The 72089-nt window shown below is 41.6% G+C and overlaps 2 protein-coding genes and 1 pseudogene across 2 annotated transcripts in view; 2 read left to right on the plus strand and 1 right to left on the minus strand.

Moving 5' to 3' along the window:
* LOC124098677 (serpin B6-like) overlaps positions 1 to 1578 on the plus strand; it is a 12454-nt gene extending 10876 nt beyond the window's left edge. The window contains exons 7-8 of the mRNA XM_046453590.2: positions 527 to 682; positions 1024 to 1578. Of these exons, the coding sequence (XP_046309546.1) occupies positions 527 to 682; positions 1024 to 1428 (561 nt within the window). The 3' untranslated portion in view covers positions 1429 to 1578. The remainder of the gene's footprint in view (positions 1 to 526; positions 683 to 1023) is intronic.
* Positions 1579 to 44659: 43081 nt separating this feature from the next.
* Positions 44660 to 49493, plus strand: LOC124098671 (serpin B9-like). Its single transcript, XM_058582351.1, has 3 exons — positions 44660 to 44965; positions 46516 to 46693; positions 49314 to 49493. The coding sequence occupies exons 2-3, from the start codon at positions 46526 to 46528 to the stop codon at positions 49458 to 49460; spliced, it is 315 nt and encodes a 104-aa protein (XP_058438334.1). The 5' UTR covers positions 44660 to 44965; positions 46516 to 46525; the 3' UTR covers positions 49461 to 49493.
* A 9265-nt stretch (positions 49494 to 58758) lies between these two features.
* On the minus strand, positions 58759 to 60068 carry LOC124098533 (septin-7-like; annotated as a pseudogene).
* Positions 60069 to 72089: the final 12021 nt, after the last annotated feature.

Consider the following 72089-nt stretch of genomic DNA (forward strand, 5'->3'; position numbering starts at 1 on the left):
GTTGTGTGTGAGTCTGGGCACCTTGGTGTTGAGCCGTTTGTTAGTCAGCATTCTTTCAGTGTGCCAAATAATGAGATAATCCACTTAAAAAGGGACAGATTCATCTGAGCTCAAAATTTAAGTTTCCCATCCATGATGAGGCAGACCCTTTGCTCTTAGGCATGGGGGTGGTGGATGGCAAAGTTGGGAGCAGTTGATCAAGCAAAACTGGTCACCTTAGTCAGGAAATGAAGGAAAGAGTAAGGGCTTGGTTCTCAGAGTCCCCTCCAAGGACTTGCCCGAATGACCTAACTTCTACTAGGCCCCGCCTCCCAATAGCTCCACACTGTAGATAAAACCTTTAACACACTGGCCTCTGGGGACACTTGGTGTCTAACCATAAGAGGGGTTTAGGAGGAACCTCATGGCCTGTCCTAGAAGCTGGGTCAAGAGTGTTCCTGGGGCCCACAGGGACTACCTCTGTGGAATTAGTCCACTGTGCCAGCTGGGTCATGTTTCTACTTAACAGTTGTCCATTTCCTTACAGAATGAGGAGAAGCCTGTGCAAATGATGTTTAAGGAGTCTACTTTTAAAATGACCTATATACGGGAAATATGCACCAAGATTCTGGTCCTTCCCTACGTCAGCGAGGAGCTGAATATGATCATCATGCTGCCCGATGAGCACATTGACTTGAAAACGGTAAGGAGCACTAAGCCATAACGAGGCCGTGATGGCAGGGGAAGGGCATTGGGTTTCTGGTGTAGCTGCTTTCCCCCGTTCCCAGTTAGCTTTTTATTTTTTTAAATTTAATTTAATTTTATTGTTTGTGTCTGTGTTGGAGGTGGAACAAGGACCTTGCAGATGCTAGGCAAGCTCTCCAGCTGAGCTGTCCCTGAGCTCTGCCCAGTTACCTCGGTTACCACTAGCACCACCTCTGGCCAAAGCGAGGCTCCCACTCACAATATGGAACATCTGTATAACCACATGTGGCCCTGTGTGACAGCACTTGATAGGTCTTGACCTGTTCAACTCTCTTCTAGGTGGAGAAGGAACTTACTTATGAGAAATACATAGAGTGGACCAGCCCAGACAAGATGTACAAAGAGGAGGTGGAGGTTTTCCTCCCTCGGTTTAAACTACAGGAAAATTATGATTTGGAGGAAGTCCTTCGCAACCTGGGCATGACAGATGCCTTCGATGAGGCCAGGGCAGACTTTTCTGGAATGTCATTGAAGAGAGACCTGTATCTGTCCAAGGTCGTGCACAAGTCCTTTGTGGAGGTCAATGAGGAGGGCACTGAAGCTGCAGCCGCCACAGCTGTTGAATGCAGGCTGCTGTGCAAAAGATTAACTCAGCGCTTCTGCGCAGACCACCCCTTCCTCTTCTTCATCCAGCACAGCAGGACCAGAGGGATTCTGTTCTGCGGCCGAGTTTCTTCTCCATGAGGAAACAGTCATCCCTGAGCGCAGTCCTCTGCTTTCACCCTCTGACCCACTTTTCTTCCCACACTCCACCATGGGCCTGTGACCCAAGTGACCTTATCAGTGCAGTGTAACAATTCAGAAATAAAGGGCCATTTTGGAGACCCATGTCAACTACTGTTTTCATGTGAGATGTTTTTCCAGGATCTGAAATTGCCCCTCTCTGTGGGTCTATGGTCACCTTGGCTGCTGGGTTCATTCATCCCTCCTGGGGATATGCTGTTACCCACCCCATTGCAGCTGGGAATGACCCTGTGGCTTCACTGTGGACAGATAACTGCCATCACCGTTGGCCCTTCTCCAGGCATAAGAAGATAAGTGGTGCTTCTCTCTTCTCTACTGTGGCATAAAAATCTCATCCCATTTTTAGTGAGAGTCTAGAGTAGAATGCAGAGCTGTGAGGAGGAATGAGCCGTGAGGGCACATCTCAGGAACCTCCTTTGGGAAGCTCAAAAATTCTAAAATTTCTGTGAGCTTTCTGGAGGACTCCATGGAGGTGGGAGAGCAGGTAACTTGGGCCAGTGAGAAGTCAGTACCTTTTCCAAGTGCATCTCTACTTTCCTGTGTTGTGATGGGGAATGGATATATTCACACACACACACTTCCCCCTGCCTTGTAAAGTTAAATTGCTCCCAGGGGTCAGAGGTATACCTAACCATTCACAGTAAGGTGGTTTACAACAACTGTGTGGTTACATACCAGGTGGATTTCTTCATGGCACATATTATTTTAAAAAGTGGCTAAGTTTTCTGCAGCCAGTTGTGTTACTTGCTGGAAATGCAGTTTTAGCATTCAGCATTACAGGGAGAAACTGATGGGCATGGTGGGGAGGACCTCCACTCTCGCCCTCTGACTTCACTGCTGCTAGTCTCATGCTCATTCTGTACCTGGTCCTCTTTCCCTGTGATGCCCAAGCTGTGGTGACAGAATGGAATTGGTGAGCATCGGGGAACATAGAAATTAGGATTGAGGTGAGGAAAAGAAGTTGGGTGGGAAGCAAGGGCTTGCTGGTTTCACACACATTCTTTGTCTTAGTTTGTTTTCTGTTACTATAATGAAATGCCTGAGACTGGAAACTTGATTTTTTTTTAAATAGGGTTTTTTTTTTTTTTAGCTTACATTTCTGGAGGCCAAGAGCAAGGTGCTGCCTTCTGCTTGGCTCTGGCTAGGGACTCATGGTGACTGAGATCATAGCATTGGGAGCATATGCATAAGTGCCAAGTGGAGGGGGGAGGTGCCAGATTCCCAAATAACAGCCCATTCTCACAGGAACTAACCCAGTTGCCTGAGACCTGTGTTAATCTTTTTCAAGGGTGGTGCCCTCATGAACCGGTTGCCTCCCACAAGGCCCCACCTCTTAAAGCTTCCCTCCATCTCAACATTTCCACACTGAGGACCACGCCTCCATTACAGGAACCTTTGTGGGGAAAATCACATCAAACAATATCATCCTTCTCCCTCCTCTGTATGACACTCTGGGTATTTTCTGAAGAAATAAGGGCTCTCAGAACAAGGATTTCAGGGGAAGAGTGTGATCAGTTTATATGATGATTTTTGAGAACTTGGGGAGACAAAACATGAGACAATGACAAACTCCTGGTACAATAAACTGTCACCGTTTGTAGCATAGCATATTTTTCTCTACTCTTGTGTGCTTTTCACCACAGATCTATCAGCAAGGCTCTCATGAAAACAGAAGCTGAATATTTATATAAGATGGAATTATTACTGGGGGAAAAACTTAAGCAAACCCTCTAGCTTTGCCTGTCCCTAGTCAACTTAAAAATCACTAATTTTGGAGGTCACACAGCTGGGTGGATACGTTATTGGTTTCTTAGTAGCTTTACTGTAGATGACACCTCTGATGTGGGCTATAATGATAAAGGTGGCCTAGGTTACTTTTCAGGGACCTGAGGGCCACTTCTGTTGAAAACACTGACGTCATTGGGCCTGCAGTAGGTGTCTGATAGGTGACTGGGATGGAATGCAAAGGCTGGTTATCTCTGTCTTCATGCTAATCTCTGCCCCCTTTGCTGCCTTAGCACTTGGGTCAGTTCCACTCAGCTCTGCTTGTGGACACACTGATTGGTGGGGGGAGCTGCTCTGTGTCTTCTTCTACTCTGCCACCCTGGTGCTTTTCCACCAGCTGCAGCAGCACAAGCATCCAAGGTCCTTCCTAAGACCCAGATCAAGCCTCAAGGCCAGGACATTTGCACAGATGATGGTGGCAGCTTCAAGAGTAGCTCAACGGATCCTGGGACAACTCTACTGTTACTACCTGGTGTCTGAGTCTCATGTAAAACTTAGTTTCAGGAACTATGACCTGAGCCAGTGGTAAACTACCAGACCCTAGCCCACCCCAGCATATCAGTTAAAACCTTCCATCTCCCTTTGTTAGGGAAGCTGTCTGGTTCCTCCATCATGCTGTTTCCCTTCAGTGGAAGTCCTACTTATTCCACAATTAAAGCCCTCCCTGCATGTGCTCCCCCTTGGCTCAGTTTTGTTTCCACCATTTCTGAATCAAAAGTTCCCTTTTCTGTTATATGGGGGCAGGCTCTTCAGGAAAGAACATGAGAGGAGGTGTGACGAAGGTAGGGTGCTGTGGTCTGAGCTGAAGGGTGAATCTGGTGGAGCAAGAGGTTAAGGTGAGCAGTCTGAATGCCAGAACAGCATTTGTAACTGCTTGTGTGCTTAGCCTCCTTCCCACCATCTACATGGCAGACTTTTGGTATGAATGTTGAGGTCCAGTTCAAGAAAATCAAGTGATTTGAATTAAGCATTTGGGAAGACTTTATTACTGATGAGGCAGATTAAAGGACTTCTAATGATGCACATTTTGCAAGGTACCTGTCCCTTACTCTGTTCCCATCAAAGCAGGAAAGCTCATCCACAAAATACTGAATGCAAACCCCAGGAAGTGGCCCATGGTCAAGCAAATCTTACAGCACCCATGGAAGAGGCAGGGTGAACTATATGTACCCCGTCACTGTAACGAGGCACTCCCCAAACACAAACATCCAGAACCCACCACAATCATGACCATCCTGTTTGACATGGGCTTTGATACATACAAAACCTGGGTGTGTCTGGCCAAGAGAAAATTCCAAGTGGGCATGGCCACCTACCTGATCCTCCATCACTGGAAAGGTCAGGTGGGAGGGTGCACATTCCAGGGGAAGCCTGTGCTTCCCAGGGTCATGCATCATCCATGCACTGAGGATCTCTCTGATGGCCCTGTCCTCCCCAGGAGGAGCACCAGTGAGCCTGCCCTGCACAACTGCCCCTTGCCCCCTGACACTCAGCTGCCTGAGGAGGCCCAAGAGCCAGGCCAGAAGGGCATCAAATGTGCCATCCTGCCTGCCATTCCTCTCCACTTCCTGCCTGCCATTCCTCTCCACTTCCTGCCTGCAGGGCCCTCACTCCCAGGGGAGCCTCCCAGTCTGACTCTGGGTCCTAGTTGTCCAATCCCTGGACGATGTTCGTTAGGTGGGCCAGGACAGGCAGCAACCACTCCTCCCAAGATACACCCACAGGCCCAGGCCATGGCCACAGAAATGCCTGGAAGTGGGTGAGAAGGAGGACCACTACCTGTGCCTGAAGCCTCTGCTGCTGCAGGCCATGGCAGCAATCAAGTGGCTCCAAAGACAGAGAGAAGAAATGTGCCACGTCCATAAATAGTGAGGCTCCAAGGAGTGCAGAGCTCAGCCAGGAGACACCAGCACAGGGCCTGAGTCTCCTCTGCCTCCACCTGTGGAAGACGTCAGACTGTTCTGCCTGAGACACTTTGCCCTGCCCTGCTCGGCCCTTCTTCCTTTTCCCCATTCTTCTGAGATGTTTCTGAATAAATTTGTTTCAGACCAATTGTATCATAAAATTATTGTTCCAAAGATTAAAATACTGGCTGATTGAAAGAAAGGTGGGGCCTCAGGATGAGGGCAGAGGCCCACCTCCATCCTCTCCAAGGCCTAGAGCACTGTGCCTCCTTCTGCAGTGTAGAGAGACTCACATACCTGATTCAGTGCAGATGGAACTCACTTGCCTTGAGCCAGTGTAGAGCATTCACTTGCTTTGACTTAGGGCAGACAGGCTCACTCCCCCTGACCTGGGTAGATGGAATCTCCCCTTGAGTCAGTGTAGACATGACTTTTAGTTATGACCTTGACCAAAACCCCTCCCTGTGTGTTGTGTACTGAATGGGTGGCAACTATTGGAGAAGTCACATATGAGAAGGCGGGGGATGTCTCAGTGTCCTCTTACATCAACTTCATGGTACTGTGTGCAGGGAAGGAAGAGCTGGGAAGTGGGCAGAGGCAGCCTAGCAGGAGCAATGGTGGGTGCCTCACCCCCTGCCACATAGCCCCTCACCCCAAATCATCTCATTAATTGTGAAAGGTACTGGACAGGGATTGCACAGAATTTCAGGAGAGGAGATGTCAATCCACCATTTGGATCCAGGTTACTGCTTTACAGCCACCCACTTTTGTGGTACTTTGCTTCAGATCACCACCTAGGAAACTAGCACAGGGTCCCGTGTTGCTTAGAAGAAACCCATCGTCCTTAACTTGGTGTCTGTGCAACAGTGATCTACCCCAGGCCTACATGCTGCCCTGGGTTCCCAGGCTGCAACTGCAGTGGTCAACTCTTTTGATATAACAGGCTGGACTCCTCCTGCAAGTTTTTCCTTGCCAGGGAAGCTGGGTGCTTCCTCCACACACACAACATTTCTCTCCTCACTGTGTCTGCAGGCACATCCCCAGGTCTTGTTTTCATGATCCCCATGCTTCCAGTGCCCCTTGTTGTTCCTCTGGGTTTTGGCTCCAAGATGAATGGCCACCACGAGCTTTCCTCCACCTCCAAACCAGGTTGATGAGAGAATCTGCACAGGAAACATATTGGCCCTGGTTCAGACCTTCTTTCACAGCAGCCTTGACCAGTCTGACTACCTGTCTCTGATACCCCATCATGCTACCCCCAAGTCACAGATGTCCCTGCACCTCCCTCCCCTCTACTTCTGCCCTTAGCACCTCTGCCTAGTATTCAAGAGCAAGTGTGGGGACAGCCTCTCTTAGAAGGTTCCCTAGAACAGATTCCAGGAGCATCACCTGGCAGCTCTGAGGAGCTCAAGTTCTGTTACATTCAGATTAGCAGAATGTGACTTCATCCCCTCCTCCACACTCTAAGAGATGTTGGACCGATTCTGCATGGAGTTCTCTGTATGTTCTGTGCCATGTGTTACCATCTAGGCACTGTTCCACAGAGCACTAGTAGAGACTAGTGCTCTAAGATGACTGGAAGGTGCCTTCTTGCTGTCTTTGCCTAGAATTTTGCATGGCACATGTCACTGTGAGCTGTCAGTTACACTAGCTATAAAGCTAGAGCCCCTAGGCTTTGTTCATTGATTGTTCATTGATGAGCTCAGTACCTCTGACTTGGGCAGCTCAAGGGTACCTGAGTGTGATGTAGCTTGTCTCTGCATGAAGACAACACTCCACCATGTGTGCTCAAATTCCTGACCATCCAGTTCCATAGAGTGCAGGACTCAGTTCCACGTCAGACCTTTGATCTTTTATTTATTTCATTAATTAATTCATTTTAATTATGAATATATGACAGAAGAATGCATTTTGACTCCTTGTACACAATTGCAGCACAACTTTTCTTATCTCTGGTTGTACATGATATAGCATCACACCATATGTGCATCATACGTGCACCTAGGATAATGATGTCCATCTCATTCTACCATCTTTCCTGTCCCCATGCACTCTCCCCACCTCCTCCCTCCCTCTTGCACAATCAAAGTTCCTCCATTTTTCCCATGTGTGCCCCCCACCTGTTAAGGGTTAGCATCCACTTATGAGAGAGGACATTTGGCCCTTGGTTTTGGGGGATTGGCTTAATTCACCTAGCATGATATTCTCTAACTCCATCAATTTATTTAAAAATGCCATCATTTTATTTTCTTTTAATGCTGAGTTATATTCCATTGTGTATATATACCATGGTTTCTTTATCCATTCATCTATTGAAGGACATCTATGTTGTTTCCACAGTTTAGCTATTGTTAATTTAGCTGCTATGAACATTGATGTGGCTGCATTACTATAGTATGCTGATTTTAAGTCCTTTGGGTATAGACCAAGGAGTGGGATAGCTGGGTCAAATGGTGGTTTCATTCCAAGTTTTCTAAAGAATTTCCATACTGCTTCCCACATTGGTTGCACCAATTTGCAGTCCCACCAGCAATGTATGAGTGAACCTTTTCCCCCACATTTTTGCCAACATTTATTGTTGTCTGTATTCTTGATAACTGCCATTCTGACTGATGTGAGATGAAATCTTTAGAATCGTTTTGATTTGCATCTATCTAATTACTAGAGATGTTGAACATGTTACATATATTGGTTGATTGTATATCTTCTTCTGAAAAGTGTCTCTTCGGCTCCTTAGCCCACTAATTTATTGGGTTGTTTGTTTTTTTGGTGTTATGTTTTTTGAGTTCTTTATATATCCTAGAGATTAGTGCTCTATCTGATGTTCTTGTAGCAAAAATTTGCTAACAAAATTGTAAGCTCTCTCTTTACCTCATTGATTGTTGTTGTTGTTGTTTTTTTCTGTGAAGAAGCTTTTTAGTTTAAGTCCATCTCATTTAATAATTCTTGATTTTATTTATTGTGCATTAGGAGTTTTGTTCAGGAAGTTGGGGCCTACTCTGACATGATGAAGATTTGGGCCTACTTTTTCCTCTATTAGGAGCAGGGTCTCAGGACTAATTCCTGGTTCTTGATCCACTTTGAGTTGAGTTTTGTGCATGGTGAGAGATACAGATTTATTTTCATTTTGCTACATATAAATTTCCAGTTCTCTCAGCACCATTTATTGAAGAGGCTACCTTTTCTCCAATGTATGTTTTTGGTACCTTTGTTTAATATGAGATAACTGTTTTTATGTGAGTTTGTCTCTGTGTCTTCTATTCTGTACCATTGGTCTACATGTCTGTTTTGGTGCCAATACCATGCCATTTTTGTTATAACAACTTTGTGGTATAGTTTAAGGTCTGGTATTGTGATGCCTCCTTTTTCACACTTCTTGCTAAGGATTGCCTTGGATATTCTGGATCTCTTATTTCTATAAGAAATGATGTTGGGATTTTAATTGGAATCACATTGAATCTGTATAGTGCTTTGGGTAGTATGGCCATTGATTGTATTAATTCTGCCTATTCAAGAGCATGGGAGATCATTCCATCTTCTATGGTCTTCTTCTATTTCTTTCTTTAGTGTTCTGTAGTTTTCATTTTAAAATCCATACAATTTCAAATCCATACAATTTCAAAATTGTAGAGATCTTTCACCTCTTTTGTGAAACAATTCAAAAAATTGACAAAAAAACTGCTTCTTTGAAAAAATAAATAAAATTGACAAAACCTTAGCCATCCTATTAAAAAGAAGGAGGGAGAAAACCCCAATTACTAAAATTTGTGATGAAAAAGGAAATATAACAACAGACACTATTGAAATACAGAAGACAATTAGAAACTATCTTGAAAATTCATACTCCAGTGAAATAGACAACCTTGAACACACTGACAAATTTCTAGAGGCATATGATCAACCCATCCTGAGTTAAGAGGATATACACAATTTAAACAGATCAATTTCAAGCAAGGAAATAGAAGGCTCTGTTAAAAGCCTACCAACCAAGAAAAGTCCAGGACCAGATGGATTCATAGCTGAGTTCACCAAGACCTACCAAGAAGAATTAATGCCAGAGCTCCTCAAATTATTCCATGAAATAGAAAAGGAAGGAACCCTTCCAAATTCATTCTATGAAGCTAGTATCATCCTAATATCAAAATCAGAGACACATCAAGAAAAGAAAATTTCAGACCAATATTCCTGATGACCATTAATGGAAAAACTCTTAATAAAATTCTGGCAAATCAAATACAAAAGCATATTAAAAAATAATGCACCATGATCAAGTGGGGTTCATTCCAGTGGTGCAAATTTGGTTCAACATATGGAAATCAATAAACATAATTTTCACATCAATAAACTTAAAGATAAGAACCATATGATTGTATCAATTGATGCAGAAGAAGCATTTGACAAAATACAGCACCTTTCATGTTCAAAACACCAGGAAAAACTAGGCATAGTAGGAACATGCTTCAACATTGTAAAATCTATCTATGTTAAACCCAAAGCAACATCATTTTTAAATGGAGAAAAATTGGAAGCATTCCATCTAAAAACTGGAACAAGACATGATGCTCTCTTTTACCACATATATTCAACATAGTCCTTGAAACTCCGGCCAGAGCAATTAGATAGATGAAAAAAATTAATGGGATATAAATAGGAAAAAAAGTACTCAAACTATCATTGTTTTCCAATGACATGATTCTATACTTAGAGGATCCAAAACTTCCATCAGAAAACTTCTAGAATTAGTTAATGAATTCAGCAAAGCAGCAGGATCGACACCCATAAATCAAATGCATTCCTATACACCAGTGATGAATCTTCTGAAAGAGAAATTATGAAAACTACATCATTCACAATAGCCTCAGACCTTTGATCTTTAAGGACACATCCCAAGGCCTTTTGGACTTCCAAAATTCAAGAGTGACAGAGGATACATGTAAACACCTTTCAAAATGGTTTTTAGAAGGATTCAAATGTATTCTTTTCAAATGAGTAATGAATCTATGAATATGCATAAATTCTTGAAGAAATCTCTCCATATAAGTTTTTCATTTTGTTGTATCTCTGAGAATAAGATTCATTGTGACAATTTCTCTTGACAAGCACTTATTTGTGAATGTGCAAAGTCTATGCACCCTCAGTGGTTTGGTGACAACAATGCAGATACCCAGAGATCATCTTGGTGCCAGTAGGGTCAAATGCTTTCCTCAGAGGAAATAATAATTTCCAGAGAATCTGATCTTTCAGAGTCACTTGGGCATGTTGGTCCACAATGCCCTGTTCCCCTGGGTAGTATCTGTTATGGTAGCTGTTAGTCCTGTGGGGCCATTGAACATGTGGAGTGTGGCTGGGGAGACTTAGAAACAGACTTTGGGTTTTGATTAGTTAGAATGCAAATAACTACATTGGCTGATGGCTACTTCATGGGACTCTGGGGATGTGGGGAGATTCAGGTGTCATGAGTACCCCACTGGATAGCCCTGGCCCATGGTGCCTGTTTTCCTAAGGGAAGTCTCTCAGGACCACACAGGCCTACACAGGGAAGAGACACTAAATGGAAACAGCTGGCTTGGGATCTGTGGATGCTTCTCTTCAACCTAGGAAGAGGCTGGGCTTTGCTTTGCTCAGGACCCTGCCTTGAGGCCGAGGGCACATTCCAGTGCAGATGCACAGAAGAGGATAGATCAGCTCCTGGGAAGGGTGGTAGATATTGTTGTTGGACGCTATGGTCAGCAGGCAGTAATTGGCACCACAATAGTCCAGGTGCTCCTCTGGGTGGCCTCTGTGGAGTCAGGAGCACACAGCCCAGATGAGAGTACTTGTGATAGAATGAGGGCGCCTAATGGGAAGCATCAGGGAGAGGGTGGTGGAGCCTCTGAGGCAGGAACTAGAGAGACCTGGCTGTATTTGACAAGGACTCCAGGGCCCACTCAGGCTGAGACACACTGTCTGCGACTTGATGTCAAGACCTCTGTCTGGAAGGTAGAGAATCAGATCAGCATTCCCTCAAGACCCAGAGAAAAACAGACATGGAGTGGGACCTGGCTACTTGTTATCCCACTTTCCTTACATAACACAATCAGGGTTTGATGGTTTTCATGATGCAAACCTCATGACATCAGCCTTGCAGCATCCTCTGGGCTGGTGAGAGGTACGGCAGAGGAAATGGAAGGCAGTGGAAGCTGAGGGCACAAGGTGGTGCAGAAACCCTGCAGCCCTGAGGATGCATGTGCCCTCAGTTCCTGACCTTAGCTCCTGGCCTGAATGTCCAGTGAGCTGCTCCTCCACTGTCCCAGCTGCACAGACTGAGCCCTCACTGTGGTGGGACACCAAGAATGAGCATCAGCGGCACCTGAGACACTGTGGTTTCCCTGTGGGGATGCATGTAGCCAGTGATGACCACGCTCAGGGAAAGAGCAGGAAGCGTTGGCTACAGAGCTTCACAATGGTGGGCTCCATCTGGGAGAGCAGGTGGCTGGGCCAGGCTGCAGGAGAGAATCCACCCTGACAGCAGCAGCATGGCCAGAGCTTTTTACCCTGGGCGGGGCTCCTGAGAGAACTGAAGGACTGATCTCCCCTGGCCAGTCTCAGATCCTCAGCACAGTGGTGTGCAACTCACGCCTGTTTCACATCATGGCTGGGCAAGGTCTTGTGAGGCAGGTGCAGGAGGGCTCTGCCATGAGTGGGCCCCTCATTACAGGAAGGGGTTGAGCATAGAATTTTAAAAAGCTGCTTAGTGGATTAAGTCCATAAGGAAATAATCAGGCAAACTGTGCTTAGCCTCAAAAGTAAGCCATGACTCCATGGACACTTGTTCCCCTGGAAGGGACACCCTGTGGGGATGCATCTTCAGACCCCTGACTGTCCTTGGAGGAGAAGGTTCTACCTGCCTCCACAACACAGGGAGGCTGAGGGCTGCCCTTGGCCACAAATACAAGTATGTATATGGTTATCAGCCTTCTCAGTGGTCACCAAGGAGACCCTGTACCTTGTCAAAACAACTTGCTCACCACTCTTCTCTGTACCTTAAGTGGGAGTCTGGCCAAACACCAGAGAGGAGATCAAGTTGCCCCACACACCCAAGGACCAGAATATGAGAACAAACATGCCAAACTACTGGTTCCCCACATCACCATCCGGCTTGCCCACTTCCTGTGCGTGTGTGATCCCCATGACCATGAGGTAGGTGCACTGAGCCAACAACAGGGGAGCTGCTCCTGGCCCCAGCAACATGGGGCTGGGGATCAGGGTGTACCTGCAATAGAAGCTAGTGGGTGGCACCTTCCTCCCTACCCTTGAAGGGGGTAAAGGAACAGTTTCTGGTCATCAGTCACATCCTGGCCACATCTCTCTGAGGTTCACCCTCCTCAACTGAGTTAGGTTCTAGCTGCCATTACTGGGGCCATGAGAGTCAGGTGTGCAAGGGACATTGAGGGCTACAGAGAGATCACAGGAAGAGGTCAGTGTGGGAGTCAGGAGCAAGAGAGGAGCCAGCAGGGAAGGCAGGGAAGTCCTGGTGGGAATGTGGGAAGGAGCCTGCCAATCATTCTTCCTGCAGAAACTACAGGGAACCGAGCACGGATGACTGCAGTCAAGGTGCCAACTTGGGCCTGCAAACACAGATGTGGGCGGGCTGAGAGGGGTGGCACCAGCTGGCATGGAAGTTTCCCAGATAGAAGGCCACGAGGCAGCCCGTGGAGCCAACAATGGTCCACTTGCAGCCACATCTCTTGATGAGGATGGGTGGGAGGAACATGGGGGACAGGAGCACAGCGCCATACAGCATGCTGAACGTTCCTACCCCCATGTCATCCTCCAGGTAGAGGCTTCTCTATGGAAACAAGAACAGCCTGTCAGAGGAGGGGGCAGGGAAGATGCACAAGAATTATGTGGCTGGTTGCTGAGGACCTGTGGGCTCAAGGCCACCTTGGGTTCCCAACTACTAGCAACAGGCCCTCTTGCAATAAGGACACTGCATGTGAGTGGCTTAGGGCCATCAATCTCTCAGCAGCAGGGAGGTGCACCAGGACTTCCTGAAAGAGTGGGGTTGAGACCCTCACCAGTATCAGAGCTTGGGAGGAGAACAAGAAAAAGCTGCAGGAAGCCTCACTCTGCACAGAATCAGAAGGCCATTCTCTCGATCCTCCCATTGCACAGAGCATTGATAGCAGATGCTATTCTCAGTGCAATTTCACAAGTGTGGCTGGCACAGCTCCTGTAAGATCCAACCACATATCAAATAGGTAAACCAGAGCTGAACCAGCAGAAGCCATCCCAGGGTGATGCTTGGTGTCCACAGCTCTTTGTCTCCTCTTACCACTTAGAAACATACTAGTCTCTCCTGCAGCCTTCTCCCCTCTCCCTCTGAACCTCCTCATTTCTTGATATTTCTGTTTCCACATCATGGGGGAATTGGGTCTTCCCAAGCCCTGTGACAGGGTCTTGCTAAATTCCTGAGGATGGCCTTCGACTTGCAATCCTCCTGCCTCAGCCTCCCAATTTGCTAGGATTTCAGCTGGGCACCACAGCAGGTATGAGGACATGGCTTGTCATGCAGTATAAACTCAAGGGAGCTTAGTGAAGCCAGCATCAGGAATCCAGCATTAAAACACCACTTCTGGATAAGGCAACTAACTATAAGCATACACTCCAAAAGAAACTACCAAACACATAAGAATGAGTATTTTCCAACATGTTTTGTCTTTGGAAAAAAGAATGTACCCAAGAAGTAATTTCATCTAAAGCTATCTATTATCCCAGGGTTCCTTGTTGAAGTCATTCCTTGGAATTCAGTATTTGTTATTCATTGGCTCTTTGTTATCTTTGTACAATTTTTGACAAAGACTTTGTTTGCCCGAGAATAATTTTTATGTGACTATAAAGAAGGGAATTAGAGCAATTATTCATGTGTCTCATGGAGAAAGAAAACCAACATTCTTATTGCAATCATGTTAAACATCTACAGAGCAATTTTACAATTTTGTAGAGCTATTTATCACACTTCCTGTATTTTTAGCAGATACATTTTTCTGAAGATTCTCATTCCAGGTGTGGTGGTGCCCACCTGTAATCCCAGCAGTTTAGGAGGCTGAAGCAGGAGGATCACAAAATCAAAGATAGCCACCACAATTTAGAGATGCTGTAAGCAACCTAGTGAGACCCTGTCACAAAATAAAAATTTTAAAAAAGGTTGTGGATGTGGATCAGTGCTTAAGCACCCTTGAATTTAATCCCTGGAAGGAAGAAAGAAAGAAAGAAAGAAAGAAAGAAAGAAAGAAAGAAAGAAAGAAAGAAAGAAAGAAAGAAAGAAAGAAAGAAAGAAAGAAAGGAAAAGAAAAGAAAGGGTAAGTTCTAATGAGTTTTGAGAAGTTAGTTTATATTCTAGGTTATTCATTTGCAATGTTCACTAAAATTCTAGAACTCTCTCAGACCTTCTGGGAGGTGTTGAAATAAGTTCTCTCTGGGTTTCTCACAAACACAAGACACTCAGAGAATATAATTCAGCCCTAGAACATGTAGCATAGTCTTCACAGCCTGGTCTCTCTCTCATTTCCCTCATTCAAGCACCTGCCCACTGACTGATGCTGCGGCTGGCTGGAGGCTGGTGACCACGACAGTGGCTGCCTGCTTATCGCTAGTGCCTGGGGGTCCAGGAAAGTGGGTCACATAATTGGCCTCTGGACACTCACCATTGTCCTGCATCAGCCAGACAGCATCCCCATTCCCCACAGGCCAGGGAGCAGGAAGGGCTGCAATGTGGGCTGAGTGTGGGCATCACAGCAAGAGGGCGATGATCCAGGAGAGGTGGGTTGCTTCACCTGGGTCAGAGGGAAGAAGCCAGGACAGGGAGTGTCATGGGCACTCAGAACCCCAGGAGGAGCCACATTTACTCCTCGACTTCCGGCTTAACCATCTCCAGAATATGTGAGTGGATTGTTGGTCTACTCTGGAAGCTGGTGCGGTGTGAGGGGCTACACTGAGCTGACACTCTGGGCTCCACACACCTGCCTGGATGAACATGCTTTCCTGGTCTATAGTCTCTAGCTGCCTCAGCCTGGTGGGCTGGTGACAATCTTGTCTGGACCCCAGGAGGCTCCTGAGCTGAGGGGACCCACAGAGTGACTAGAGAATGTCTTTTTATGAAGGTGAGCCTAGGGGCCCTGTTCCTACAGGGATCCTTGGCCTAGAAGCCACTGGGTGGCACTGTGAAGTCAATCCTCATGCCCACTCTTGAGTTAGAACCCTCTTCGCACTGAAAGCCCTGTGACGTAGCTACCTACCCAACATGTAGATGACTGTCCTGCCTGTGTACCTGGAGACCTTCCCACACAACAGGAAGCAGAGTGCAGTGGCAGCACACAAGCACATCATCCACCATGTCACCAACAACCAGGATGCCCAGGATGCTGGCAGTGAAGAAAATCAGGGAAACCCAAGGAGCTCTCTGCAGTGCCCATAATCATCTAGGGCTCAAGTCTGACTCTGACCTGAGCTTAGAACACCTGGCCCTTTGACAGCTGACACACTCCTTTGGCCTGAGCCATTCCTCCAGGCAACACAGGAGAGCAACACTAGTGTTTGTAGGGAAATCCCTGTGGGGGCAGAAATGAAATAGGACATTTCGGACAGACTTCTGCATGGAGTTCTCTGTGTGCTCTGTGCCATGTGTCACCATGTAGGCACTGTTCCATAGAGCACTAGCAGGGACTATCTTCTACTGAGCTGATCACTTCCTATTAGATCTAAAGACAGAATAAGGGTGTCTTTAAAATGAGGAAACTAAAAGTAGAGGCTAGGAGTTGAGAAGCTGCCCTGCCAGTCCCAGTAAGTCACCAGGCACCCTCAGCACCACACTGCCATCCCTGAATGGAATCAAGGCAGACACCCAGAAGATGGGAAAGGGCATGAGCCTGCCCACATCTAGACCACTGGCTGAGGCTGGAGTCACATGACAGCTCTGATGGCTTTGGGTGTCCAAAATACAACTGGACATTTGGGTGTCCTGTTCATCTCTTTGAAATCCAAGCCTATCCCTCCATATTGCCCTAACAGTGGTCTTTCCGTATGAAATGTACAACACACAAACATTGCATGGGACACCCTCTTCCAGAAAAGATTCTTGTAGTTTTTAAGGAATTCAGATTTGATGAGCAACCATCTTATATGGCACCCTGCATGGGAGGAAGGGGAGATGGGAATAAGGTAGGAGGTGGCAAGCCTCGGAAGGCAGGTATGTAGGACACAGGTTGGCCAGTTCCAATTTGACCTAGCCTCCATGGTATCCCCACGACTGTCTTATGCCCAGGGTGTGCTGGAGATGGGGATGGCAATTCTCACCCAGTACTTAAGAAGTCTAATAGTCGGAAGTTACTTGAGGGCTGGTATCATAAATTGCATACTCAGCCATTGAAGGGCTGGAACTCCTTGGACCATTCCCACCATGGACCCTGGTTGGGTGACCCTGGGATATTTTGTGTCCTTAAGGTGCAGACACAGCATGGGGGGCAGCAGCATGGTGATTGCATAAGCTGGTGCTGTCTACCTGCTGGTATTCCTCCAAGAGGAACCCCTGCTGCTGTATACATCAGCATCAGAATCAGGAGGCACAGGCACTTGTCCCTAAAGAGCCTGAAGGTTGAAAGTACAGTGAACCAAAAGAGCAGTGGTATAAAGAAAACAAAAGGAGATAGAAGCAAGGTGCAGGAGCAAAGTAAAAGTGCTGCTCATCTGAGCTGCCAGCTTTATTTATATCCATAGGTTACATTAGGTCATTGACATCATTAGTACATATTGATCATTGTATAAAGTTACTGTTATGTGGGCAGGTTTAGGCATAGTGACACATTGGTGTTGTCTAAGAGAGTTCCTTTATTCCCAAAAGCTGAGTAACTGAGATTAAGGTTGAGGCTGATAAGACTCTAGCACATATCCTCCTCTCAAGGACATTATCACAGCAGCTAGGCATTGAGCAAGTATTAGTCATCTTACTAGTTCCACAGAGAAACTGTAGAGTATTCCAAGTGTGGAAACTGCGTGCCTGATACCCTCTGGTAGTTTGCTCACTAGAGGAACACTGTCTTGTACATTTCCACAGCTAGAATCCTTACATGGTGGTTTCATCTCATCCTCACTCTAGGATTTGCTCTCCTCTGTGAGTCTGAGATACATGACGATTGGCAGGATTGCCTGGGCACCACTTGCAGAAAGGAACAGAGGGTCAGGGAACATCAGTGTGGACAGGACTCATCCAACCTTCCTCCATCTCCAGATATTTCATTCAAACCCAGATGGAGGTGCTGTCAGACACACCACACTAAACCAAAGTCTGTGATACCAAATGCCTAGCCATAATGACCATAGTTGTCCATGCTGGTGAATGTAGGCCTCGGGACTTCCATAAGGAACCTGCCATGGGCCAGGATTCTCTTTGCTGGCATAAGCTACAGAATAGTTGGCAGAGACCCCAGATGCACTCAGAGGATATAGCTATTGCCTCTGTCTTCCCTGAAACCTTGAATCAATTTTCACCAACAGGAAGCCTTTTCTGTCATTTTTTAGGATATCAAATTCCATTAGGGTACCATGAGGTACATTTTTTGCTTATATCATATATTTACCTCAATATCCATTGGTGGGAACTAGTTAAATATAGTGGATGCCATTGCAGTGGGTCATGGTGTACTGCTGAGGATAAAGATGTAACTCTATTTCCCAAGATGGAAGACGCCACCCAGATCCATGAAAAAGAGACAAAGAGAAAGGCCCTCATCTTGGTGCTGACTTAGCACCCTGGGCACTCAACAAAGTGAGCATAAAGATTTGTGTCCATATGTGCATTGAACGTGCTAGAGAGATAAGCTGACTGGGTGGCTGAGGGACAGGGCTGAGGGTGCTTGCACAGCATTTGTATCTTGAACCATGTTAATAAGCTACTTATGCAAAAAATTGTTTTTAAAAATGATTGATTCACTCCCCAATAGAGCTTCCTGTACTCCCAATTTCCAGGCCTCATGGGAGAATCAAGGCCTCCCTGCCTGACCTCCTTGCCCACCTACCTGGGCCTTAGCTCTGCTCTGCATGGAGCCAAAGCTTGTGCAGGTGCTTTCTCTCCATGGTGCTCCATTGTGTCCCTGTGTGTTCTCTGCTTTCTGGCAACACTGATGACCTGGGACAGGGTGTCACAGGTGAGCTAGAGGGAGTCTGCCTCTTTCCCTTTCTTCTGGCACTGGTGGCTCTCAGAAAAATTTTCAAGGCCCCATATGCAGTGTGAGTATCTCAGACCTGCCCTCCTTTAGGGCAGTGTGAATAATTTGATCTCTTTCTCACTGACCTTGCCTGATCCATCTTCCTGATTACACTGCCACCAGTTCCTCTGTGGAATCATTGTGGCCGGCTTGCTGTGCCCCTGGGCTGCAGCTGCTCTGTTACTGGATCTATGAGGTTTCAGAAAGCCAACTGTTGTCCAGAATCCTGGAAGAAATGGTTAGACCTGGACTAGAGCCATCTCAGGAAGCTCCCCATTCATGCATTTACCCCCGGTTAAGTACTCCTTTACTTCTGGGAGGCATAAGCCGAGATTTGGACACCCTTCCCAGTTCACGACAGAGAGGCATTGGTGAGGCCCACTAAGTGTTATCAGCTGACCAGCTCTCACCCCTGCTTTCAGGGTCACCCTTCATCCCCTGTCATCCAACAAACAGCTGGTTGAATGGTGTGTGGAAGCTCCCTGGCATCCCCAGGTATAAGGCCCTTAGCAAACCAACTCCATAATCTGGGTTGTGTAAATCAGGTGGAACACATGGGTTCTTGTCCACTAATGGCACAGGGGAGCTTGTTGCCACCTTCCAGATTGCACATCCGAACATGTGTCACAGCCAAATTAAATAGCTAGGTTTTAACATGATACAAGGATGGTGAATGCTGGATCTAAAAAAAAAAAAAAAAAGAAACAATAACAACAACAAAACAATGTGCAATTTTTGCCATCCCTACCCCCACCATTGTCACAAAGTCTGAGAGTTCCTAGGAACAACAGGATGCTGCAGGGTATAGAGACTAGATTTTCAGACTTAAAAAAAAAGTCACACTGAGTGAGGAACAAAACAGGAGGTGGTCTTTCAGACAATCAAGGCCAAAATCTTGAGGCCCCAGCCCAGGGACTTCCTGATGTAATCAGAAAGTTCAACCTCTTTGTTCAGGACAAGAACAAAATAAATTTGGGAGTCCCTACCCAAGAACTGGGATCTTGGAAAAGGCTAGTGGGGTGGTTATCTAAACAAACTAACTCAGTCACAGCTAGATGGGGCCCTGAGTCAGAGCCCCCAGCGGTCACTACTTTGCTGTAAGGGAAGTTGACAAGCTGAGGCTGGGACAAAATCTCAATGCTAAAGTCCCGCACTGAGTTGTAACCCTGAAGGATAACAAAGGTCACCATGTGTTTATAGTAAACAAAGGTCACATGCCAGGGTTTTTAGCCCCCTGTTTCCTCCTGACCTGTGGGAGAGATGGGGAAAGCATGCCCCGACCAGGAGGAGCCAAGAAAGGCATAGGTAGACTGGCTGCCGCACCTAGCTCTCCCTCAGGAGAGTACAATCAGACAGGCCAGGAAGAAGAGTCAAAGCAGGATTTCATTGATTGAGGAAGCACACACAGCTAACATAATGCACAGGAGCCAATCAGGATAAAAGTCAGCAGGGAGAGTTCTGAGCCTATCCTAGAGGTGGTCTGATTTTTCATCACCACCCACTGCACCGCCTCCTGGCTGATTGCCAGGCGTCATCTAGCCACATGTGGCCCCAGGACTGGGAAGTGGGTAGCCAGTTAGGTTTCCTCTTTTCTGATGCCCCACATGTTATATCATGCTCTACAGTCACCATGTGCTCATACTTCACAAATGACCGGATCTCAAGGGTCACTATGTGAGAATTCACTTATAAAACTGCAAGTTATACAAACTCTAAAGTCAGCTACCTTCCAAGAGGCAGGGCCCCTGAGCATAACTGTTTGGAAATACTAGATAAAATAATTTCCAGCAGACCCCCGACCTGACTGACAGCCCACTCCAAAACCCAGACTTGGTCCTTTATACTAATAAAATCAATTTTATAGAAGATTAAAAAAAAAGGATGGTGGGTATGCTATGGTGTATGACTCTAAATGGATGGAAATAGAGTCAATTCTCCAAGGATGGTCAGCACAAAGAGCAGAATTATGAACATTAACCAGGACATTAGAACTCAGCCAAGACCAGCGAGCCAACACTGAGCCTACGTCTACACCAAGTCTGGGGATGACTTCCTACTCCTCATGTCCATGGAATCTTCAACAAGGGAAGAGGAATCCTAACCACAGAAAAAATAGGGACCAAGAACCCAGCTAAAAATTTTAAAACTTCCAGAAGTAGTATGGGAACCAAAGGAGGTGGCAATTGTCCACTGGCAAAAAAGGGAATGGCTGCACTGATGCTGCCACCAAACAGGCTGCCCAGAAGCAGCCACCAGAAAAAGCCAAAACCTAGCTAGCACCAGAAATGCCACCAGAGGAAAGGGAAACCAAAGCCAAGACAGGATGGTGGCTCTCACAAGACCACTGAGTTTAGATTTTAGAACAACTAGCTTACAGACTGGTCCACCAGCACTCAGAGACATGATCAGGCCAGCACTAGCTCACTGCTTATCTCCCTGCACTCTGCTCTCTGTCTGCCAACATTGCAGTAGAAGGCACTGGTGAGACACTGTGAGGATGAGGAAGTGTGGAAAAGCACTTCCCTTCCAGGTTCTGGAAGGGAATAATCAGGGTAGGGGCCCTACAATCCACGATGACCATCTCTAGCCTCACCCTCAAGCTGTCCCTGTGCAATGGCCATTTCAGGAGTCACAATGCTGAAACCTTAAACAACTGTATGAATACTTGGCAAATTGTTTGTACAGACCAGCTCCATCTTGCCTGCCCATACCCTGCTGCTGTGGCAGACAGCTTCTGTGGGCCAACTGCCCTCAGGTCAGTGCCTTTGCCAGAGGTCAGCTTCTTGTTCCAATGGCAGCCTTGTCCTTGTTAAAAGCCTGAAGTCTGTGTATGTGTGTGCATGTAGGTCTCTGGTGACCCTAGACTGTTCATCATTCACATGTCATTGGCCTGAGGTTATAGCTGCCCCTATTTCTCATGCTATTTCTCCCTTTTCCCTAAAGAACAATTTTATATTAAATCTCCTCTGGTCAAATAACTGATGTGTTTTTTTGTTGTTGTTGTTGTTGTTGTTTTTTGAGTGGGCCCTGCCTGAAGATCAGCACAGTACATCATATGCTCTTAAAAAAGACTGTGGCAGAAACCTGAACCACCAGTGTATTAGTAGTCCTTATCCATGGTTTTTATTTCTGTGGTTTCAGTTGCATGCAGCCAACCAGATTTGAAAATTATTCAATGAACTTGAGCACCATTCTATGTATCATGATAAATCCCACAAAATCCTGCTCTGTCCTGCCTGGAATGTGAATCCCTTTGCCAAGGGGATCCATACTGTATAGTCTACCTGCTTATTAATCACTTGGTGGCCATACTTAACATGGCAGCATGGCAATCAATCCTTGGGTTGTACAACTAAGGTTCAAATAACCCTTAGTTTACTTCTTAATGTCCTCAAAGTACAAGAGTAATGATGCTGACAAGTCAAACACAGCAAAGAGAAGCTCTACAGTCCTTCATTTAAGTGAGTAGATGGAAATCCTTGACCTAAGGAAAACACATGGTATCTATAGGGTTCAGTATTATCTGTGGCTACAGGTATCCACTGGGGAACCTGGGATCCCTCTGATGGATAAGAGGACTGCTGTAAAGATCTATCACACTCTCTCATGTAGCTATTAACAAATAATACTCCATTAAAAATGGAAAAACCATGTCCAGTGCTGAAATGGGAAGGACACCATGGTCACAAGTACAACTGAGATCTCAGACAAAGCAGGTTGCATGGTCATCCTGTTGATATGCTGTAGTCCAAGAGAATATGAGAATCACATTTCCTATGTAAGTTTTCTATCTGTAGACAACCCAATCAAGGAACCCTGAAAGTAATGGACATATTTAGAAAACAAACAGATCCCCCTTTTTATCTTCCCAAACCTTGTCATTTGATACCTGCAGAGATTCCCTTAGTTAATGGACAGAATAGCAATGGCAGATGCCTGATGGTGTCACGTGAGGAAACACTTGTTTCTCTCACAATTTCCTTCAGATACACAATCCAAAAAAGTAACTAATATGATGCTTTCAAATTGAGGTACCCATTATATTCCTAGGTCAGTGATGAGTTCCCTTCCTTTCTCTCTAACAGCATGTTCTCATGTAGGGAACATTGTAAATATTTTCATATTAGCATGTTTTGGATTATCTACATGACCACTTTATAGCTGAGGACTCAACTTTCAGCCTGTGTTGATGCTGAAGAGTATTAATTTAAATGTGGCAGAGGATAAAAAAGGACAGCAGTAGATCTTAAATAAATGATGCATCAATTCTATGGACTCACCAAGCAGTATCTAAGAAGGTTCTATAATCATTTAAATAGAGTGGTATGAAGAGAGAAGAGATTTGGGTCAATTGAATATACACCTTAATATAGCTGTACTGAACCCAATCAAATTGGCATCAAAAAGTACATATCATTTTTCTTTGAAATAGCAACTTAGCTTCTACAAAATGGCTTCACAGATCACATAGAACAAGCCGTTCAGCCTGGCTGGTCTTGGAGAAAATGAAAATTCCATTCCTTACAAGGTTCTCAACTAACAACCTCCTCTTCATATGCCCCCTACTCCTGTTCCTCCAACTCCTCCTCCAGGGTTGGGGGAGAGGAAACCCAGGGCCTCACATAGGCTAAGCTTGTGTCTACCACTGAGCTGTGCTCCTACTCTGGCCCCTGATTTGTATCAGTACATCTCATCATAATTATACTCTTCTCTCCTCACTGAATATGGGGAACACTTTGGTAGATTTGTGTAATATTATTCCACAGGGCTTGAAAGAGAAAGTTCTGTTCTGGCAAGGAGGACACAGGGACCTTGGACTTGTTTCTTCCACAAAGTGTCCATGGGATCCTGATCAAATCCCAAAGACTCCTTCACCATTCCTCTCCCCCGGAAGACACAAGAAGCACAGTCAACTTTGAAACTTAGCACTTTGAAGCTTCTGCATCGTATAAGGTTTTCTCCTGGGTTTAATTAACAGGTGATTATCGCATGCCTCTTTGAAACCATGTTGTAAATCTGATGGAAGTGTACAGGCATGGACATAGGGAGTGGCCACTGCTGAAGAACCTGGCCAATCATTGAGTGTAAAAGTTGAGACCTAGTTGGAAACCACATATGCTGCTGCATGACTAGTCCTACCTGTTCTTTTTCAGGCATAGGGTTTCTTTATCTCACCCACAAGGAGTCAAGTTATTTTAACCCATCCTGGGGCTCAGATGCTATCTGGCTCCATTCCTCCCCTGGGCCAGCAGAAGTCTGAGGCTGGAAGCCCAGCCTGAGGGTTTCCTTAGTACTGCAAAATCTGAAGATGAGGGAATTGGAAAACTATGTCCAAGGTTGACTGGGGGATGAGCAACAGTGTATCATACAGACTCTCTTCTGGACCAAGCAGGCAGGCTCTGCTGAACTTCCTTCTCAACTAGGCCTCAACTATGGCTTATAAAAACAGCACACATGATTATGTTTATTGCTCTATTCCACATTAAAAGACTCAAACAAACACCAATATGGTTTCCAATAGTTCAAGGCTATATCTGCAGGATGAACCTAGCCCTTCCCCTTAAAGTACCTGCCTCAGAAAACTCAAGACTGCTCAAAGAATTCACCATTTGTTACAGCTAACATTTCATGAAAAGGCATGCCCTCACTTTCCCAAAGCATTTACTCTAAAGGGTTTACCATTGTGAGTCTTCCCTCTGTCCCTTGGCCTATAGAAATGTGCATCTCCTACAACCCAGGAGTGCATTTCTCAAGGCCCTGAAAACCAGTCCTTTGGAATGCAATCACCAGGAAGGAAAGGGCCTCTGCCTTAGTCTCTGTGGGAGGACAGAACCTGAACGTGCATAATCATACTTTCTATTTTTAAATTTTTGTTCCTCAGCCCTTCTCCCATCCTCCCTCTTACTAGTTCAAATCTCCATTTAAAATATCCAGTCATCTCTGCACAAAGTTGAATTTGGTTCTTGTTGGACCTTATTCACTACTGCCATTATATAATATTGATTAAAACCTTGACTGGTTTTATTTATCTTTGACTAGATATACCCAAGTCTTGGCTGAGGATCTGTGAATGACATGGGAGAAGCTGGGACTTCCCTGGGAACTGTGTTCTTACTGGTGGCTGAGGTTTCTGCATCCTGCCTGCCTTGACCTCATTTCATCTTTCCTCTTTCTCACCATTGACCATGACAGCGGCCTTCCATGATATACTCTTCATAATGTAGCCTGGGCATCTTTCTAAAACACAGTTGTGATAATTTTTCTCCCCTTTTCGAATCATTTGGTGTTCACCCAGAGACCAAAGACAGAGGACAAAAAGAAAACCACTTTCTGTGTTGATTACTTTTGTGTGTCAACTTGGTCATCATACCCCAAAAGTCAATCAAACACCAGTCTGGCTATTGCTGTAAAGGTGTTCCTTAGAAATAATGAACATTTATGTGAGCAGGTTGCCTTCCACAGTGCTCATGGAACTCAACTAATCAGCTGAAGTCCTCAAGAGGAAAAGACTGAGGTTGACAACCACACAATGTAATTGCTCAGCCTTAAAAAGAAATAACCTATCAAGCCACAAAAAGGCATCAAGGAAATTTGCACACATATTTCTAAGTGAAAGAGGCCAATTTGAAAAGGTACATAGTCTAATGTCTCTGGGAAAGGTAAAACCACAGACATGGTAAAAAGATCAGTGTTTTCCAGGGGTGTGGTGTCTGCTGACCTTTTGCATTTTTTATCCTTCTTTCCCCCAAAAACAGCACAAATATAACATGTACTGCTCAGAGAAGTGTTTTGATCATTCCATTTCCAAAAGACAGTTATCTCCTCATGATTTTTAAAAACAAAGATATCTACAAAATATTTCATTTACTACCTCAACTTTTAACACACTTTGTGGACTTCTAAATATCCAGAAAGACTATATTTTTCTTTTTTTTTCTGTGTCCTTATTTATTATTAAATATCCCACATTCCCCCACCACTCATTCAGAGTCCAGAGCCCAGGAGGCCCCTCACTGCTCTGTTAGATCTTGGAGCTCCCCAAGAACAAATATGACATTCCAGCTCATGCAGATTGGCAGGGCTTCATCTACCCAAGTGTGTGTGCAGCCAGAGCACAGCATTCATGAAGCTGTCTGATTCCACCTCCACCTCTGATAGTGCATGGGTGCTTTTGGGATAGAGCAGGAGCTGAATGGGCATGTTCCAGGCCTTTAGAGCATGGTAATACTCTATGCCCTGCTTAAAGAGTACATGGCGGTCCTCCTGTCACAGCATTAGTAACAGCGGGGTCTTTACCTGAGGGATATACTTGATGGGTGACTTGTCCAGCATCTCTGCCCATACACTGAGGTCTGCCAGGCAGTCATTGCTATAAGGGAAGCCAGCTTCTACCACACACCAGTCAGGGATGTCAGTGGAACCCATCATGGAGGCTATATTGATCACAGGGTTCTGGGCCACGCAGGCACCATAGGTCTCAGGGTATTAACCAATCAAGTGGCACGACAAAAACCCACCATGGGAACCACCCATAAGAGCCACACGACCTGCATCAAAGTGCTCCTCCTGGAGTACCTGCTCCACTGCAAACTGGACATCCTTCACATCCTGGTGGCCCACATTGCCTGGGAGGGAAAGGGTACTGTCCTGACCAAAGCCCGTGGAGCCACGATAGTTCACTAATAGCACTGCAAAGCCCATCTTGCAAAGCATGGCTGGGAACAGCATCCAGGCAGTGACAAAAGATGAATGGGGTCCTCCATGGGGCATAACCACCATTTTTCAAATAAGGACTTAAGTTTGTCCAGTAGTGTTGAATAAACTTCACACATGACAATGTTTATATCTGAAAATATCTTCAAAGTTGGATTGTTCTGGCCTAGAATCCTTCATTTCTTCCTGTTTATTTCTCCTATGTCACATCTGACATAGGCACATGTGTCACTCAGATGTGATGTTATAATTTCACTTACAAAAGTTCTTTTCAGAAGAATGCCTTTCTATGAATTTTATCATACACTATAGAAAATGTATTAGTTTACCAACTCTACTTTTGTCATATACTGTCAACTTTTTTCATTTCTAGAGACTAAACATTATAAAATTAGGAACTTCATTTCCAGGATATACATACTATATACAGTACAGCAATGTTAAATGAAACACACCTTACAGGGCAAGGAGTAAGCTGAGATTTTCTAGCACAAAAAAACCTTGTGTAGCCTATTCCCTTCCACCTCCTTAGCCCAGTGAACAATAATAGACAGTAAACCATTCAGAGGTGGTTTAACAATTCCATTCAGAAGTGGTTTAACAATTCCAAGCATAGTATTTCAAATCAGTTTTTAAGAGCTATTTTAAAAAAGTTTTATTCAATTACTTCTACTTTTAAATGTGTCAAGCAGTTCTAAATATATAGAAGGACTAGACACTTCTCATAAGAAGCTGTCCTCTATGCACACAGCACTGGTAAATAAAATTGCACACACAGCAATGGTTATAATCTGAGTTATTTTCTAATAAGACCATTTGTCCTTGAACACTTCCCTTCTCACTTCCTTCTCTCTACTTTTTGTCCAGTGGACAATACAGGCATACATAACACTTAAAGATGATTGAACAACTTTATGTCCAACAGTAATTTACAGAGGACAAGCTTTCTTATGAATTCCAATAAAAAATGTACTCATTTTACTAACAACTTGGTCATACACTGGCAACCTCTTTAACACATAGAGACTAGATGTTGCAATTGGTGATTCATTTGTCCACTATATAAACTAAATACACTGCAAAACAAAATGCAAAAAAGCATCCAGCAAACTGATGTCTGAAAATGTCCATGTGTGAACACACGAACATATTACCTTTTGCAATTGCATCCCTCCCACCTCCTCTACATCACTGAATATGTACAGACAGTACTATACTGCTCACAGAGGTGGTTTAAGAGTTCCATTCCCAAAAGACAATATTTCATATGAAGTTTAGCAAAAAAATATTCTGAAGTGATCTTTTGCTACCTCTATATTTAACATATATTGGGTACCTCTAAACATCCAGACAGACTGGATGTTTTAAGTAGGGACTCAACTCGTCCATTTTGTATATGACAGTCTGGAATAAACTACACACATGTAACAATAGTACTAATTTGAAAATGTCTTCAAAATATTAGCATTCTGAACCTTTACCCTCCTGGTGGGCTATAATGGTAAAATTTTCAGAAGACAATACTTCCTAGGAATTTTAACACAACACACACACACACACAAATAAAACTTGTTTACTAATTCTACTTTTGTCATACACTGGCAACCTCTTTAACATCTAGAAAGACTATATGTAGATTAGGACTCATTTGTCCTTTATATACACTACGTACTCAGCAAAGTGAAATAAAGCCCATAGATGTAAGGAACAACTCTAGCCTCATTGTAAGCACGTTGGCAAGGTGTTCCCAAGGACCAAAACAGCTGTGTACTTCTCAACAAGAGGTTTTCTACTGCCTCCCCAACATATTTCATGAGAATTTTAACCAAAAAAATTTACAAAATGTGTTATATTTTACCACTTCCACTTTATCAGGCACTTTAAACCTTTGAAAGTCTAGATATTTAAAAAAAATACTTAGCATTGTCAACTATATATACAGTAATGAATAAAATGCACACACAAAATGATGTTTATAATATGAAAAAATGTTTTTTTAGGTATAACCACTCTGGCATATGACCTCCTTCTCCTTTTCAGGGTCAAAGTATTCTTCATGTCCTTCAACCCACTGATCAAATGTGAACATGCGTGTCTCCTAGAGGGGGCCTTACAACTGCATTTCAAATCACTTCTGAAAATATTTTGGATTTTAAAAAAATAAATGGGTATTTACAAGATGTTATTTTCTCACTTTATTGTGACTCAGCAACCTCTTGACATTTCAAATTTTCATTTGTAGAAAAAGTTTTAAAAGGTTGGGGAGCATGTTGAGAGCAGTTTTTTTTTTCTATTATACACACAAGCTTTCTACACAGGGCCACTAAATCTTCCCAATGGGTGGTCAGCATTTCCCATTGGCCAAATATGATATGTTCCTCTAGTTCTCTATGGTAGAAGGAAGATGCACCACCAGAGGGTGGATAATGGTTCCACCCACTATTCTCAGGGGCTTCACTCACCTTCCAAAGCAGATGGCAATCATCAAGAATACAGACAACAATATATGTTGGAGAGGATGTGGGGGAAAAGGTACACTCATACATTGTTGGTGGGACTGCTAATTGATGCAACCATTATGGAAAGCATTATGGAGATTCCTTAGAAAAATTGAAACAGAACCACTACAGTGATGCAGCCACATTAATGTTTATAGCTGCTCAATTCATAGTAGCTAAACTAGGGAACAAACCTAGGTGCCCTTCAGTAGATGAATGGATAAAGAAAATGTGGTTTATATATACAATGGAATATTACTCAGCCTTCAAAAGAATGAAAGTATGGCATTTGCAGGTAAATGGATGGAGCTGAACAATATGCTAAGTGAAATAAGCCAATCCCAAAGAACTTAAGGCCAAATGTTTTCTCTAATATGAGGATGCTAATTAATAATAAGGTAGATTAGGATTCATTTGTCCTTTATATACACCACATACTCAGCAAAGTGAAACAAAACCCATAGATGTAAGGAACAACTATGGCCTCATTGTAAGCACATAGGCAAGCTGTTCCCAAGGAACAACACAAGGCTGGTCCATTGACCACACCTTGAGTTGCAAGGGTCTAATGTAAATCTGAGCTATTCTCCTTGAACAAAAAGAGAAAGTCTTCTTCCACAGTGGAAAAGGGAACTGTGTAGGGTGATAGTAAACTTGAGTGATAGGAGGTACAGGATCAGTATACTGTGCTGGCCAAACTGCTCTCTGGGTAAAATAGAAGCCTTGATTGGTAAAGTTGACTTATTTTCATGGTGAGAATGCTCCCACAATGGCTGACCTTAGATCACTAATACTTTAACCATTGGCGTATCCAACTACTACAGTTTAACAATCAACTCTGGCCATTGATAAGAGGAAGCAAAGACAAAATTAGACAGACAGTCAATATAGATAGGTAAATTGAGTCAGATCAGATCAAAGAGGCCAATTTGAGTGAGTTCAGAAGTTGGAGACTGCCCCCATAGGAACTGATATGCCTTCAAAGCCCTTCCTCCACTATTATCAAGATAACCTGCCCCTCCTCCAAACTTTTGCTAAGGTAACTTGTCTCAGGGATTGTCCCTCCCTACAGGGAGTTATAAAAGTTGTTAATTATGTCCCCTTCCTTCCCAGATCACTCTGCCTTGGCCCCTTCCAGCCCATCTGCTTCTCACATTTTGACCATCCCACTGAGCACCTTCTGGGCCTAGTCATGTATTCAGGAAAGAGAGAGAAAGGGAGGAGAGTAGGGGAACAAGGGAAGCCTCACTTCTTGAGATGCAAGGATACCAGCGATGGCCCCCTTCTCCTTCCCGAGAGAAGTCAATGTTACCCCTTTTAAATAAACCCTGTTTTACATGCTTGCCCCAGGGTGCTTCCCTAATGTTATATTTCAAAATGTGAGAAAGCAGGACTCCTCACCAGAAACCAGCAGTTATCAGCAGCTCCAGCACACCACTGTACAGAATGCTGAAGTAGGGGCTTCCTGATTTACCTGGTTTCTCCTATGAGTTCAAAATGCTTTTACCACAAGCCACAGCTAGTAAGAGAATTATGAGAGGCCGTGGACAGAGTTAATGTCTGAGAAGCTGTCACGGTAACACTGTATTTGTGAAGGCCCAGGTGAAGAGGGAAGGGAAAGATGCAAATGGAAGCTTCCATCTCTTCTTTATTCCTTATGGATGAATGAAATGAATATAGATCTCAGAGGTCTTGAAGACATCTGCATGACAGACAGTTAGCGTGGTGTGTGTGGGCATACAGAAATGCTGAAGCAATGACCTAAAAACTTCCCCATTTCTTTTGTTCACTCCACAGAAACATGGTTCTATTCCTGTTCAGGGGACTGCTGTATTCTTCTTCAACAGGCAGAGTTTCAAATGTGCTGAGTTGGAAGGTTAAGTACAAACGTTAAAAACTCCATCTATGGGTTTGAATTTATGACAACAGCCACTGCAAGATCCACCAAGTTGGAGATGGTGAAAGACTTCTAAGTCACTGGAGGAAAGCAGAGTGACATGAAGCAGAAACTCGACACCAGGATGGAGAAGAAGACAAGCAGCAAAGGAGAGAGGGGCTGGGTAGGAGCTGATGTTACCTGCTGTGGGTAAGAGCAGTGTCAGGTCTAAGGCCCTGTGGTCAGGCCCAGTTCTAACACTGTACAGCTACCTGGCAAAATTTCAGCAGCAGACAAAATTGAATACCTCCAGTCCAGGGGCATAGAAGAAGTTTTTGAAGAGTACTAGAAGAGATATTATGATTGCATCCTCCTGATACCTGGAATCCCTGGAACAGGTAATGATTTGGGTAGATGAAGTTATATTCTTTTCAACCTGGATATCAAGTGGTACTTTCCAAAAAAAATTAGAGGATACCAAGGAATTTTCTGCCTCAAGAGGACACAAGACTTAAAGATTCCAAGAAGAAATAGTGGAAAGGACTACCTCTATTTTTATGTTCTCATTTATTAGAAGAAATAGGGATGTTCCTAGTGGTGCAAAAGTATCTAAATGGTTAAATATCAAACCATCATTGATCTTGAGGACCAAGCGTAGAACTTGTCACACTCTGAAAGAGCAACAGGTAAGTTTTATCCCCACATGGAGGGTGTTTTCAGTGTGTGGAATGGAGCAGCCCTGAGAGAGACTCTGTAGCTGACTAATCAAGTCTAGGCTTCTCAAGTCAGATGAAGGGTGCTTAAGTGACAGACAGGAAAGAAGCAGTAGGAGAACTCACATTCACATGTGAAAATTGGAGGAATGCAGTCCAAATTGGCCTTAGAAGAGGAGGGTCAAGGACATGACTTGGATAAGATCTGGCCATTGATCTTCTCACAGAGATGACAGTCAGCTGCCATGTTAAAATTCCAGGCAAGTGACAGTTTATTCTCATGTAAAGTATTAAAAGGGAAATCTGGCCAATGAGTTTCTTTAACCCTTTTATTAGCCACTCTGGTCCTAGGAGAACAAATATCATTAAGCCTTTGGTTTTGGATTGATAAGAATCTCAATCTTAAGGATTGATTGGAATGTCTGTGAGACAGAGACTGTTGGACCTATCTATTCCCAACTCATACACTTGGGATGCCCCTCCTAGAGTGTGTGTCACTTTTCCTGCCACCTTTACATGTTAAGGGGACTACTTATTACATGTTTCCAATATAAGCTCCCTTAATTGGACTTGAAATTACTAGATTTGATATATTAACTGCAGATTCCTCCTCAGGATTGAGCAGTTCTGCAGATTGAAAATACCCTTCTTCTTGGTTCAAACCTCATTTATTTCTTTTTCAGAGAATGACTTGTTTGAACCATGGCCCCTGAGATTAATGATGGCCTGATGTGTGAACCATTTAGATGCCTCTGCATCAGTTGTTCTTAGTACCACGTCTTAGTCCAACTTCTGTTGCTAATAATGCAATAACAAAGACTGTGTTTGCTATGAAAAAAGGGGGTTTATTTTGGGTCACATTTCTTATCAGAATTCAAGTGTTCTTATCTGGTTAAGGAACTACTTGCTGACAGAATCCAAGTACAATGCAAAATATCACAGAAATAGCCCCAATATATATGATCCATTGATTTTTGGCCAACTTGAAATTGTAATTCAGGGGAGAAAGAATGGTCTTTTCCTCATATTCAAATACAAAACATATATAATTATAAAATCTAATAATAATATTTCTCATATTTGATAATAAAAATACAATGAGAAAACAAAAAAATCTGATAGTTGCAATTTGGTAAAAATATAGAAGAAGGAATATGAAACCAAATTCCCGCCTCACTTAGGAGCACTTACACTCCTTCTCCCTTTGGGTGTTATCCTGCTCTATTGTTTGCTTCCTTTGAATAAACATTGCTTTCCTAAATCATTTTTTACTTGTTTGCTTTTGATGCATCCTGCAATATCTTTCTGTGGTGTAAGTCAAAACCTACCTGAGCTGATTTGAGGTCCCCTTCTCCCGGCACAGGATATCCTTAGGGCTTCTCCTGTGACAGTTGTATGATTTCTGAAAGTATGTGAGTGGGTGATGCAAAGAAGTTTGAACAAGTGATTGCAAAGAAGGAATGTTTGGAGTGTAATAAATATACTCATTATCTTGATGGTGGTGAGGGTTTTACTGGAGAATACAATGTTGAAATTTGTGAAATTTAAATTAGACATTCAAGTGTTTATCATGTCAATTATACTTAATAAAATTTTAGGAACATGTTTTAAAAATTAGAGAAGAAAATGAATTAAAAACTTTCAGTTACAAGCTTTGTGGTTCTGTGGATTTATTTTCTGCCCAATCTACTTGGCTGTCTTCTCTAAGTGCTTGAAATGTGTGTCGCCTAAAATGAATGTGGTCTAAGGGCGAACATGGTCTAGCTTGGTACATTTTGAGTGAGAGCTGTATTATGAATGGCTTGTTTAACAGGTTGTGAACTGTGAGTCCAAATTAAGAGCCAGGAGCAGATACTGGGCAGCCCAGTTCAGAAAAAATAAGTCAGACCACTGTTCATAGTGTAAGAGGTAGTGTCCATGGGACTGAAAAGTGGCAAAACATTTTGGAGACCAACTTGGGAGAAGCTTCAAAATGTACCCAATTTTTATCTCCACAACACCATTTTCAAGAAAGGGTATGAGAGAATAGTTAGGGTATTCATTATGGTCTAGCACCTAATACAAATCATTGTAATCATCTAAGTTTTCAATAAGTAATTTATAGATGATGAAAAATAAGGAGGAACAGAGAGGAAAGTGGGAGGAGCCATGAGGAAAACGAGGAGGTCCACTGTGTCTTTTGTCCTTCCTGCTGCCTGCACCAGAGACCTCAAACATGTGCCAACAATTTGTTAAAGCAATGTGTTGCTATGAAGTTCTAGGTGTGCAGAGACATGACTCACTCAAGGCGATCCAAAAGACATATCAGAAACTGGCACTAACGTGGCATCCAGATAAAATTCTGAAAATAAAGAGGACCCAGAGAGTAAATTCCAAACAAATGGCTGAGACATAAGAAGAAATTTTCAGATGCTATAAATGATACATGTATGCCAAACGTGGCAAAGAAGGACGTGGGTGGAAATCATTCCCTAGTCCTAAATCCAGATGATGACTTCAGGCAACATTTGGGTGGAAGGGACCCATTTTTGTTATATTTGTTTGAAGGCCATTTGAGAATTTTGAGAACAAAAAGCTGTCTTGGAAAGCAGAGGCCATGTTGTGGCTGTTTTTTTTTTCCTCTGCTTTTAGGGGATTAACAGCATTTGGACATGGATTTTTATGGATATGATACAGCCTATATTTCACTTGGCTCTGTAGGTAGGGGGGCCTCATTCATTTGCTTCTATGTCACATGGAGGCATGGGATGAGCAACTTCAAATTCATGTAAAGTCCTGCAAAACTAATAAATGACATAGAAATCACCACAAAGAAATTTGTCAAGAATTGCCACAGTCTGGCTGGGCACACAATCACGAGCCACCACACAGCTTGTAGATTCAAACAGCAACTCTTTATTCCCAAACTCACACCAGCCGTCTACAAACACGTTCTGGGGAAATCCACATTCTCTGCCCAAATCCACCCCCACTGGGCTTCTGTCTTCCAAAAAATACTGTCTGAATCCCGTGAGAACTCAACGGGAACTCAGGCAGCAGGATACGCCCTATTCCCAGCAGGAATAACCTTAAGCCTGGAACCACCCTAAACCCAGATTGTCCTAAACCGGGAACACCCTAAAACCGGATCCTCCCTGGTCCTTGAGCAAGGTCACCTTACATGCAATGTCACTGCAAAATGTCCTATTTCCACGAGTCCTTCCACTAAGCAACATGGGGTACGCTGGCAAGGAAATTGTCATACCTACTTGGCTAATGGCTCCCAGCATCTCCCCCCTTCTGATTAATGAAACAACAAGCAATGGGCTTAAGGTCTGTGCCTGGTAGGTTGTCCAATTAAACATATGGTTCTTACCCGTCATGGGAAAAACTGACCTTTAGGCGTCAGCCTCCTGTCTTAGGTTGATACCACTGCAATTGGATCATACCTGTCACTGACTACCGGTCCAGCATATAGCCATTGGCCCCCAAATTTTAGACCATCACTAGCAGAAGGGAGGAGGATACAGAAATGCCACGACACCAAGCCAATTGACGGCTCCTTGGGAAAAATTGCATCACTGGTGACACCATCAGCAAAGATATGCCAGCACTACCACAATTAACATGAGGTGCACTGGCAAGGAAATAAAAATTCCATCACTGGTGACACCATCAGCAAAGATATGCCAGCATTACCACAATTCGCTGCACCAAACGATAGTTACATAGTCCAGGCAAGTTCTGCAAGCAGTTCAAAGCGGAGGAATCTATCAATATGTCCGTTTCCTCCCAAAATCCGTTTCCTCCCAAAGTAAGTTGACTCCTTGATTGAGCATTACTTGTTGAGTTGTATTCAATGATGCATCAGTTTATACAGTTTACTGTGATAGCTATCATAGAAGCTGTAGTTTTGTTTTATCTTTGTCTTCACCAGCATTGGGATGAAGATAGGAATTCTGGCAATGATGCTAAAGAGACATTATCCTGAAAAGAATTATTAAATATAATGAAAAGGAAAGGTGAAAGTAAACAAACAGATCTGTTAACCTACTTTAAAAACAATCCTTAACAGCTATTTACCTAATTTAAATTAAACCATTTAAATCACGTGAATAAAAATAATAATAATAATTCAGATCCATTTTTTCATGAGCGCTCCTCATATAAGAAATATGGACATACGCACATACAGACATACAACACAAAACACAAGAGTGCACACAAACGTACAACACATAAGAAAATAGTAAAGGCCTTGTAGCTTTACCTAGGTGAAATCTCCATTGTAATGTTTAAAAACTCCACAGTCAAAAAATAAAACTGATCAGAAAAACATTAACCTAGGTTTGTATGAGCTCAAAAAATAAAAATAGAACCTTATGATGTGCAAAAATGCAATAATAAAATAGCTGTTGAAAAAAGCATCCTGGTTAATCACTGTTGCAGATGTAAAAATGGCAAAGCTGGAGTTCTGGATATCAGCTGTTATGGATTTGAGTCAAATCATCTTCTTTTCAATCAGTAGAAATTGTTTTAGTTAATCTCTCTGGAATCCAAATCGGCTGCTCTTCTCCCTGTGGAAAGACACAAACAGAGCCCCTACTCCAGACAATCACTGGGTCAGGACCTTTCCATTGTCCTGTTAGAATATCTTTCCAAAGTACTTTAGGCTTATGTACATTTTTTGGATACATATGCCTTTCCGCAGCACAAAGTCCTGATGAATCCAAATTTAAAAAGTTTAGAGTAAAAAGCGTTATTTTAAGTTTATCTTTGGGGGATATATACCCCTTTCCAATTCCCTCTTTTTGCTTTAATAAGTACGTTTTAATAGTTTGATGAGCTCTTTCAACTATGCCTTGTCCCTGTTGATTGTATGGGATTCCTGTTATATGAGTAATACCAAATGATGAGCAAAATTGTTTAAAAGAGGTAGAGGTACAGCCAGGACCATTATCGGTTTTTAACTGTTTAGGAACGCCCACATTGGCAAAATTTTGTAAGCAATGAGCTATAACATCTTTAGTTTTTTTCTCCGGCATGAAGGGAGCCCATCAAAAATCCGGAAGAAGTATCAACTGTAACATGTAAATATTTTAATTTTCCAAATTCTGGCAAGTGTGTGATGTCCAACTGCCAAATATGGTTAGGTATCAGTCCTCTAGGATTGACTCCAAGATTAACTTGTGGTAAAAATGTCACACAATTTTGACATTGTTTTATTCTATGTCTGGCTTGTTCCTTAGTTATTTTAAAACACTTTTGTAAAGTATTAGCATTAACATGAAACCTTTTATGAAAATTTGTAGCTTCTTCAAATGTAGAGAAAATATGTATGTCATCTGTAGTTTTATCTGCTAAATCATTGCCTAAACTAAGGGCTCCAGGCAATCCTGTATGTGCCCTAATATGTCCTATAAAGAATGGATCTTTTCTATCCCAGATTAGACTTTGTATAGTGGAAAACAAAGAGAAAACAGTAGAAGAAGGGGAAATCCTACCAGCATCTTCAAGAGATACTATAGCATTAACTACATACTGACTATCAGAAAATAAATTAAATACAGAATCTTTAAACATCACAAAAGCTTGTAAAACTGCATTAAGCTCTACCTTTTGAGCTGATTGTTTGGGTACTAAAAATGTAAAAGTTTGATCAGGGGTAACTACTGCTGCTTTACCATTATTAGACCCATCAGTGAATATATTTGGAGCATTCATGATAGGTGTTTTTCTTGTCATTTTAGAAAAAACTACAGGATGCTTAGAGTAAAAAGACAACAAAGGATTAGATGGTAAATGATGATCAAATGTAACATTAGATTTACACATGATTATTGCCCAAGTATTTAACTCATTAGCTAACTCATCAATTTGATCCATAGTATATGGAGTAATAATTTTATTGGGAGAAATTGCAAACACTCCCTTTGCTGCTCTTATTCCTTTGAATATTAATTGTCCTACAGCCTCAGGATACCTAGTAAGAATAGTGTTAGGAGAATAAGATAAATGTATCCACAATAATGGACCTTCTTGCCAAAATACTCCTGTAGGAATATTTTTTGTTGGTAGTACAATAAATAATAAAGACAAACTTATATCAATTCTATCCAAATGTATATTTTCCATATATGTTTCAATAATTTTTAATGCCTTTCTTGCTTTAGGAGTTAACATGCGGGGTGAATTTGGATCTGATGGACCTTTTAGAATATCAAATAAAGGTCCCAACTCTCTGGTTGGTATACCTAGATAAGGCCTTATCCAATTTATGTCTCCCAATAACTTTTGAAAGTCGTTAAGTGATTTGAGTTGATCTACTCGTATTTGAATTTTTGGTGGACGGACCATGGTTGAGGATAATAGAACTCCTAAATAATTAATTGGAAAATTTAATTGTGCTTTATCTATTGCTATCTCTAGATTATAATTTTTTAATAAGTTTGTAAGTGTGGCATAACATTCCAGCAATATGTTTTTATATTTATGTGCCAATAATACATCATCCATATAGTGAAATATTTGTAGTTCAGGATTTTGATTTCTAAGTGGCTGGATTGCTTTGTTAACATATATTTGACACATAGTTGGACTGTTAGCCATCCCTTGAGGGAGTACTTTCCATTCATATCTCTGATCAGGACCTTCATGATTTAATGCAGGGATAGTAAATGCAAAACGTGGACTATCCTCGGGATGAATTGAAATTGAAAAAAAAAACAATCTTTAATATCTATAGCTAAAACATACCAGGTTTTTGGCAAAGCAGACAATTGAAGAATCTCTGATTGAGCAGGTCCCATAATAACCATCTCATTATTAATGGCTCTTAAATCTTGCAATAATCTCCATTTACCAGATTTCTTTTTGATGACAAAAATGGGAGTATTATGGGGAGATATGGAAGGTTGTATATGTCCTTCCGCTAATTGTTGTTTGACCAGATCATGGGCTACTTGTATCTTTTCTTTAGTCAGGGGCCACTGAGGAACCCACACTGGTCTTTCTGATTTCCAAGTAATTTTGATTGTCTCAGTGGCCCTTTCTGAAAATCCAACCCATGTCTGTCTGTTCCTTGATCTATTTGTATTGGTGCTTCTATACCTTGCCCTTGTTTTTCTAATCTTTTTTCTTTCCTAAAGCCTTGTCTAGCCCTAGTAGTGGGTGCATTAGGATTGATGTTATTTGTTAATGTCAAACCTAATTGATCTAGGACATCTCGTCCCCATAAATTTATAGGAAGATGATTCAATACATATGGCTGTATAGTTCCTTCACATCCTTCAGGATCCTTCCAATCTAATATCATAGAACATCTATGGGGATTAGTCGCCACTCCTAGGCCTTGAAGCATTTGAGTGGCTTGTGGTAATGGCCAATGTTTTGGCCACTCTTGACGAGATATGATGCTAAGGTCAGCACCTGTGTCCAGTAGTCCATTAAACTCATGTCCTTGAATATTTAGTTTTAGCATTGGGCGAGAATCTAAATTTAAAGACAACATAGCCCAATCTACACCTGTGGAGCCTAATCCCCTGGAACCTCTTTCTGCACTATGACTAGGAAATTTATTATGTAGGCTGGGTATTATTAACAACTGTGGTATTCTAACTCCAGGTGAAATTACTGATATACCTCTTGGAGAACTAGCTATAATTTTTATTTCACCTACATAATCGGGATCAATTACCCCAGGACTTATCATAAGTCCTTTTAATGTAGATGAACTACGTCCCAATAATAAGCCTACTGTTCCTTGGGGAAGAGGTCCTTTTACTCCTGTGGGAATGATTTGAACTCCCATCTCTGGAGTTAATACTGCTCTGGCAGAGGCGCAGATGTCCAACCCTGCGCTCCCTCGGGTTTGTCTGATGACGGATTTAATGGACAATGTGTCCTGGGCACTACCCTGATGGTGTTGCTGGGTTCCTCCAATGCCCTGTAGATTTGTGGTTGTGGGCCCCGGAGCATTGGGCCCCCCTGTCCGTTTTTTGGCAATGGAGCTTGATGCCTTTCTCCACGATATCTGTTTTTTGATAAGGGAGTACCCTCTATGGTGGTTTGAGAACGGCATTCATTAGCCCAATGTCTCCCTCTACGGCATTGTGGGCAAATACCCAGTATTCTATTCCTTTGATACCTACTTTTGTTAAACCCTCCTCCTATGGGGCAATTCCTTTTAAAATGTCCTGTTTGTTCACAATTGTAGCATGTTTTTGGCCTGGCATCTAAAGCCTGTTGTACTGCAGCTGCCAAGACTTGCCCTTGTTCATTAATATCTCTACATAATTTAATATATGTGTTTAAATCTTCATGTCTCCATGGTCTAATAACCTCTCTGCAGCAACGATTTGCTTGGGCATAAGCCAGTTGTTTTATTAATGGCATTGCTTGTTCTGTATCCCCCAAAATTTTGGCAGCCGTTTGAATTAGCCTATCTACAAAGTCAGCGTAAGTTTCATTAGCTCTCTGTATTACCTTAGATAGCTGACCTTGTAAATCTCCATGTCCTTGTAAAGTCTTCCATGCCCTAACTGCGTCTGCAGCAATTTGTGCATATATAGCAGGATCATATTCAATTTGTTGCCGTTGACCCTCATAAGGTCCTTTTCCTAACAACATATCTAGATTTCTTTGAGGGTAACCGGCTGCTGCATTTCACCTAGCTGTCTCCGCGCAAAATTCCTCATTGACAACCTTCCATAACAAATATTGTCCTCCATTTAGTACAGATTTACACATGCTAGCCCAATCTGCTGGCATCATGTCCAAGTTAGTAATGGACTCGACCATGCTTACCGTGAAGCGAGCTTGGGGACCATAGGTTGTTACAGCCTCCTTTAACTGCTTCACTGTTTTGAAATCTAAAGCACGGTGAATTTGCTACCCTCCTACCTGTTCAAGTACAGGGCATGCTAATCTTTGAGGTCCTGTCTCAGGATCCCATTTATCAACTATGGGGTTTGAGGGCCACTCAGCTGTCTCCATCGGTGGGGCTGTTGGTTGAATTACACCCTTTTGTGATAAAACGGAGTTAGTAACAGCCTCCTGTTGTGGCCTTTTTCCTAAGAACCCCTTTTCCTTTAAATTTTTTTCCTTTGTCTGACTAGCTCGAGAGACCTTCTCTTTTGCTTGATTTAAAATGTCTTTCTCCATGGTCTGAACCTCTAACAATTTAATTAACATCTTTTCGGTTTGTTTTTTACTAATTTCTAATCTACTATAAAGATAACACAACCCAATAAGATAACACAAAACTAAACCGAAACTGAATGAAACAAAAACAGAAAAAAAAATCGTTGTATCAATTTTCTCTTCCTCAGGGCCGACAAACTTCAAACCTTTAGCCAACCATTTTTCCCAGTTTGCCTGAGAAATTTCTAGGGATAGGCAGCTTGAAACAAAAACAAAATAAATCAAAACAAGAACGCACTGTTTTTTGAAATGGTCACCCATTCTCTCGCCTAACCTCAGGGGTGAGCAATTTCACTTACCTCCAAGTTTCAGACGTTCCCCGTACGTGCCACCAAATGCCGCAGTCTGGCTGGGCACAAAATCACGAGCCACCACACAGCTTGTAGATTCAAACAGCAACTCTTTATTCCCAAACTCACACCAGCTGTCTACAATCACATTCTGGGGAAATCCACGTTCTCTGCCCAAATCCACCCCCACTGGGCTTCTGTTTCCCAAAAAATACTGTCTGAATCCCATGAGAACTCAAGAGGAACTCAGGCAGCAGGATATGCCCTATTCCCAGCAGGAATAACCTTAAACCTGGAACCACCCTAAACCCGGATTGTCCTAAACCGGGAACGCCCTAAACCCGGATTGTCCTAAACCAGGAACACCCTAAACCCAGATCCGCCCTGGTCCTTGAGCAAGGTCACCTTACATGCAGTGTCACTGCAAAATGTCCTATTTCCACAAGTCCTTCCACTAAGCAACATGGGGTACGCTGGCAAGGAAATTGTCATACCTACTTGGCTAATGGCTCCCAGCAAAGAATGGTGAAGAAATGTGAGGAGTAAAAATTTGTTCCCATGATGTAGGCTCCCTGTTTACCTCTCTTATTGTTTCTCTTGCTGAGAAAAAACTTTTTAGTTTAAGTAAGTCCCATTTGTTGATTCTTGTTATTAACTCTTGTGCTATTGGTGTCCTATTAAGGAATTTGGAGCTCGACCCCACAATATGTAGATCGGAGGCAACTTTTTCTCCTATCAGACGCAGAGTCTCTGATTTGATATCAAGCTCCTTGATCCATTTTGAGTTAACTTTTGTGCATGGCAAGAGAAGGGGATTCAGTTTCATTTTGTTGCATATTGATTTCCAGTTTTCCCAGCACCATTTGTTGAAGATGCTAACCTTCCTCCATTGCATGCTTTTAGCCCCTTTATCAAATATAAGATAGTTGTAAATTTCTGGATTAGTCTCTGTGTCCTCTCTTCTGTACCAATGGTCCAGTAGAAGTTAGCAAAGATGGCCACAGTTCCTAATGAGCAATGAGAAGGAGTAGCTGCTATGCTAGGATAACAGGTAGTTCATCCTATGCACCAACAGAAATGTGAAACTATCACCAGCACCATGTGAGGATTAACAGGAACACTTTTTGGAAGATGTTGTTACAGAACAATGGCTTGCTGAGAAGCTGAGGCAGTCTCAGAATCCCCTCTTCAAACCCCAACTCTTACAATTGTGCCAGAAAGATTTCAGACATGTCTCTCAGAGTAACAGGTGTGAGTTCATTAAAAGGGACAAAAAAAGGGAAAAGAAGACACTCTTTCTTGTGGAAGGGTGTCCTCTCAGGAAAGAAGATGACACTCTTCTCCTGCCCTACAGTTGTATTGGGGGTATCCCAGGAAGTTTATAGAAAGTCCCAGCCAGGTCCACCTCTTGAGTTTTCACTGAAAACAGGACAACATCAGATTTTAAAAGTCTCCACCATTACAATTCTAGGTCACTTGGTCCAGAAGTCATGGTTAGGGGGAATGATCCTTATCTCCCTGAGCTCTCCAAACTGGTCTTTATAAGGATCACAAATGTTCCCCTTCAGGGAACCTTTATTGGCATTTCTGGCCTGTATTTCTCCTACAGATAACAGATAGTATTCTGAGGAATGTGACATATTCTGACAACTTAGGCCAGGCAAAACTGGAGGCAAATTGCTTTTTAAAAAATAAAGCACTAGGAAGTTGTTACCATGGACACACATAATAGAATTATTCCTTTAACCTCATGTTCCCACTGCTCACATTTGTAAGGGTGCCCCTTTTAAGCCTGAAAACCACAAAAGGGTTGTTTGGGGGTTTAACCAATGCAAGCAAGCCAAGTTACAGAAGCTGGAGATTGCAATCAGGCAGAAACAAAATACCTCAGACTGTATGATTCCTTACACGAAATGCTCTAAATAGGCAAACACATAGAGGAAAATATGGATTAGTGGTTTCCAGAGCTTGGGGAAGAGGGAGCAGGTATTGGAGAATAATTATAAATGAGTATCCCATTTGTTTTTGAAGTGATGTAAATGTTCTGAACTAAGATAGTGGTGACAGTTGTACAGTTCTGTGAATACTCAATACTGAATGATTTCAAGGGGTGAGTATTGTTAAACCATAGTTTTGAGATGGAGAGATCTCTGAAATACAAACTGTGCATTTTGTTAGCCTGGTCCTAGGGCAAATTCCCTAAGTCACAAGCAGCATTATCATGTAGCAGTTGGAAAAATGTCCACTGGATCTAAAGATATTTTGTTGTAAAAATACAGGGAGCAGGAGGTGCAGATTACTTTCATTAAATCTACAATATATAGAGAGAAGAGGGATATGACTGGGACAGGAAGAGAGTCAGTAGAGACATGTTTCTGTAGCCTCTTGGTTGGTTGAGTCAATAAACAAAATAAAATTTTGTCTCAATGGCTGATCTTAAAAATATGGGAAAGAAATATGCTACAGTTATTTTTTTCTTTCTTGGTTTAGCTTGAAACTATCAGTTAAACTCTTATCTTTTCTTTCCTTCATCCTACTTATAACTGAATTTAGAATGTCTCAGATTCCTTCTCTTATGAATATTATGGTATGCATATTCACCTTTTTAAAAGCATTATTTATCTCTTTATTTTCATGTGTATTCATTTATTTATTTTTGTATACAGAGAATAAAGCCAGGAATACCTAACCACTGAACCACATCCCCAGATATTTTTATTTTTTGATTGACACAGGGTCTTGTTAATTTGCTGAGGCTGGGTTTGAACTCTAGATCCTCCTGACTCTGCCTCCCTAACTGCTGGGATTACAGGCCTGTGGCAGGAATAATGGTGTTATTAAAAAAAATGGCATGGAACCTTCAGTGAAAATTTATGGAAGCCCTCATTCTCGGGGTCATATAAATGGAGGGTTAGCTCCTAAGAAAGTGTGCCTGATGAATATTTTGCCTCACCCTAATTCAGGCACTCAGGAGAGAAAACTAATTTTCATTAATTTGAAAAAAAAACAGGTATCTGCTGATGGACAAACTTCTAGAAAAAGTTCCCTGCTTCAGAGGAAGAGACATTTGGTCTGCTCTCTTATTGGGACAACATGTCAACATGAAGTACTTCCAATTGCTTGAAGCTGGTACAAAGAGGGATGGGGAAGTGTGTGGACCTTGGATGACATGAACTACTAACCCAATATGCTCCAGGTGGTCCCTGCCTCAGATACTGCTGATGGACACACTTGAGGACCTGAGCCATTTTGATTCAGTCTCTTTTTCTGTCACATTGCCAATGAGGAGTAGGTCTGCTTATAAACCAGTTCCACAGCCTAAGCACCAGAAGTTGGAAAAGGGATCAGCTGCTCAGATTTTGGACATATAAATCATATAAATCACATTTCCTTCCTTTTTATGGATAAATTAATCTCTACTTTACATATATACTTACCACATTTTTTTTGATGAATTTATCTGCTAATGGGCACCTCGGCGGATTCCATAACTTGGCTTTTGTGAACTGTGCTGGGACAAAATTGGGTATGCAGCTGTCTCTTATACTATGCTGACTTTGATTCCTTAACGTGTACACAGAGAAGAGTGGTATAACTGGATCATATGGTAGGTAGCACTACCTTTGGTTCCTGAGGAAACTCCTTACCATTTACTATAGTGATGGGGCTAATTTACATTCCCACCAACAGCATATAAGGGAAAGGGACACATTCCATTTAGCTGAATCTCTCCTTTGTGTCAGGCAGGAGGCTCAGAATACAGACCTGTAGGACTTTCCTCCCCTAAAATATCAGCCTGTCATTCTGTCTTTGCTTTCTGGAAGTAGGGAAGCCCAGATTTGTAGGCTCTGTGTCCTTCCCCAGTCCCCACTGTTTTTTTCCCAGGGGACATTGCAGCCTGCCTTTGGCTGTCAGTTTAGAGTGCTTTCACTTTCAGAATCCTCTAGAAAACATGCTGTGTGCAACTCCACCCCAGTGTCTCCCTTGGTGTTCCAGTGCAAACCAGTGGGTGACAGAGGCCAGGCTAGGGGCACAAGAGCAAGGGAATTCATGACTTGACTCAGGTCCCATGGATTTCTTCCCTGGGGCACTAAATGCTGATTGGAAGGTAGGAATTCCAAGAGCTAATCAGGCCTGGTAAAAGGTCCCTGGGAGTACAGAGGCCCCAGAGTGGACCTGAGAGAGGCACAGCTGTAGATCCTGGTCCTGTGATTCAGAAGACAGCACAAGGCTAGCAGCACTGAGACCTGAGGGAGAGACTCTGTGGAAGGTGGCAGGTGAGGACTTCTCTGTACAGGGGCTGGAATGGACCAAGCCAGGCAAGTTTAGAAACCCCAGGTCACCACTGGGAGAAGGGATGCCAGAGACTGAGATGAGAAAAGACAATCTAAAAAAGTCAGTGTCATTGCTGTGTTTAGAAAGAGCTTCTTGGGAGATCATGGGGGTCTCCTTGGTTAGGGCAAGTCCCAGAGTAGGGCAGCATGGTTCCAAGAAGACAAAGGTGCTGCACAGCCTCCTGGCTTCTCTGCTTGCCTCTTGCCTGCCCCTGGCTGGCTCTGGACCTCTCCATGGTGGGTGTTCATGCTCCAACACCACTCCCGCCTATTGGCCCTATTTTTTCACCTCTCCTCTCTCCTCAGGTAGTCACAGAATAACTTCTGCCTTACCTTTCACTGTGCTTTTAAAATCTCCAGTATCTAGTTCAGAACCAGTGCACCCTTTATTTATCTGAGGTTTCTCCCTAAATGATGGAGCTCTTGCTGTTTCCTGAGCATACTTGCAGGTGCTTAGAATCAGGATGCCAGGTACCTTTCCTGCAGACAGAGGCCAGTCTTGTGGGTCCAACAATAAATGAGAAAAGGAATTACAATTTGCAGTGATGAGTCAGGGTGGGTAGGAGGGAGCTCTAGACTAGGACATCTGGTGCCTCTTTGTGCTGAGCCTAGGAGAGAGCAATGAGTGATTTGAGCCTGGTGACAGAGATGGGATGGGGAGCCTCTTAATTTGTATATCATTGTTTGCCAAGGCTCAAAGGTAAATGGGGGGATCAGGGTGTGTAGAGGTGGAGGCTGTGATAGAGGAGAACTGCAGCAAACTACCGGGCCAGGCAGGTGGAATGCCATCTACAAACACATTTTGAGCTTCTCCCAAGCACCACTGGAGATTTAAGGGAGAGCTCATAGGATCAAGAAACCACTTCTTGTTCTTATCAGAACATGGGAAGCCCATGTTCTGATACTTCCCAGTCCACTTGCTTTGCATTTTAGTAAACAAGTGCTGATTGTACTTGGGATCTCATGGTCATGGAGGTCAGAGGCTCTTCGGTGGAGATATGTGGTGTACTAGGCACAGGATCACAGGGGTTAGAGAAGTGGAGTAGGATATAATGATTTGGGAGGGTACTTAAGGCTTGCTTGGGCATGGATTTGAGGGGATCTTTGAGAAATGGGAAGTTGTCAAGGAGGTTTCCCAGGATCTAAGGCCCTCCCCTGGTGAGGGAGGGTCTCACTGCATACAGCTGACCCATGGTGTTTAAATCCACTGTCTCTGGCTCAAGCAGCACCTCCTTGCTCTTGCTTTGACTACTCACTCTTCTTCAACCTGTCAACTTCTGTTCTCCTAGGCATGCTTTTCTGCTCTTCTTTTCCTTGACAGTTTGATGTTCTACAGACACCAGCCCCTTCCTCACATGTCTAATCTACTCCCATAGCTTTCACTGGTACTCTGAAATTTTCTGAATTCACAAGAAAAATGAAAGCCAAGCAGAGAGCACACACAGTGTCCTCAGCCCCATTTCATTGTGTTTCTCTGTCTTCTTTGCCCCCAGACCCTGAATCATGGATTCTCTTTCAAAAGCAAATGGCACCTTTGCCATCCAGGTTTTGAAGATGCTGTGTCAAGACAGACCTTCACAAAATGTGTTTTTTTCTCCCCTGGGCATCTCCTTTGCCTTGGCCATGGTCCTCCTGGGGGCAAAGGGCAACACCAAAGACCAGATGGCTCAGGTAAGCTCACCTGTCACTCAGGAGGAGAGACTGGTCTGCAAGGTTGTCTTTTATACCCTCCTTGAGTTTTTCCAGAACTCTTGAGGAAGGAGGGGTGAGCCTGGACCATTTCAGGGAGAGGGTACAGAATGAAGGGAAGGAGAGAGGTGAGGTGTTTCCTCCAGTGAAATGTTGTGGTGGTTGCTTGCAGGGGTTACTGTGTAATCTCTTTTTCGTTTATACCTTTTCTTGTGAGTATTGATAAATTTTTCTTACAATTGCTGATGTCAGTCTATGTTGGGTAGATATGTGTGCTTTCTTGGAAAAGATCAATTCTTGGACTCATGAGCATTTTGTGTTTTTCCCTAAATTCCTCAGGATTTTTTTTCTCCCTTTTCTAACATTGTGTGTTGGGAGTTTTGTTATATCATTATTTCCTTTGGAACATTAAAATAATTAATGCTGCTTAACTATTTTTTGATGAAATTACTTGGTTTGGTAATAGAACATTCATATTATTTTCTAAATTATAAGTCATATATTTAAATATTATATTAAATATTAGAATCATTCTTTAGAAGAGGACAAACATTTTTAGTATTTACTTTATTAAAAATCATCAAGGTCAGTGTGGAAACTCTCTTAAACTGCTGCTGCTGACATGAAGGACTTACAGATGTCTCCCCAAATATAGCCACTCCAGAGTCCCCTTCTTCTGCTACAGTCTTGCCAGGGAGAGGGCCTTCCAGTGACACCAAGATAAAAATGGACATAGTTCTAAAGGCTGTGGGGTACCCCTATAATGAAAACAAAATGTGCGTTGTAGAGAGAACCTGAATCATGCAAGCACTAATTGACTTCATCAAGAAGTTCCTTAAACTTGTGGCCTTGGAACAGTTGTTCACTTATGGGAATCAGTCCTTTGCTCCTCCCCCAGATGAGGGATATTTGGGCAGTGATGATAAACTGCTCCTACATTACTGCAAATCTCAGGCCTGGGGATGAGCCACAGAGGAAAAACAATTTGCTACTCAAAATCATGTTTCACAGAAGAAACAGCTCCAAAAAGTTCTAATGCTTGTTGTGACAAAAGACTTAACTGATATGATCTATGTGTCTACTATGACTCATGTTTATTCATAAGAAAATAACTGTGGAGTGAATAGAGTAACAAAAATATGATTGTGTTAATACACAAATATTCTCAAAAGATTGCCATTACATTATGCCTGTTGCTCCTGCCTGTTACTACTGTTGTTTCAGATCTGCCTCTAAGGTTGAAAAGACTGGAGCTACACAAACCTGTATAACCACTTTTGAAAATGATTCTAATTGGTTTCTTGTAGAATTGTCATTCTGCTAATTTCTTTCATGGTCAAAATTAATTTACTAAAAGGTTTTTCTTTCTGGTTTTAAATTATTCAGGAAACTTCAGTTTGTGTGGGATATAAGATGTTTATATTTTTTCTGTCAAATTAACATGTCAAACCAAGTCACATTGACCTTTTTGATGAATACCTTCTATATTCCATTAGACGGCAGTCCAGCTACAAAGTAAAAGGTTTGGTAATTTGGTTGTACATCTTTGCCAGGTTACAGGACTTTTCTTGTTAATTTCTGGCTAATATCTAGGCAAAAAAGAAGGTATATTGACCAACTGGAAGACTGAGAAAAATATATGTAGCTTAAATTTAATTATGTTGTGAAACAGAAGTCACATTACAAATTCTAGAAATATGAGTTTTATAGATTTTTTTTGAGTACTGTCATTTAAGATCGCATCCCAAAGTTGTGCTGCTTTGTCACTTATTTATACCATGTCAACAGCTAGTGCTGAGTAAAACTAAAGAAAAAAAGACAACATGTTAGTTATTTGATTGTTACATAGGAAAGTTATTTCTTTATAAATTGTTTTTAATAATTAGTTAGTAGGTTAATTTCCATGTTGTTGGTATTTTATTTGTAGTGTTATTGATTTTTAGTTTCCTACATTGATGTCATTAAATATAAACTGTGTGATTTATGTATTTCAGAGTCAAATGAAACTCCCTTGTTGAATATGACAACTTTATTGAAATATAAAGTATCATATAGTAAACATATATTATCTCTCTCTAGGATACTGTTTAAGAACTGATTTATTCTTATTAATCATATTGCTCATTTTATACTTTTATTTCCTTTTAAATGTTATCATGATGATTGCATTACTGTCCAAATTTTTCATGGACTTTTAGTTTTTTGAACTGCATCTTTGTAAATAAATAAAGGCAAGTTATATTAGTGTTTTGAAACGCATCATTTTGTACATAAATACAGGGAAGTTTTTCTCTATTTCTGACAATTTATGGTTTCCATGGGATATAGGTCCCTTTTCTGAATCTCTCTTGCCCCTTTCGTTTTGTAATATTGCTCACTCATCTATAAACAATGCAGAGAGCTCTGTGCAGGTACAAAACCCGTATCTTACTCAGCAGTTTCCTGGCCCCTCTCTCCACCTATCCCACCAGTGTCACTTCTCAATTAGAATCAACTTCCTCTCAAAGGATAAATTCATGCAGTATTTGAGAAGAATATTGCTTGAAAATACTTGTGGAGATCAAGATCAAAACTGAGAGGGTTTTCTTGCTTTCCTTCACAGGCAATGTCTTTAAACACAGAGGAAGACATCCATAAGGGCTTCCAGATGCTTCTCACCCAAGTGAACAAGCCTGGGTCTAAGTACTTGCTTACAACAGCCAACAGGCTCTTTGGAGAGAAGACCTATGATTTCCTCTCAGCAAGTTGAATCAGCAGAACAATAAAAGTTATATTTAAAATACTTGGTGATATACAATCCAGAAGAGAGACCCTAGAGACCAGGCAGTATGACATTTTTGGGAGGCTGTGACAAGAGGATGGAGAGTTAGTGGCCAGTTTGGGCAACCTAGTGACACCCTTGATTCAAAAACAAAATGGAAAACTGCCTTGGGACATAGCTCAGTGGTACAGCATTTGCCTAGCATGCTCAAGGCCCTGAGCTCAATCCCCAGTACTGCAAAACCAAGCAAAAATAAATAAATAAACAAAAAATTAAATGCATAAATAGTTAAATAAAAGAACAATATTCTAGAGAACTTGAGAAACTCACAGTAAACTATTTTTTATAAAGACCAATTCTACAATCAAAACTTGTATTATTTCAATTTTGGCAATATCTAAAATTTCATTTATTTTCTCTTGAGCTCAGGAAATATCTCCTAACAAACTGAAATATTTCACCATTAATTAGCTTAAGATTTGATCATGTCTTTAATTTTAAGAACAACCTAAAGATAGCCTTCAGAATGCTTTGAAGCTCACTGTCATTTTATTGAGCAACCTGGCCCTTTGAATTATTTCTCTCCAAAGACATTTAAGGAGTCCTGTCTTCAGTTTTACCATGCGGAGCTGGAGCTGCTGTCCTTTGCTGAAGCTACAGAGAAGTCCAGGGAGCATATAAATACTTGGGTCTCAAAAGAGACGGAAGGTCAGAATTATAAGTTATTTCACTCTCCTCCCACCCCACCTCTGTTCTCCTCTCTTCTCTCCTCTACCTCTCCTCCTCACTGCTAATGTCACTGGTGTTGCAGAACCATCAGAGCAAGGTTGCCTGGCTGAGCCTCTTGGTGCCTGTGAACCTAATGGCTCACAGAAGATCTGATCAGTGCTCAGGTTTTCAAAACCAGAGAATTAATGCTGTCTGTTTTCCCAGGGCCAGAGTGGCTGATGCAAGTGTCAATAGAAATTTGTAGGTCAGATTTCCCATGTAATACTTAACATGTCAATGGCCTATGATTGTCATCTATGAGAACAGATCGATGGCCAGATCGTCCCAAGTCATGACCTTGGCCCTCCTCTTCCTGGGGTCAGTTTGGACTTCACTTCTCCCACTTTTACATGTTAAGATGAGTTCTCCTACTTCTTCTTTCCTATCTCTCACGTAAGTGCCCTTCAGCAGACTTGAGAAGCCTAGACTTGATTAGTCAACTACAGAGCCTCTCTCAGGGCTGATCCATTCCAGAGATTGAAAATGCCCTGCTTGTGAGGTTAAAATGTATTCATTTCTGTTTTAGAGAGTGACAAGTTCTAACTTTGGTCCTCTAGATCAATAATGGTTTGATGTTTGAACCATCAGGCACTTACACATCTCTAGGAATGTCCCTATTTCTGCTAACAAATGAGATAGTGAAAAATAGAGGTAGTTCTTTCCACTACTTCTTCTTGGAGTCTTCTCTTCTGGTGCCCTCTAGAGGCAGCAAATTAGCAGGGATGCTCTTAGTTTCTTGGAAACATACCACTTGATATATGGGGAAAGAAGGACATACCTTCACCTACCCAAATTATTATTTGTTCCAGGGATTCCAGGTGCCAGGGGGATGCAATCATATCATCTCTTCTGTAGCTTCCAGAAACTCCTCCTATGTCCCTACTCTGGAGCTATTCAATTCTATCTGCCGCAGGATTGTTGCAGGTAGCTGTACAATGTTAGAACTGGGCCTGACCACAGGGCCTTAGACCTGACACTGCTCTTACCCACAGCAAGTAATGTCAGCTCCTACCCAGCCCCTCTCTCCTTTGCTGCTTGTCTTCTTCTCCAACCTGGTGTCAAGTTTCTGCTTTGTCCCAACCTGCTTTCCTCCAGTGACATAGAAGTCTTTCACCATCTTCAATTTGGTGGCTCTTCCAGTGTATATCATCATGAATACCATTCACAGCTGGGATTTTGACTTTTATACATATCATCCAAACTCAGCACATTTGAAACCAGAATGTTTGGATCTCCAAGACATCGTTGTCATGTTTATTCACCATGGGTTCAGAAAAAGCCACTGACAGAATTTGTGCTTTTCTTGAAAGGCAAAATTCCAGAGTTGCTACCAATGGGCTCGATTGATGAGCAGACCAGGCTGGTTCTTGTCAATGCCATCTACTTCTAAGGAACATGGAATGAGCCATTTGACAAATCATGCACAAAAGAAATGCCTTTCAAAATAAACCAGGTAGGGAGAGACTTTCAAAAATTATGCTAGTCTGAGGAAGAAATTGAATAGAAAATTTAACTTTTTAAAGGCATAATTGGTTAATCACAATTTCAAACTTATCATCTCTTTTAGCGAATTTTAATCTCAGTGGAAAAATGATTTGAATAAATAATACTTGCTATCTATTATGGTTTACAGCCTATTAGCGCTCTAAATGCCTCTGATGAAGTCTCATAATGTATTGGTTTAACCTTATTCTGGACACAAATACCTCCTTATAGACACAAGTTGCTTAAATAAAAAGCAAAAAGAGGTGGCATACATATGTATGCAATATATATATATATATATCAGACATGAGACAGAGTACAAAGAGGGAATGTGAAAACACATATATTGAATCACGATTTTTGTTTCGTTTTTACATTTTTGTGCAATGAGGGATCAACCTCAGAGCTTGTACATGTTAAGCAAGTGGTGTACCATGAAGTTACACCCCAGATTTTAAATCTATTATTCTTTAATTAAAATAATCTCACATTCAGGTACTGGAGTTGTGGCTCTGTGGTACAGCACTTGCTTAGCATGTGCAAGCCTCTGGGTTCAATCCTAAGGACCACATATAAATAAACATATAAAACAACTAGTTATTATGTCCAACTACAACTAAAAATATTTTTTAAATAATCTCACAGTTGAATTGTTGTTAATCATACTTTATCATTATTGATTCAACATCTGCAGCTTCGTATTAATAAAAATGACTGCAAAGGCCCTAGTCAACTTTAAGTAAAACTGATATTAGTATAGTTGGCTAAATTCTGTAAACCCTTAAGATGCAATGTAATGCAATAAGGAAGCTTGTATGCATTAAATTCCTCCCCTTATTTATAAGGCATATTTCAGATAATTATTCATTAATTTCTAGCAGTGCTGGACCCCAGCAGATTTGAGAGTTTTCTTGCCCTTTTTATACCATTAAATGCTGTGTTCATGTGGTCATTCCTCTCAGGAGGAGGAAAGGCCAGTGCAGATGATGTGGCAGGAAGCCAATTTTAACTTCATCTACATAAGTGAGGCCCAGACACAGGTGGTGGAGCTGCCTTATGCTGGCAAGATGCTGAGCATGATCATCCTGCTCCCAGATGAGGATGTGGACTTCAGTGTGGTGAGTTGGGAGGGACTGCACTCCTTTGAACTCACAATTTCTGTGGGAAGAAGTGGGTACACCCTGTGCCTTTCTTTCACAGTATCTCCAACCCAAAGCCCAAATGGCCCAGCCCTGTCCTCCTTGATTCCTTGTGATATGATCCCTATTGCAAGAGAGTCAACCATTCTATCAATGGTTGCAGTGCACTGTGATGACCTAAATGGTCACTCAGAGCAGAGCAGCTCCCATGGGCTTTCCCTCTGTCCAGGTCCCTAACTGTGATGATGAATTTCAACAAACAGTGCCTCATTCCACCTTAGGCAGATGTCCCTCTCCTGAAGAGTCTCATGCTGAGAGCCCTTCCTTTGCCCAGTCTCTTTGGCTTGCCAGCAATGGTTTATCATGTGAAAACTAAGCCTCATTCAAAGCAACAAATACCACTGGAAAAGCACCATTGACTAGGCATAGATGTTTTTCACAAATAAACATGGTTTGCTAGTGGATGAATAAGGAGGGACAGCCACAGTCTTCCTGCAGTGAAATCATATATGGGATAGCACGTGGGGTGGTGGGCAAGTCAGATCTCTCACAAGTTTCTAGGCTGCTGAAGGCACTGCTGGTCCTGTGTGGACAGTTAACAAGGAATGTTCATGGAAATGTCTGTGTCTGTCGATATCCACAATAGTCTGAATATGAACCTGTGATTCTGGTCTTTCAGGTGGAAAATAACCTGACTTTTGAGAAATTCATAGCCTGGACCAAGGCAGCCTCTTTGCAGAATACTGAAGTGGAAGTTTTCCTTCCAAGATTTAAACTGCAGGAGGATTATGAAATGAAGTCTGTGCTTCAGCGTTTGGGAATGGTCGATGCCTTTCAACCGGGCCAGGCTGACTTGTCTGCCATGTCAACTGAGACAGACCTGTGTCTGTCCAAAGTTGTGCACAAGAATGTCATGGAGGTGAATAAAGAAGGCACTGAGGCTGTGGCAGCCACAGCCGTAAACATAGTGCTATTCGGCTCATCATGTAAACCAACATTCTGTGCTAACCACCCCTTCCTTTTCTTCATCAGGCATAATGAAACTAACACTGTTCTGTTCTGTGGCAGGTTCTCATCTCCCTAATGGTTGTACTTCCTCTCCATGGAGAATTTCCCTCTTTACATGTCCCCAAAATTTCACTACAGTTCATAAGGATGGGCCTTTATTTGAACACCAAGTTGAAAAATGAGGGCAGGGTCCTAAGTCTTCTGAACAACTTGCCAGTGTGATCTCATCATGCACCACACTCAGCTGTCCCCATACTGCCCACTTATTTGTACCATAGAACCAGGGTTATGGCCAGTAGGCTGTCCTGATTTCTTGTTGTATTATGCATGGAGTACAGATTGCATAGGATAGCCTGCAAACTTTCCCCAGATGGCCCCAAACACATTTCTAACTGATTTTTAATGCAATTATTCTACTTATACTGTGCTTTCCTGGTACTTCAAATTTGTCACACACCTATCTTAGTCTGAATGCCACAATAGTAATAAATGCTGGAATATACTGTTAGTATTATCCAAGTTTATAGAGAAACAATTTTTAGTCAGAAGGTGTTTCTCAGTGGTAGAGCACTTGCCTAGCATGTGTGAGGCACTGGGTTAGATTCTCATCACCACATATAAATTAAAATAAATAAAATAAAGTTATTGTGTCTATAACTAAAAAAAAAAACCCAAAACTTTAACAAACATTGTGTCTATCTTTGACATTCACCATTGCAATGCATATCATTACAATATATACTAGGAACACAAGGGGACAGAGTCATGGTCCTTTGACACCTGCTCTTTAATATGTGTTCCCAATTTATACAGTGTTTATGTCAACCAGATTGGACAGTTGAATAGCTTTGATCTACCACATACCCCCCTTGCAACTAGGAAACCTTGCCTGGTGTTACTGTATTTCTTTACCTCCAACCCAAACACTTACATGCCATTAGCCCTTAAATTTCCATTAATGTCATCTTTCAAGACATTTTCCCATTCTCCATAATAAGATATACATCTTTGAACTTTCACAATAACTGCCCATGATAGATGCATTGCTTATTTATTAATCATTTTTGTTCTTAGTCTTTGGACTGGGCCGTAAAGTCTCCAAGATTTGTGATTATATTCTACATGCTATAGTGTGGTAATAAATAATTTGATCCTATATGACCTCTGTAGTAATTTTTTAGTTGTTGAACATCACCAACTTTGTTGTTCCTTTTAGATATTTTTATCCCAATGACATTCACATTTTCACAGTCCTGAGCCATCTAATACATGGCTCAAAGGTGTTGTGCAACCACAAGTTTTACTGTGTGCCCAAAGGTTTTCATTGCCTCCAAGAAAAACCTGTATCTACTAAGCAGTGAATCCTCATCCCTTCCTCCCTCCAGCCACTAGCAACCATGATTCTGCTTTTTGTGTCCATGGATTTCCCTGTTCTGCATATTCCATATAGACTTAATCATAAAATATACTACCTTTTGTGTCTGGCTTCATCACTTAGTGTGATGTGTTCTAGGTTGAGTCTTGTTGTGGCATGTATTGGTATTTTATTCCTTTTTATGAGAATTTGCTTAAATACCTATTTACACTGTTCTGTTTATATATAAATTTAGAAATAGAATTGTTGTTCATAAGATAATTCTATTTAACTTTTGAAGAATCACCAACCACAGTGGCTGAACCATGTCACATTTCTACCAGCAATGTATGAGATTCCAGTTTCTCTACATATCCTCACATACACTTGTTATTTCTGTTTTCTTTATTTAAAAATCATGAACACACTAAAGGTGATTCTTTTCATGGTGTTGGATGCTCTGCCTCATCCCTGGTCCAGTGCCCTGGAGCTGGCCAACCATGGACGGAGACTCTGCAACTGGGAGCCAAAAGGAAATCTCCTTCTCCTGGTCATTCTGGTCAGATGATTTAGCCACAGAAATGAAGAGCTGACTAACACAATGTCCCACAGCTGATTGCAAAAAGCCTAGAATAAGTGGTCCAGCTACATTCATGCTATGGGGGGCCACTCTCTGGTGATAAGATTTGATAGTTTTTCATTGCTTTTAGGATGAAGATTAAGCTTTTTTTTTTTTTTTTAGAGCTAACCGGTAGTTCCTGATTTAACCTTTTATCCTCTCTCATTTGCCATTTCTCAATGTAATCCTTCACTCCAGCCTTACAAAATTTTTTGTAGTTTCCAACTACTCCACACTCTGCCTTTTCTCTGGGGCTGTACATAGTTAGCTTCCCATTACTGTGACAAAGTACTTGTGATAATCAACATAAAAGGAGGAACCATTTATCGTGGGTCACAGTTTCAGAAGTTTCAGGCTTGGTTGGCCTCTTTGGTTGCTCTTGGGCCTGTGTCAGGATAGTTCATCATGGTGGCAGTAAGTGATGGAGCAAAGATGCTCACTCACTGTGGCCTGGAAAGCAAAGGAGGAGGTGGCTGGTGTCCTGAATATTCCCTTCCAAGACACACCACCCATGGCTTAACTTCCTCCACTAGGCCCCACCTCCAAAGATTCCTCATCCTTGAAAACTGAGGCTGGCCAAGGCCCTGAAGGATGGGAAAGACTCCCCTCCCCTCGCCCACATAACTTGATGGTGGCATTGACAGGTTGGACACAGGACACTGTGGGCTGCATGTCTCCTAGCCCAATCTTGCCCATCCCAGCTGAGGACAACGTTGAGGACTCTGAAGATGTGGCACCTTTGGGAGGCACCATGTGGCCTTGATGGTGCTCTTTGCCCAAAGGCCAGCCAGGGTTTTCAGGGCCCATGAAGGTGCATGGATACCCAAGAGCTTGGTCACTTGTTAGGCATCAGAGACAAGCTGACCAGGGCCCTCGGTGACCACTGGGTGCTTAATGGCTTAACGTCCTCCACTAGGCCCCACCTCCAAAGATTTCCCCCCTCTCAGGATCCCCACAGGCTGATGAATACACCTTCAACCCATGGACCTTGGGGGACATACCAGACCAAACTACAGTGCCATCCTCTCCTTAGAAAACCCTTCCTTTCCACTAGTCCTCTCCCACCACCCCCTGCCCCACCCCCTCACTGGCTGAGCTTCACTGGTCCTTTCCAGGGTTAAAGACTCCCCCTGTGTGCTTAGTTATTTTGCAGCAGAAGCATTTAGCACAAGGCAGGGCAGGGGAGGCTGAGAGCAACTTTTTCCTATTATACACACAGGTCGTCTACAAAGGGCACTAAATCATCCCAACAAGTAGTGGGCATTTCCCATTGGCCAAATAGAGTATGTTCCTCTGGTTCTCTGTGGTAGAGAAGGAAGAGGTTGAGGTTGGCTGATGGTTCTATCTGTCTTCCTCAGGGGCTTCTCTCACCTTCCAGAGTGGTTAAGGCCTTTGCCTTGTTGGACAAGGTGTGGTCTCCAGGAGCCAGCAGGAGCGGTCACTGAGGGCTCTGGTCTGTGTGATTCAACTTCCTAACATGTTGCACGTGCCTTCTTGGGCCCTGCAAGCCCTGGCTGGCCTCTGCAGAATGAGCACCATCCACGCCCTGCCTGCTACCTCCTGAAGGCACCAGGTCCTCAGCATCGGCTTTGGCTGGGATGGCAAGAGTGGGCTAGGAGACCAGCAGCCCACAGGGTCCTGGGTCCTGGGTCAGACCAGTCACTGCCACCATCAAGTTATCCAGGGAGGGTGGGGAAAGAAAGGGGGGAGGGGGAGGGGAGTCTCACCCATCCTTCAGGGCCTTGGCCAGCCTTAGTTTCAATCTCCCTTCCTTGTCCCTGCCCTGCTCACCCATCATGGCTGACTAGCTACTTAACACCCTAGTCTCTGGGCTTGTCTTTTCCTTTCAATGTTCTAGGCAAACATTGGTTCCTAAACCAGTAAAATCACCCCCCCCCCTTTACTGACTCCACTTTCTTCTCTAGCTCCCCAAGCTCCATCTATGTCCCTTTCATTAAGGATCTTTCTTCCCTCACCCCTGAGAAAACCAGCTGGGGAGACCCATCACCTTTATCTTCTGGTCTCTGTCTTAACTGCAGCTTCTGGTAAGTGGTACTTCATGTCCATTTACTTTCTTCAGAGCCTCTCTTCCTGTGCACTCTTCTGAGTCCAACCCTGGCTCCCTCTTGCCCTTGGCCATGGTCTTCTAAGAACATTCTCTTCTGTCCCCCACCCCCTCATAATGAGCAGCTGGTTCCCAGATTCTAGGTATCTTTGTCTTTACCCTTTTCTGATAAATCAGAGGCAGACAGAAGAACATCTGGGCATTTGTGGGATCAGAGCCTACACTATATTCTATTTTAGCAGGGCCAGTATATGGAAAATAAGGAAATGAAATGTTATTACAAATATGAAGGAGTTATGAGATTCAGGCTAAAGAGGGCACTAAATGAGAATAATATGTATGTAAAGAATCCAAAACAAAAATCAGTTGTTATTAAAAAGCTTTTGGTGCATTGTATGGATATTGGGGTTTTTTCCATGTGTATTTTTAAACAATGGAAGTGTCAAAAATTAGGGTCAACTGTGTTAGACTAAATTACATTATTGTATAGACTGCATAATATAACTGCATAATATAGCTGTATTATAATTATCCTAGGGAAGCATAGTTTGCATGATTTTGTGGCAATTTATACTCAATAAAAACCTTCTGGAGTACCTTTATTTTGGAATATCCTGTAAACAATTAGACCACCACAGTATGATTGTACAACGCTAAAAATGTTCTGTTGAATTAAATTGAAGAGATCTTTTGAATAAAAAGTTTCAAAAGGAAAAGAAAATGTATAAAGTTACTTAGAGCTGTTACTTTGTAAGTACACAATCCCCTACCCAATTTTCAAAGCATCTTAATCTCCATCAACAACAACAACAACAATAAAAAAATTTTGTCTACTGTTAAATTCATCATTATGGATAAAAGTGGTACAAATTGGTCAAATGGAGCCCACAAACACTGATGTCCAAGCTGGCATATTGGCAACTAATACATAACGGGAGGTCAATAGAGAGTTTAAAAGATCTTCCTTTCTTGTTTCTTTCCAAGGTCCCTGAGGAGTTATGTTGCTCTAAAGTACATTGCTTAGCTTCCCAGTTTGCTTTCTCCTTCACAAACTGACATCATTTCCTCTCTAGTTCCTTATGTTGGGCTTCCAAATTCTTTTTCATTGGCTCATGGCGTCACTACACCTCGGCTTCAAAGTCCTTCAATTTTTTAACTTTTCCTTGACTTTCATCTCAAACACCTGCTCCATCTCCATTTCCACCTTCTTCATCTTGGCTACATGCTCCCTCCTTTCTCCTTCCCTTTGTGCCAGAGAGCTCTTCATAAGCTGCCCTTTATTCTTGTTTTATCAACTCCATTGTAAGTTCCAGCTGCAAGTTTTCTGCTTCTGTCGTTCTCATCGTGTACATTATTAGTAACATTTTTCAATCCTGCATCTATGTTCTTATCAACATATTTCTTAGTATTGTAAAATCAAAATGCTCACCATTTTCAACTTCAGCCACACCCCAAGGATATGCTGCCTCCTTCTGACCCTTTTGCCATTAACTTCAATAATAGTATTACTGCCTCCCACAGCAAGAGGTCAATGGCCCTTTATCTTTTTAACCAATTATTTTCTTCCTTATCTTCTGTTTCTGGAAATTCATATGTTTTATGTTCCTGAATTTCTTTCATTATCTGTTTTTTAAACTTTTGGCATTCCTCAGTGGGAGTATGTCTGCTTTGGCAGTAAGTGGAATGCTATTCACTTTTTCATGCACACACTTCATAAACTCAGAATCCAATGGTCCATGTCCTGAAGGAGCAAAGAAGTATAACCATACTGTACTTCTGTTATCAGGCATCTGATGTGTGTTCACTAACATTCTGTGTTTAGGTAATCCTATAAGGATAATTTACTATCAATGTCACCAATAACATGCTGCCAGCAATGACTATTGTCCACGGCATCTCCAAGCCCTGGGGTATCAACTATTGTGAGCAGCAACTGAGCACCAACTACTTTGATTAAATCTTTGTATCTTTCCACCAGCAGTCTGGATACTCAGGAAAATACAAATCTGTGAGGAATAATGAGTTGATTAATGTTGATTTTCCTAGTCCAGATTCACCTACTACCATATGTGAATTCAGACCCTCTCTTCTCTGATAATCTGTAAACTTGATTTGGGAGATTGGCAAATCCCACATAGCCTTCAAGGTTCTTCATTTGAGCTACTCCCCAGTTGTGAATAGTTGGGCTTCTTTGTATGTTCCTTCAACAGTATCTCTAATGCTTACTTTATTTCATTTGTCTGTGAAAATCCTGGAGACATGGAGGGAGTATATGGTGGAGGGCAACACTAGGAGTTTTATGGGTTTTTATCTATTAGTTTGGATCTGTGTTTTTATAGGGGCTAAGAGGTGTATTTGATGGCTTCAGTGACAGTCCTGTTATTTCACTGACTCTTGCTCCAGCACCCGAGAGCTCTCTCACAAAATGAGTTCTGGAGATAACATTGAACACATCCTAATCAAACATTCACCCAGGTTAACTGCCCCTGGAATTCCTAGGGCTAGGATATACCCAGCTGTTTTATTTTTGACAGATTTTTTTTCAAGAATTATTTTTTTAGTGAGCTCACCTTCCATTTTATTTCCCTTCTTATCATAAAATCATTTTTGTGTTATGCACACTTAAGTGATACTCTTGTTTGACCAGCATGCTTAAGTTGAAACATTTCTATGTGCCCTTCAAAATTATTTGTGTGTATGTGTGTGTGGAACTGGGGATTAAACCCAATTGTGATTTACCACTGAGCTACATCCTCTGTTGTTTTTGTTGTTGTTGTTGTTGTTTTGTTTTGTTTTGTTTTATTTAGAGACAAGGTCTCTCACTAAGTTGCCCAAACTCACCTCCAACTTATGATCCTCAAGCCTCAGCCTCCTGAGTTGCTGGGATTACATGTGTGGTCCACTACTCCAGGTTTAAAATGATTCCTAAACTGCAATCATAAGCATAACATGTAAAAGCTTTTGGCTTTATGGCTATCTACCTATTTTTATCTCTTTGGCTTTCTGTTTATACTAAGTGTTAGGTGCAGGACAGGCTGAATAGGTTGTCTGCAGGGCATGCCAAACAAAGTTAGCTGCAGAATGATCTGGCCACTCAAACTCTCTGCCTGGTTCTTTATCACCTGTTTGCTTCAAGCCCAAATGCCCAAGCCCCTGCTCAAGGCTGATCACTCAATCCCCCCTTGCCATCCCCCCACAAGGCTGAACACTTAACCCCCCTTGTGCCACCAAGGCAGCTTGCAGACCCAGAGACCTCATTAGATTTGGGCTATAAAAACTCCCTCCTGCCGGGCCCCTCTCTCTCTTGCTCTCTTGCTCTTGCTCTCTGTCTCTCTCTCTCTCTTTTCTTCTCTTTCTTTCTTTTCTCCTCTGTTGCACTGCTGCAGTAAAGATCTCATGGTCACTCCGAGTGTTGTGGTCACTTTCCTTTCACTAAGATAGGAAGTTATTTGTGTTGCTTGGAGGTTTTTTGGGTTTTGATTTTTAATCTCAGCCCACTTGCAAAATGCAATCAAAAAATTAACTCTTTACCTTATTCGAGACTGAAGAAAATAGAGATTAGACTAGAAAGTTTTTTTTCTGAATAAGCTGTTTCATGTGGAAATTTTGACTCAAGGCTTAGTATGGTGTGCAAACAAAAAATCATAATGTTTATTTGTTGTGTTAGTATTTTATTGCTATGATCAAAATATCCAAAAGAGGAAGAAGATTTTATTCTGCCATATGGTTTCAGAGGTATCAGTCCATGGTTGGCTTGCTCCAAAGCAGAAACATCTGGGTAGAAAGGCATGGCAGAGGAAAGATGCTCAGCTCATGGCAGGAAAGAGAAAGAGAGAGAGAGAGAGAGAGAGAGAGAGAGAGAGAGAGAGAGAGAAAGAGAAAGGGATAACAAGTAGTTTCCAAAGGCACATGCCCAGTGAATTATTTCCTCCAAACTTGCCCCACCTGCTACAGTTTGTAACTCCTCCCAGTAGTTCATTCATGTCATTAATCCATCAAATGCATTAATCCCCTGATAAATTCAGAATGACTATGAGTACATCACTTCCCCAAAACCTGACCTCTGGACATTGCTGCACTGGGGACCAAGCCTTCAACATGTGAGCTTTGGAGGGACATTCCTGATCCAAATGACAACAGTCATATAAACATATGACCTTAGATTGGTTCAACTTCTTGTGAATGTAATTTGTATTCAACTCTCATTTTACAAATTAATAAGTACATATTACCATAGTATTCTGTCTCATAAATAAAATTTAATGTAAGTAGATATCTCACAAATGAATTAATTTAAATTTGTTGATAAGATAAAATTCAGAATGTCTAAAATTAGCCAGAAGCAGTGGCTCACACCTGTAATCCCAGCGGCTGGGAAGAATGAGGCAGGCAGATTGTGAGCTCAAAGCAAGCCTCAGCAAAAGTGAGTCACTAAGCAACTCAGAGAGACCCTGCCTCTAAATAAAATAAAAAAAATAGGGCTGAGGATCTGACTAAGTGACTAAGTGCCCCTGAGTTCACTCCCTGGTACCCACCCACAAAAATAAATAAATAAATACATAAAAAGTCTAAAATTGCTAACTTTTTTTCCCCATATTCCTGGCCATTCAGGATAATATTTATCTCTGTTAGGTGTTCAAGATGCAATGACCATTGCTTTTTATGTTTAAAATACAACATCAACTTTTAGGTTTGACAAAGAAATAATGTGTTAACTATGCTGGTCTGATATGTTGGTTTTCATGAGTAATCTAAAAATGGGCAAATTAGGTAAATATAAGAAAGTAAATGTTTATATAGATGGAGATAAAACATCTGAATCATTTACATATTAAAATATTGATAAATCAATTGCTAAATACAAATTCAAGAAGTCTTAGATTTCTAAATTATACCAAGTGTCTATCTATAAAATGAATTTTTATAAACTCTTGGTATATAGGAAAATAACTTTTCCCTGGATCTTTATTTAAAAATAAGGCTTTAACAGGTGCAGTGGCACCCACTTGAAATCCAAGTGGCTAGGGAAGCTGAGGTATGAGGATTGCAAGTTTGAAGCGAACCTCAGCAATTTAGCATAGACCTAAGCAACTTATTGGGACCTTGTCTCTAAATAAAATATAAAAGACTGGGATATGTGGCTCACTGGTTGAGTGCTTCTAGGTTCAATCTCAGGTACAAAAAAAGTCTTTTAAGAGTGAATGTTCTAATTAACATGCACAATTCTATACAGAAAGAAAGAGAAAGGGAGAAAGAATTTTAAGCTGTATTTTGATGAAAATATTGAGGAGTGTAGAATTTTTTTTAAAAAGGTATTAATTTGTCTAAATTTTAAAAATTTATATGTTTTGTTTCAACCTGTAAATTTTAAAAGAGACAAAAAAAGTAGAACAAATCTTTTCTCTTATTTTAAACAAAAAATTGGGGTGAAAAGATACAAACAAAGTTATAAGGATTAGGATATGTCTTTTAGAGAGTGTTTTTGAATGAGGAAAGATTTTGTATGGTAAAGTATGATGTTTGTCCTAAAGTAAAATGACTGGATTCTTTCAAAATGGGAAGAAAGATAGGCCAAAAATCCAAGACCTAAAGATTTACACAAGTTGCAGATAATCTAAGTGGGTTGCAAGTTTGTGAAGGACCAATGTCCTAAAAAGAAATGTACATGTAATTATACTGGATATAGTTAAGAGAAATTATTTGCAGAGTTTTCAAAAATAAAAATTTAATCCACTGGATGTAAAACCAGAATCTGGGTTTCTACATTTAGAAAAAAAAATTGTTTTGTTCTGTTACCAGGGTTTCTGTTTTGACCTCAAGTGCACCACTGAGCCACATGCTCAGCCCACATTAGCCTTCAGGATATATAAAAAACTCAAAACACTTAACACCAATAATAACCAATCAATAAATGGTCTAAGAAACTGAAAAGACACTTCACAGAAGAAGAAATACAATTGATCAACAGATATATGAAAAAATGTTAAACATCTCTAGCAATTAGAGAAATGCAAATCAAAACTACTCTAAGATTTTATTTCCCTGCAGTCAGAATGACAATTATCAATCATGTAAACAACAATAAATGTTGGCAAGGATGTGGAAAAAGGTACACTCATTCATTGTTAGTGGGACTACAAACTGGTGCAACCATTATGGAAAACTGGAAGATATTCCTCAGAAAACTTGGAATGGAACCACCATTTGACCCAGCTATTCTACTCTTTGGTTTATACATAAAAAGCTGAAAATCACATAAGACAGCAACACAGCCATTGTTTATAGCAGCTAAATTCATAGTAGATAAACTATGGAACCAATCTAGGTGCCCTTCAACAGATGAATGGGTAAACAAAATGTATATATACACAATGGAATATTACTTAGACTTAAAGAACAATGAAATGGCATTTGGAGATGAATGGATGAAGCTGGAGGATATCATGCTAAGTGACATAAACCAGTTCCAAAAAACCAAGGGCTGAATGTTTTCTCTGGTATGTAAATGCTAATTCACAATAAGGTGGGAGAATGCTAGGGAAGAATAGAGGTACTTTGGATTAGACAGGGGACTGAAGAAAGGGGAGTGGGTATGAGGGTAGGTTAGGGTAGTTAAATGCATCAGACATTATTCCCATATGTGCATATATAATTACACAACAGGTGTGATCTTACATTATGACAAAAAAGAAGAATGAGAAGTTATTCTCCATTTATGTATGATGTGTCAAAATGTATTCTCTGGTCATGTATAACTAATTAGAACAAATAAAAATTTTTTTAAAGGCTCTCTCCCTTAAGAAGAGTAAAAATATTTTAAGGCATTGTTATAAACTGAACCATGTCCTACCAAAATCCATATGTTGAAGCCTTAGCTCCTATAACCTCAGAATGTGACTGTATTTGGAGAGAAGCCCTTTAAAGAAGTAATTAAGATTAAAAAGAGGTTTTTTTTTCTATCCTTTTAAATTTAATTTTTTAAGTTTTGAGAGAGGATGTTGCTAAGTTGCTGAAGTTGGCCTTGAACTTGAAATTCTCCTGCCTCAGGCCGCCGTATTGCTGGGATTTCAGGCATGTGCCACCATGCCCAGGTCAAAGAGGGCTTGAGTGGGCCTAATTCTACAGAACTGGTGTACTTATCAGAGGAAATTAGAATCTACAGAGAGACATGAGGGATGTTCAAGCATGGGAATAGTTCATGTGAAAATGCTGAGAAGCAGCCCTCTGCAATCCAAGGAGACAAGCTTCATGAGACTAATGCTGATGACCCACTGATCTTAGAATTCCTGTCTCCAGAACGAGCTAATATATGTTTTTTTTTGTTGAAGTCACCTAATCTGTAGTATTTTCTATGGTATCCCTAGCAGCTAACATGGTTGCTTAAAACAGTTGAGTGCCATTTGGGTCCACATTAACCTTGCCCTTCCTGTGAGGCCACCCTCCCTTGCTCATTGCTCTCCAGCCACACTGGTCTTCTCTGGTTTCCAGGATTTTGGCCTTTTCATGCACCATTTCTTCTCCTTAGAACTCTGGACTTCCTGCTTTTTAAGTGGCTGAATCCTTGCCCCACAGTCTCAGCTCATGTATCATTTCTGCAGAGATGAATAACCACCCCATATAACAGAAGTGTCCCCCTGATATCTTCTACCCCTGGCCATGGTATGCTTCTTTCCTAAATTTTTCATGATTTGCAATAAATTCATTTGTTTACTTTTGTGTCTTGTCTTTCCCAGTAGAAGACCTTAAGCTCCACAAAAACAGGAACAAGTCTGTCTTATTTATAGTTGTGTCCAGTGGCCTAGCAAAACCTAGAGCTTTAATAAATAATTTCTGAGAGGAAAAAATAAGTTGGCGAGGATGTGGGGTAAAAGGTACACTCATACAATGTTAGTGGGACTGAATATTAGTGCAACCAGTATGGAAAGCAGTATGGAAATTCTTCAGAAAACTTGGAATGGAACCACTATTTGACCCAGTTATCCCACTCCTTAGTTTATGCCAAAATGACTTAAAATCAGCATAGTACAGTGATACAGCAACATCAATGTTTATAGCAGCTCAATTCATAGTAGCTAAATTATGGAACCAAACTAGGTGCCCTTCAACAGATGAATGGATAAAGATAATGAGGTAAATATGGGCATATATACAATATTACTCAGCCTTAAAGAAGAATGAAATTATGGCATCTGTGGGTACATGGATGGAACTGGAGAATATGCTAAGTAAATAAACCAACCCCCAAAACCCAAAGGCTGAATGTTTTCTCTGATATGCAGATGATAATTCATAAAAGGGGAGGCACTGGGGAAGAATAGAGGTACTTTGGATTAGGCAGAGGAGAGTGAAGGGAGGAGAGGGGGTATGGTGGGGGTAGGAAGGATAATAGAATGAATTGGACAGTAATACTGTGCATAAATGATTACACGACCAGTGTGATCCTACATCATGTACAGCCAAAAGAATGAGAAGTTATACTACATTTATGTGTGATGTGTCAAAATGCATTCTACTGCCATGTATAACTAATTAGAAGAAAATTTTTAAAAAGAGTAAATTTCCCAGATTAAAATTCTATACTGTGAACTGTTACCAAAGTGTTATCATATGCCCAATAGAGAAAATGAGATCTCTCATCATGGGGTGAGGATGGGTGGGGGTTGAGACACCTGGGAGTCTTCAGACATGGAAGTCAAAAGGTGACACAGGTGGTAGCTTGGGGGTGAAGTGTCATTTGTGAGACAGTAATTGGGAAGAGGCAAGGCATGGTTGGGAGGTTTCTGACCAGGGATTTGACCTGTCACTCCCCCCACCCCTTTAGTCTCTGCTAAGACTTTTGTGAAAGATTTTGAAGTTTCTGAAAGAAGAAAACTCCAAGACAGTGTGATGAGTACAATTCTAGGAACTGTAAGAACCTATAGAGGCCATGATTATGTAAATGCAGGCTGCCAACTGTCCTAGATGTTAGCTTTTCTTAATCCATGAGAGGGTGACCATTTCAGATACATAGAGACTATTTCACAATCATCATAATGTACTTGATCCCAGGGGCCTATAATTCCCCGCTGAGCAATGCTATTTATTACCAAAGATGTAGGCATAAAAAGCAGGCTCAAACAATCTCTAGAGCACATTGCTATACTCTGTAATTTAGGTGTGGTCCTTAACCTTTTACAAAAAATTTTTTTAAACACTTACACATTGTAATTGAAAGGTTGATACTTTATGTCAGAGAGAAAATTCACTAATAACTGCCATGCTCAAAACTATCTCCTGGGAGAACTCTCCTGATAAGAGTGAACCAACCAACAAGGGTTATTATGGCACTTTTCATGGTATGATTCATACTTTAATCAAATTACCAGGATCTAAAAAATACCAAGATGAATAAGACATGGTTCTGTCCTCAAGGAGCTTATGGTCAGTCAGTCTCTGCAACTTCAGACAGGAACATCAAAGGTATATCAAAGAAGTATGTTATAAGTGTTAAAGGAGGTGCCAGATAAAGGAACTAAGGGTCAAGAATGTGAATGAGGATAACTCTCAATAAGGTCAAGATGCAAATGGAGCAGGCCTTTGATAGGGGACTTAGAGGGTCAGCAGTGTGTCAGGAGGTACACTTGGTAGAAGCAAGAATTCTGGGGAGAAGAAGAAGCTTCAACAGTTCTGCTTCTCTAGAAAACTGGGTTTTTAAGTCATAGCACTATTGGCATTTTGAGTCAGATCACTTTTTTTTTTTTATAGGCAGAGTGTAATGTATTGTTGATTTGTAGCAAAATTGTGACCTCCACCCACTAGATGTCAGTGGTACATCTGCCCCCGATAATGACAAACAAGAATGTGTCCAGGAACTGCCAAGAGTCCCCTAAGGTTTGGGGGCAAAATTACCTTGGATGAGAACTCTTGATCAGGTATATGCTATTGGTGTAGGAGCAGGTTCCTGATAAAAGGGTAAATTCAGGATCCTTCCTGTCTGCTGTGCTTACTTGCCCTTAGTCATATTATGATGCAGCATGAAGGCCCTCACTAGAAGCCAGCACCATGATCTTGGGCCTCCCACTCCCAGGACTGTGAGCCAAGTAGATTTGTATTGTTTACTAATTACCCAATATGTGTCACCATGATATAGTGACAGAAAATGGACTAAGATACTTTAGTTTGAGATTCAACCTTGTTATTGAGTGTGTCAATAATGGACTATTCTGCTGCATGGATATACCAGTTTGTTTACTCCTTTGTCTGCTGATTGACATTTGTTCACCTATTGATAAATTCTGTTCAATTTTTTGCTATTATAAGTAAAACTTATGAACTATTGTCTACAAATCTTTGTGTAGATATATGTTTTCCTTTCTAGTAAATAGCTAAAAGTTAATGGCTGGGACCTATAGCTGGTGTATTTTTAACATTTTATTATTTTTATTTTTATTTATTTATTTGGTACTGGGGATTGAACTCAGGGGCATTTGACCACTGATCTACATCCCCAGCCCCATTTTATATTTTATTTAGAGACATGGTCTCACTGAGTTGCTTAATGCCTTGCTTTTTGCTGAAGCTGGCTTTGAACTTGCAATCCTCCTGTCTCAGCCTCCCAAACCACTGGGATTACGGGTGTGCACCACCATGCCTAGCTATTTTTTATCATTTTAGGAAATTGCTTTCCAAAGTAGTGCACTAGTTTACATTTCCACCAGCTGTGTGATCAGTCTTTTTCATTTTAATCATTGGTTTTAATAACTAATGGTATTGAACATTTTTAGTGCGTTTGTCATTTCCTTGTTGTAGGGCTTGTTCACATCTTTTCCCCCACTTCACAAATTTTGAGTATTTGTCTTTCTACTATGAAATATGTTTTACATACTAGAAAACCATCCTTTGTCAAGTATTTTGCCCTGGCCTATGACTTGCTTTCAAAAAGCAAAAAGTGTTTGTTTTGTTTTCATTTCTTTTAATGAAAACCAATGTATTGTGCTTTTATTTATAATTCAATCCTTTTGTTTTTTAATGCCATGTTAAAAATATCTTTGTCAAATTTAATGTTATTCAGATTTTTTTCTTGTATTTCATTTTGAAAACCATGCATTTTTTTTAGCTCTAAGATTTGGATTTGTGCTTTCTTTGGTAGTAAATTTTTGATATTAAAATTGCATAAGAGGAATAAACATTGAGATTGCCATTTTTGAAAATATCTGTGTCCAGTTGTCCCATGGCTACCTGTTGAAGAGCTTGCACTTTCCCCAAGAACTTGGCTTGGCACATGTGTTTTAAAGTGATTCATTGTACATGTATGGGGTCTATATCTAGACTCTATTCTGTTCCACATGTCTATACAATATATACACATTTGTAAGAATCTGTATATCTCCTTAATTTCAGTACCATACCATCTTGATTACTGGAGCTTTAATATGCCTTAAAATAAGATAGTTTCAATCTTTCAAGTTTAACATATTTTCTAAGTTTGCTTAAATAGTATTATCCTAGGTCCTTTGCATTTCCATGTCAATTTTAGAATGAGCTTCTAGATTTTTATAAAGAAGGCTGCTGAGATTTTGATTGGAATTGCATTCATCAATAGATTAATTTAGGGAGAATTGAAAAATTTACAATTTGAATCTTCTGATCAATAAGCACATTCTCACCTTTTATTCTCTGAGCTATGATTGTAGTTTTCAGTGTGCAGGTTTTACATATATTTCAACAATTTTATTTCTAATTATTTCATGCTAATTCTATAGAAAGTTACCATGCTAATTATATAGAAAGTTATTTTTTGAAAATTATTTTCAATTTCTGGTTACTCAGAAATGTATAGATATATTTTGCATAGTAAAATTTTGTTACTTTACTAAAATTTTGTTAAATATTAGTTTCAGTAGCTTTTTTCATATTTCTTAGAATTTCTACATAGATGGTCATGTTGTCTATGAATAAATGAAACTTTAGCTTTTGCTGCACAATTGGATGCCTTTAGTTTATTTTTCTTGCTTCATTGCATTGGTTAATACTTCTAGCTCAATACTGAATAGAAGTTATGAGGACAGAAATCCTTGCTTTGGTCTTGCTTATAGAGTGAAACTATTCAGCGTTTCCCCATTAGGTATGGTAGTTATGGGTTTTTGCTTTCTTTTGCTTTGTTTTTTGTAGATTTCTTTTATTAGGTTGAGGTAGTCCTCTTCTTTTTCTAGTTTGCTGAGGGTGGTCTCCTATAGTTGCAAACCCTGCACCTAGCTCCAGGAATGGCTGTGTCATCTATGAGGCCCAGTGCAAAGTGCAAATGAAAGGCCTCTTGTTCAGATTTCAGGATGTGGACAGCAGAGTGTCAAATCAAAGGGACCACACAGCTTGCAGACTCCTGAAACAGGTTCCCTGAGGGAAAATGCTAATCTGGAGGTCTCTGAGACTGCCACAGCTTCTCAGAATGCTAGTATCCTGTGACAATGCCTTCAAAAAATTTATCTCTTAATCTTCAAATGGTGCTTGTGATAGTTTCATATTTATATCAATGCATGCACTGAATTATTTGTAATCCAAACATAGCAGGTACTCTTTACCATTGATCATTAAGAGTTTTTAAGAGTTTTGGCCATCTTCTCTAACTTTCTCTACAATTCTAGAACATCTTTTTTGTGGTGATTTTCTGTAATTTAGTTTTAGAGGAAGTTGAAGTAAAGCCTTATCAAAGCAAGGAAATCCAGGTCCAAATGCTGTTTATCCCCTGAACACAGAGAAAAAAACCAGTGGCATCATAGCTTCTGCTTTCTAGGGCACCTCTTTGCTTCTCTAAAAATCTTCAAATGTGTCTTGAAGTGAGTCCCTTCCACCAAAATATGGCCTGATGTCATCTGGATTCTGGAAAGAGAAATCAAACTCAAATGAACTGTGATAATGACTTCTACCACATCCTCTAAAAATTTACCAAGCCAGACCATGTTCCCCTTAAGACCACATTTATTTTAGGGGACACACTTACCAAACTGGATTTGGCAAAAAAAGATATAGAGAATGGCAAAGCTTATAACTGAAAGTTTTATCTATTTCATGTCCTCCTCAAATTTTTAAAACACATTGTAACATTTTTATTAAGGTATAACACTTAAATGTACAATTCAATGAATTTTGACATTGTATGCTCCAGTAAAACCATCACCATCATCAAGATAATGAACATATTCACTACACTCAAAACATTCATCTTTTCAAGCCCTTTCCCCCTCCCCTCCTTGCGTCACTCCACCCACTTACAGAAATTATGCAACTGTCATAGAATGAGCCCTGAGGATGTCCCCAGAAGAAGGGGACTTCTCCATGGCTTAATATGGAGTGAATACTCTGAATTAATTCACAGGTGTCCTCCCTAAATGGTTAGACTGACTCAAGTAGATAAATTGCCTTGTTAATGATATATAATATTCCATACTGCCTTTTACATTTCATCATGATATAATATAATGAAAGGATGCTCAAATCTTCCCTTTTCAATTAATACAGTCATCCCCTTCCCCCCACACACAATTTTTTATTTTTGTGTGTGGTACTGGGGGTTTTAACTCAGGGCCTTGTGCATGTGAGGCAAGCATTCTACAGATGAGTTATATCTCTAGTGCTCCCACCCCCACAATTTAACTGACATAAAGCAGTTAAGAATGGGATAATGGACAGGGCAAGGTGGCAACTGCCAATTGCAGCACTGCACACAAGAATGCAGCATCATTGAACAGGCCACCCAACACCATCATATGACTCATACTTTCAGCCCCATTTTTGAAAGTGGTTGTCTCCATCTTTGGACACCTCCACCACCATCTTGGGTTATCTCCATTGCCTCTTCTTCCATCTTTAGTTGGGGCAGATTCCATCATGGGACATCAAATGGGGGCTGGAAGCATAACATCAAGGTACCTATAGGCTTGATGCTACTGCTGTCACCATCTAGGGACATGACTGCTTCCGTCTAGTGACAAAAATCAGAACCTGGAAGACCATCACCAAAGTCCCCTTGAGCATGGTTGCACCAGAGTTATCCCTACTGGGTGTGCTAACAGACACCATCCTGTTGTGGAGGCAACAGGGAGCCTTGTATGGGGCGGAATTTCTCTTTTTTCTCCTGCTAATATCCAATTTCTTTTGATTCCCCTTCCACTTGTCATATAATCTAATACCTCTTTATTCTTAC

This window comes from Marmota monax, unplaced genomic scaffold (genome assembly GCF_021218885.2).
Source record: "Marmota monax isolate L192 unplaced genomic scaffold, Marmota_monax_Labrador192_F-V1.1 WCK01_AAM20220418_F8-fsc00029, whole genome shotgun sequence".
NCBI lineage: Eukaryota > Metazoa > Chordata > Mammalia > Rodentia > Sciuridae > Marmota > Marmota monax.

Coding starts and splice junctions, on each gene's coding strand:
- LOC124098671 (XM_058582351.1), top strand. CDS start 46,526: ATGGATTCTCTTTCAAAAGCAAATGGCACCTTTGCCATCCAGGTTTTG. Junction 46,694..49,313: donor CCAAAGACCAGATGGCTCAG/GTAAGCTCACCT, acceptor TTTCCTTCACAG/GCAATGTCTTTAAACACAGA.